The sequence below is a fragment of the Bubalus bubalis genome, chromosome X (assembly GCF_019923935.1).
Source record: "Bubalus bubalis isolate 160015118507 breed Murrah chromosome X, NDDB_SH_1, whole genome shotgun sequence".
Classification (NCBI taxonomy): domain Eukaryota; kingdom Metazoa; phylum Chordata; class Mammalia; order Artiodactyla; family Bovidae; genus Bubalus; species Bubalus bubalis.
In genome coordinates, this window is record NC_059181.1 from 34,985,121 (window position 1) to 35,057,209 (window position 72,089).

The following is a 72,089-nucleotide window of genomic DNA, read 5'->3' on the forward strand; positions in this document are numbered from 1 at the left end:
AGCAAAACAAAACTGTGAATGCATTGGAAAGTGACAAGCTACAGCAGTCTAGACATGCCATGATGTCTGACCAAGGCAGGTAGAGTGTGCCTAAGAAGAAAGGGATCATTACTCATGACACTAAAGAGGATGAACAAGATCTAGGGGGAAAAAAAGAGAAAAAGGAACTTTTTGAACCAAGTGTGCAACTTTTGAATCACCTTTGGAGGGCTTGGTTCCATCTCTAGTCTCGTGTTCCATCTAGTTCCATCTCAGGCTGGCTTGAAGAAGAGACTGAGGGGCAGGCTTCCTGCTGGAGTGCATTATGCAGTCATCAGGAAGTCCATTTAATGCTCTCATATGTTCTTACCTGCCTCTTTCTCCAACTCACCATCCCTGAGTCATGGAAGTCCCACCTCAATACCTGGGTGCTGCAGGAGTGAAATGGGTTTCTCCAGTAGTGTGCCACATAGTGGGGGAAGCTGGGCACCCTCTCACCCCCTCACCACCTCCCCCCACCCCCACCACCAGGAGAAGTCAAGGCAGGACAACTTCAGTCATGCTGAGCCACCTTGGGAGAAGAGGCTGTGTTGTCAATGTAACTCTTAACTTGTCTAATGAGTCCAAACTCTTTTTTTTTTTTTTTGCAGCAACGAAGTACTGGAATCTCTCTTCAGGAAACCAAGACTTCTACAAGGCTCTCTTGTAGTCCATAGCTCCAGATCTTGCCAGACCACAGCCAAGAGAGGCTCAAGCAGGTTCATGGTTCCTGCTGGTTCCAGTACCTGTGTCAAGGTCTGTCTGCCTATTACGCAACTGCATGGGTGAATGAGATTCCCCTACAGTCTACTCCCCTATGATTCTGGGTCTCACAGCTCCCAAGAGGCACTTTTGTTTGTGGAGGGACATCCAGTTTTAGTTGTTAAAAGCAGGGAGAGGGACAAAAAGCTGGATTTTTTTTTCATATTCTTTTTTTTTTTTAACCACCATTGATGCTGACATCACTCTGCAGTTCCTATTTAAAATTTTTTGCTGTGGCTTGACCTTGTGAAAGGATTTCAATCTAAAACATATGGGAGATGAATCCACCTGCCAGTGCAGGGAACATGGATTCAATCCCTGTTCAGGAAGATTCCACATGCAGGGATGGGCAGTTGAGCTCAGGAGCCACAACTACTAAGCCCACACTGTAGAGCCCATGCTCCACAAGAGAAGCCACCACAATGAGAAGCCTGCACGCTCCAGCAAAGAGTAGCAACTAGAGAAAGCCCTCGCACAGCCAAAAATAAAAAAATAAATCAGAAGGGAAAATCCAAACCGGAGATCTCATACATGCACCCTCAGAAGAATGGACCTTAGCTAAGAGACTAACTTCTTGAAAATATATGATTTACTGAAGGCAGACTTACCTCCTGACAGGTGAACGTACACCATGAATCTTTTGCTATCCTTAAGCCAATGAGCTTACAGCTTACTGAACTTCTTGTGTGGACTTCCTGCTTTGTGTGTTCCTTCCCCCAAATATAGCCCACCCCAAACTCTCCACAGACTGGTTTGGAACTTGGAACATTGTGCCTTCTAGAATTGTAGTTCTTAGCTGTTCCTGAGTAAAGACAGGTTCAGGTAATTTGAGCTTGTCTCAGTTGTACCTCTTTATTTAGGTTGACAGTACCTTATATTCCTTTGAACAAGTAAATTTTTAAGCAGTGGTCATGTGATAAAATCAACCCTGAATATTCACTGGAAGGACTGATGCTGAAACTCCAATACTTTGGCCACCTGATGCGAAGAACTGACTCATAAGAAAAGACCCTGATGCTGGGAAAGATTGATGGCAGGAGGAAAAGGGGATGACAGAGGATGAGATGGTTGGATGGCATCACCGACTCAATGGACGTGAGTTTGAGCAAGCTCTGGGACATGGTGAAGGACAGGGAAGCCTGGCGTGCTGCAGCCCACGGGGTCGCAAAGAGTCGGACATGACTGAGCAACTGAACAACAACAACATGTGACGAAAGTAAAAGCAAATACAGTAAATCTCTGGATTTTTGTAGGAAATGCCAGAAAAAAAGGAACATTCTTTTTACGCATTAATCATGATTTTATTTTCAGTATTTTATGATGTTTTGATATTTTCAAAATCTTGCTGGCTGGAGAGTGACCCCCCCCCCCCCACACACACAGTTAGCCGTTTCTTGGAGACAGCAAAACTCTCTAGCCAGGAGCATATCTTTCATACACAAAACAACCCTGAGTCTGTAGTTTCAAACACCTCCTTATCTGACTCCCCTGTACAAGCCTGTATTTCCTCTGACTTATCCTGGGGTCAGCTACAGATAGCTAGAGACCACCCTATAGCCCACGCTGCTGCTGCTAAGTCACTTCAGTTGTGTCCGACTCTGTGTGACCCCATAGACGGCAGCCCACCAAGCTTCCCCATCCCTGGGATTCTCCAGGCAAGAACACTGGAGTGGGATGCCATTACCTTCTCCAATGCATGAAAGTAAAAAGTGAAAGTGAAGTTGCTCAGTCGTGTCCAACTCCAGCGACCCCATGGACTGCAGCCTACCAGGCTCCTCTGTCCATGGGATTCTCCAGGCAAAAGTACTGGAGTGGGGTGCCATTGCCTTCTCCGCTATAGCCCATATCCTGCCATAATTATTCAAACTAATCAATTTTAAACAATTTTCTCTACTTTTTCTTGCTTTTCCTTCAGAAGCACCATGAAAGGCTCTAGCTTAGAGTTTTCTTTTGTTCCTGTCTTTGCCACCCGACTAAAACCTGGAGCTTCCTTTGTGGCCCTGCCTGGCATGCAGTGACTCCTCTCTAGGATCTGTGAGTATGATAAACTTTTTTTCTTTCAAGCACGGTTCTCATTTCCTTCTGTGGCCACACTCACTTTTCCATACCTTATCCAACATTTGCATTCTTAGAATGCTTTACCCATCTGCTGCTGCTGCTAAGTCGCTTCAGTCGTGTCCGACTCTGTGTGACCCCATGGACTGCAGCCTACCAGGCTCCCCCGTCCCTGGGATTCTCCAGGCAAGAACACTGGAGTGAGTTGCCATTTCCTTCTCCAATGCATGAAAGTGGAAAGTGAAAGTGAAGTCGCTCAGTCGTGTCTGACTCTTATCGACCCCATGGACTGCAGCCTACCAGGCTCCTCCATGGGATTTTCCGGGCAACAGTACTGGAGTGGGGTGCCATTGCCTTCTACTTGAAGCTAAAAGGATGGAACAAGTGTAGTGAAATGCCCCATGAAGGAAGAAACTGGAGCTGCTAGGCAACCATGTGTAATCTTGAAATGGAGCTTACACAGAGCAAAAGATGAAAAGAGACTCGATCCAAATGACTTTGTTTTTATTCTAAATCTAACCATGGCTGAAGCTGCTTCTTGAGTTTTCAGTGATATGAGCTAAAAATCCACTTTGTTGTTTAATCCAGTCTGAGTTGCGTTCTATTGCCAATTGCATCACAAGGAAATCCACCTGAGGGAGTGCCAAATGTAATGGATCCTAAATTATTAAATTAGATGAGCTGAGGCCATTAGGAAGTGATATTTTGCTTTGATATTTGGTAATCTTTTTAAAATATTAATGAGACAGTAGGTTAACATGTTACCTGTTTTGTTTGACACTAAGACCATGCCAGCGGGGCTGCAGCATTTGAGGTTTGGAATTAGAAATTCAGGATGCACCTTGGAAAGTGTTGCCTAGATTTTTTTTTTCTTAAATTCATTTATTTTTGGCTGTGCTGGTTCTTTGTTGCTGCACGCAGGCTTTCCCTAGTTGAGGCAAGTAGGGGCTACTCTCTAGCTGTGGTACATGGGCGTCTCTGACAGAGCACAAGCTCCAGGGCACGCATGCTTAGTGGTTATGACACACGGGCTTAGTTGCTCCACGGCATGTGGGATCTTCCTGGACCAGGGATTGAACAGGTGTCCCCTGAATTGACAGGTGGATTCCTAACCACTGGACCACCAGGGAAGTCCCTGGGTTTTTTGTTTTTGCTTTTCTTAAATCAATTTCACATGGAATATACAATAAATAGTCAAGCTTTAAACATATATGCATATACATATCAGTGTAAAACTTTAGTTGTCAGCTGTTTGAGTCCAAGACTATTCTCCTGGATATAGCTCAACAAAAATTATGTGAACAAACTCTAGACAAACAGAAACAAAATCACTATCTGCTTCTCTGTTTCCAGTCTTTATTAATGGTACCAGCACTTTACAACTAATCTGGCTCAGAAATGTAGAGACAGGTTGACTGATTGACACCTCATTATATTGCCTCTAATGACCTATGAGATGAAAGCCCTATCTTTATTCAGTGTCTTTTTCTTACATTGGTAATATCCTCATATCATAGCCATATTAAAATTCCCTGATGTACAATTGCTTTAATTGCTTTCTTGTTCAAACATCCTTTAATATCTCCCCGCAGTCAATAACACCAAAAAATCAAATATGTACACTATAGTATTCCAGTTGAACTTTTGTATAATATGACTGCATTTGAGCTGAATTGCCTCCTACTGTTCTTCCTTACATACACCTGAAGAGAATTATTCACCGTTTGACAGAATCATCCCAGACTTCCCTGCTTATGTGTATACTGTTGCTTCTGTCTCAAATGTGTCCCCTCTCATCAGTCTTTTATTCTTCAACGTCTAATTCATGTTTTATCTCCTCTAGAAACCCTATTCCATTTCTATATCAACTATTAATGTCAGTTTGCACTTCTCCCAATGTTGGTTGTCACATATTGATTTTGTAATTAATGTTATTTTGTATTGTATTCCCCAAACTATTATATGGATACCTATAGGATAAGAACTACAGGAGCTATGTCTTTAAATATGCTTCCCAACTCCAAGTTAATTCTCTAGAATTTTAATGAATTGTTTCCACAATATTTTATAGGCATATTAAAATAATATAGGCTCTTTACAATTTCATAAATAAGTTAGGACTGTAGCATACTCAGTTTAGTGTCTGTGTGTGTGTGTGTGTGTTTATATGAATATGTGTATCATAAACTGATTCTGAATGTCAGTTCCAAAAGTGAAGCTACATACAGTGTTTTGAACAGTCGAAATATTACTACATGTATTATTAGTGAGTGTATAGTAAATGCAGTGTCAAAGAAAGTAAAATGATATACAGCAAAGCTTCAAAATTAGAGTACTCAAAGGAGGCTTCATTGCTGAAGTGGAATCAGTAGGCTTTGGATAGGCAGAGGGGAAACTGGAGAAAATGTCAGGGAAAGGCATGAGCAAAAGTATAGAGATGAAAATAAATGACGAGGGTGATTTTGAAAAGGAGTAGACAACAGAGACCAAGTGTGAAGGAGGAGGTATGGTAAATAATCTTGATGAATAGCATGAGGTCAGGTTTTAGAGGTCTTTGAAAAATGGTAGATTTGGACTTGATGTGATAATAATTGGTTATGTTTGTAAAATAACTTGTAGTTTACAAGGCACAATAGATTTTTTCATTTAAACTTTAATTTGTGACAGGCATGGCTGTATTATAGATGAGGAACTAGAACCAGAGCAGTTGAGAATCTGCTGAAAATCATGCAGCTAATAAAATGCAGGACACCTGACTTACTACTCAGTGTTCTTTTTGTGCCTGCACCATTTGTTTCCTCTGCATTTTAGGCAAAAGATAGAAAAAAATGGTATTTTAGGAAATCTATTATGTCTGCTGCTGCTGCTGCTAAGTCGCGTCAGTCGTGTCCGACTCTGTGCGACCCCATAGATGGCAGCCCACCAGGCTCCCCCGTCCCTGGGATTCTCCAGGCAAGAACACTGGAGTGGGTTGCCATTTCCTTCTCCAATCCATGACGGTGAAAAGTGAAAGTGAAGTCGCTCAGTCATGTCTGACTCCTAGCGACCCCATGGATATTGTTGTTATTGTTCAGTCACTGTGTCACGTCCAGCTATTTGCAATCCCATGGACTGCAGCATGCCAGGCTTCCCTGTCCTTCACTATCTCCTGGAATTTGCTCAAACTTGTGTCCATTGAGTCAGTGATGCCATGCAACCATCTCACCCTCTGTCGCCCCCTTCTCCTCTTGCCCTCAATCTTTCCCAGCCTCAGGGTTTTTCCCATGCCTGTATTAGAGGTGACAGTGTTGGAAATATCCACTGTACAATAGAGAGTCTGAAGATACTTTCTTTGTCTAAAACAAAATAGAGATTAATGAAGCAGTAGAAAGACAGCAGAAGACAGTAGAAAAGAAAGAAATTGCATGAATGAGATTTTCATGTTGAGTATCCTTTGAAAACAAACAGTTTCTTGCGATGGCTATCTTAATGATGATAGCAAAAAATGTGATATTCCTCTGCATATCACAGTCAGCATGTGTAGCTACATTTTCTTTCTAGAACAGTGATTAATATCAAAAGAATAAACAGTTCACTGTTAAGAAATCAGATATCAACACTTAGGAGAGGGAGGCATTACAGATAATCGTTGTCAGATATCAGTGTGAATTCAGTATAGCATTGGTAGAAGAAAATAAAGGAAAATGTTCCTGAAAGGCTTATGAGACTTTTGCTAGGGTAGAATGTGTTTCTCTGTTTTGGAAAAGACAAATGAAATCTTCCACGAAACACTGAATCAAATGAGCAGATGAAATATGAAGAGAGGACAAAAGAGGGAGAGGGTACTCTGGGGAACACAGATGAGTCAAGTTTTGCCCAGCAATAATATTGCTAACAGTGATAATAAACAGAATGTGTCAGGGGACTGAAATGCCAGCCCAATATTGTCAGTCCCCACCAGAGTATTATAAAATGGATTAACTAAATTAAACAAGCTTTGGGCTTAACAGCTGGCTCAGTGGTAAAGAATCTGCCTGCCAATGCAGGAGACAGGAAACTGGTTCGATCCCTGGTCTGGAAGATCCCTTGGAGAAGGAAATGGCAACCTACTCCAGTATTCTTGCCTGGAGAATCCCATGGACACAGGAGCCTGGCGGGTTACAGTCCATGTGGTTGCAGAAGAGTCAGGCACGACTAAGCAAGTGAGCAGCAGCAGCAGTTTGGTTTTTTTAATTTTTTTACTTGTTAGTATTTTAAAAAATTGTAATTAAAATATATGTTTAAAGAATAAAATCAATGAGTATTAAAGTGATTATATGGAATAAGGAAATCAGAGCTGCTATCACAAGCCAATTTTTTAAGGAAGAAGGAACATAACAATAAGGGTACACTGTGTGTTGTTTTCAGGACAATAATTTTATTTTCTAATTTCTTATTTAAAGGGTGGGAACTGCATAAAATACCAGTAGCTGAAATTTTCTGAGGCCATTTTCAAAAGTTATAGCAATAATAAAGTCATTTCTGGTAAATTTTGATTGATAGATATAAGAAGAATTATTTGGAAAAAGTGCCAGGTAATTTTGAGATCCTGTTCTTTAAAGCAGAAACCTTGACCTGAAATTCTATGAATTAACTACTTTTCAGCTGCTATGCACCAAGTTACTATGCATTTAAAGCATATTGCAAAATCAGTTTCACTGAAAATCAATCCAATTTATCAATAGTTTTTCTTTATTGATTATTTTGACTGATAATGACTAAAACAGTGTTAGTATGTGCTAGTATAAAGAAAGATAATATGCATTATTTGATACAAAAACATCAAAAAACATCAATAACTATAATCTCTGAATGAGTTCATGTACTTTCCCCTCCCTCTGGTTCCTGCTGCTGCTGCTGCTGCTGCTGCTGCTAAGTCATTTCAGTTCCTGAAGTGCATGCTATGATAATCAGTTACATGGTTACATCTTTTTTATCCTTGATGCCAGTCACTGACAATTTAAAAAGGCAGATCCTAAAAAAATGACGAATCACTGATCTGGGACCTGGGGTTTTCATTGTCTCAAGATAAATAATATACAATAGGGCTACTAAAAATTTGTTATTTTGAGGAGTAATCTCTGATCCATCTTTCAGAAATCACTATTAGCATGTAAAGATAAATGGAGGATACAGCTTCTAACCTAATGTAAAATTTTCTGATGGGAAAAGATGAATACATTCAGAGTTACTGATATAAAACCAGTAGTAACTTATGTCTCAGTAGTATAGATGTGAAGTACATTGCTGCGTGCACTCAGATACCAAGTCAACGAATGATTTAGTGTTCCAGCTGCTGAAAATGCTGTGGAAGGAATGTCTTTGGCTATCAGTCCCTTAAGGAATTGCCTCAACTGCAGAGAACAAACGACCTCCTCTAAGGTTGCACCCATTTCCAGATTGATCTACATCGAATATGAAGTCAATATAAGGGTGTAAATTCCTGGCCATATCAGCCCTTCTCCAAAAACTCTATAGGCATATTCTAGCAGCAGAGATCCTCATGAGGTTGGTCAAAGTTGTCTTGGGGACCAAGTTGCAGTCTGAGTTCTTCCTCTATCCAATCCTGCTTCCATCCCTTTCCTTACACGTGCCAAGTCTAAGGGTACTCCTTACTAACCTCCTGCACAGTTAACACCATCTCAGTATCTGTTTTCCACAGAACTCAACTCACAGCAATTGTCATTAAAAAATAAGCCATATCTTCCTCAAGAGATAGCTAATTACCTTAATACATCAAGCACAAGTTGAAATGCATTTTTCTTCTATATGTGAGAAAAAATTTATGTGATTAAAAGTTTAAACCCAGGGTTATTCTGAGAGTATGATTCACTGAAAGCTTTGAGAAGAAAGAATAATCTGGAACTCTAGTTGATTCATAATTTGAGCAAGTATTTGGATATGCTGAGCTATCATTTGTTGGAATGTATTTATTTTGTTATGTGTTGAGAACTGCTACCCTGATAGAGTTATAATAGTAATTGGCTTTATCCAGAAATCATAGCCTTAAAATCTCTTGTGTATTAGTTCTCTATTGCTGTGCAACAAATTACCATAATTTTACCAGCTTAACACAAAATACATATTTTTTTTTCAAAATACATATTGTCTCACAGTTTATGTAGGTTAGGGGTGCAATATATTTCAACTGGGTCCTCTGCTCAGAATTTCACAAGACTGAAATTAAGATACTATCTGGGATACAATGTTATCTGGAAATGTGACTCGGGAGGAATCTATCTCCAAACTTATTCAGGCTATTGGCAAATTCAGTTCTATGTGGTTGGAGGCCAGAGTCCCTATTTTCTTTCTGATTCTCAGCTGGGGACCATGCTCAGCTAATAGAGATCACCCTCAGGTCTTTTCCGTATGGGCATCTCCGCAGTCTGCTCCCAACATGGTATTTTCTTATTTAAAACCAGCAGAAGAATCTCATTTTGGATCTCTCTTTCTCTGAATTCCTCTCTTGAAGGAAGACCTGGATCCTCTTTTAAATGGCTCTCTGATTAAGTCATGCTCAACCAGGATAACCTCACTTTTGATTAATTTAAAAACAGTTTATTAGGAGCCTTGATTACATCTGCAAAATTGCTTCACTTTTGTTATACCAACTAATCAAGAAGAGAAATATCATCATATTTATAAGTCCTGCACACACACTTGGGCTTCCCTGGTGGCTCAGACAGTAAAGAAGCTGCTTGAAATGCAGGAGACCTGGGTTCGATCCCTGGGTCAGGAGGAGGAAATGGCAACCCACTCTAGTATTCTTGCCTGGAGAAGTGCATGGACAGGGGACCCTGGTGGGCTGAAGTCCATGGGGTCACAAAGAGTTGGACACACTGACTGACTAACACACTCACACACACTCAAGTACAAGGGATTATAGAGAGCTTGTGTTCCTAGTGGATGAGGGGGAATTTCAATTTCAGAGTCCATATTAGAATTCTGCCTACCACAAATTGGTTTTATGTTTGTAAACAGTATATCTTCTTGTTTCAACTCATGCTTTAAAGTGTTGCAAGATACTTGACATAAATTTTATCTGGTGTGTGTGTGTGTGTGTGTGTGTGTGAATTATCCAAAATTAGAAGAAAAAAAGCTGTGTGTATGTTTTAGGGGTGGAGTGATTAATGTCCTTTGAATATCGTAGGAGTCACAGGTCCACCTAAAGTTTATTTACAGAGTGAACTTTGACTCACTGTTTGCTATTGATTAAGGTTCCCAGACATGATTATGTTACATATTAAATTATAGATTTTCTTTTGATAAGTGTTCAAATAATTGGTAGGAAAGATAACCCCAAAATTAGAGTTTATAACCCTTTAAGTTAGTGACTAATGGTGTATGTTATATAACAATTTTATGTATCCCTTTATTATTCCTGCTGCTGCTGCTGCTAAGTCACTTCAGTCATGTCCGACTCTGTGCGACCCCATAGACAGCAACCCACCAGGCTCCCCCGTCCCTGCGATTCTCCAGGCAAGAACACTGGAGTGGGTTGCCATTTCCTTCTCCAGTGCATGAAACTGAAAAGTGAAAGTGAAGTCGCTCAGTTGTGTCCGACTCCTAGTGACCCCATGGACTGTAGCCTACCAGGCTTCTCCATCCATGGGATTTTCAAGGCAAGAGTACTGGAGTTGGGTGCCATTGCCTTCTCTGACATAGCTCCTCAATTTCTCTCTTAAATGAGTCTCATTTTTGTAGTGGTTTCCTCATTACTAAATTACTTAAATCTTTGACCTCATATGTTTACCTGAAGATCATCAAGATTACAAGAATTATTTATATAACCCAGCTATTCACCCGAGACTTGGATATTTTTTGCACTCTCTCTGCTAAAGTCAGCCTAAGTTTGAACATCATCAATAGTGGGCATTTCTCTATTTCCCCATGCTTCCTTTCGATTTTAAGTTGACAAAGAGTCCTTCCTAGAATGAGGGATGATTTTAAAATAAGATGGATTGATGAATAAATGAATGTGGTAAACAACCATGGTGAATGTTAATTACAGAATAAGTGATAGGTATATGTATAGTCTCTGTATAATTATTTCAGTTTTTCCACTTGCTTGAAACAGAAATGTAGAAAAAATTTTAATATGGATCCAAATTCAGATTTCTTATAGTATGTAAGTTTCTTTACAAAAATAACAACTATTCCTTACTAAAATTGCAGTAGTGAAATAGTGTTAGGACACAGTAAAAATATACAGTTTAAAAAGCAATATTTTCAAAGAATCATATATCAATTTTACCTAATATTAGCCATAGGATTTGTATACTACTTCTTGATATAAATTTTCATTTTTCACACAGTGTAAAGATTTTTGCTTCAAGAGGAGGGGGGAGGGCAACAAAAATTAGTTAAATTCAGTGACATAAATGTGGTTACCAATCCAGCTTGTAGAGTTTGTTTTATTCAGTCATATAAGTGCTCATTTTATCTGAGATTTAAAGGCAAGTCATATGGTACTGTGATTTTTATTCAAAGTTCTGTTAAGAGTAAGTTTATGGGAAAATATAACATGACTCAGTACACACTCAATGAGAAGTTAAGACAGCCCAACCCATGGGTGGTTAACTGTAGCATTCATACTTTTTCCTGAAGTATTTATAGCCTTTTTTAAAATCCCTCAGAGGAGAAAGCTAAATGAAAATAGAAAATTGCTTCCTGCCACTCACTCTGTTGTAATTGTATGAGTAATTTGAAAGTTATTACTGTTGTTCAGCTCTAATCCCATTAGAGGCAAACATATTACTTAACATTTTCAGCCAAATGTTATTTTTAATGACAACAACCATTAGAATCTATGTAGATTTTTATAGCATTTGCCTTTAAGTAAGTGTATAAATCCTAAAGAAGCTATCATATTCAGTGTATTATGTTAACTATTTTTGATCAACCTGTGAGATATGAAGACAGTTTACTGATGGTTCTTATTTTCATATTTTGCCATCTCAAGGAATCAGTGAGGCAGAAAGCCATGGAGTAGCAAAATGTGTTAGCCAAGCATGAAGAAAATCTCTTCCTTTTCCTGTATCATCACTTTTAGACTTTGATGTGGTGGTGACGTTATTACTGATGGTGTCCTTGGACACAGGCAGGAGATAGTAGTCTCAACGCTATATTAATATAAAAATAACTAAAATTTTTAAAGCTTTGCAAATGTTAATAATAGCTATGATTCTCAAAAATTTATGTGTATCTTAGCACTACTAATATCAAGCTAAAAGCATCTTCATTTTGCATTAGGTAGTCAACACTTTGTATGTGAATTAATAGCTCATGAATTTTAACCTTCATTTTTTTTTTGGAATGGCAAGATAGCAAATAAAGGAGAAAGAATAGAGTAAATCCACTGCGATAATGTTCAGCTACAACAGTTTAAGGAAATAAAAATTAGGAAACTGAGGATGAAATGAGGCCACTGGTTAGCTGTTGAGTTGATGGAGACCAGAATTGCATTTGATCAAAACCTAGTATAGCTTAATAATGCATGTTTTAAAAAATCACACTTTTACTGTTAGTTATTCTTCTCTGAATGGTTACTTAGGCACTTGATTATGAATAATAAATATGAGGGCAAGTGTAGTTCAAGTACACTTGGAAAAGTATGCTTAATAACACTGTCAGACCAATAACTAATAACCAAAAATTCTGAAAAAGATTGTGCAGATCCTGCTGTAGGCCCAGAACTATGCAGTCGTAAGGCATGCAAAAAATCTTTAAAGACTCTGCCTTCCTGAATCTTGACACCTGGTTGAAAGAAATTGGAAGTGATAATTCTTAAGACTCAGCCATTAAAAAAAATACATTTGAATCAGTTCTAATGAGGTGGATGAAACTGGAGCCTATTATACACAGTGAAGTAAGCCAGAAAGAAAAACACCAATACAGTATACTAACGCATATATATGGAATTTAGAAAGATGGTAATGACAACCCTGTATGCGAGACAGCAAAAGAGACACAGATGTATAGAACAGTCTTTTGGACTCTGTGGGAGAGGGAGGCGGGGGATGATTTGGGAGAATGACATTAAAACATGTATAATATCATAAAGAAACGAATTGCCAATCCAGGTTCGATGCAGGATACAGGGTGCTCGGGGCTGGTGCACTGGGATGACCCAGAGGGATGGTATGGGGAGGGAGGTGGGAGGGGGGTTCAGGATGGGGAACATGTGTACACCCGTGGTGGATGCATGTTGATGTATGGCAAAACCAATACAATATTGTAAAGTAAAAAATAATAATAATAATAATTTAAAAATTAAAAAAAAAAGAAAAAAAAGACACTTTGTTGATACAGCTGCAGTAGAATTTGTTTGATTTTTTCAAAATAACCCCTTAATTAAGTGAACTCTTAAACGCACTGTTGTTTAGTCGCTAAGTCATGTCTGACTCTTTCCGACCCTATGGACTGTAGCCCTCCAGGCTCCTCTGTCCATGGGATTTCCCAGGCAAGAATACTGGAGTGGGTTGCCATTTTCTTCTCCAGGGGATCTTCTGGACCCAGGGATTGAACCCGCATCTCCTGCATTGGCTGGCAGATTCTTTACTGCTGAACCACCAGCATGATATGAATAATAAAGTTTCTGTTTTTCAATTACTTTGAAATTTTTTGTTTTCTGTTATTTAAATAAAGCTATAATATTTTCTTTAAGGTTGATTCTATGATTTAATAATTCACTAGAACAAATAGATGTCAGAATAAGGAGGCAAGGAGAGCTCTGAAGCAACCTTTGAAAATATACATTCATGTTACTTGCATGGTATTTGTGAAGCAATAACACTAGTTGGATCTACCAGATATTCTAACACTTGATCTTAGGTTGATAAATATCCTGTATATTTTAATAAACTGTGAATTCACAGTCTTATAGGCCTCAGTTAAAACCCTTGCTCTGCCACTTGCAAGCTATCTGATTATGAAAAAACTGCTCTATGTCTTTGGGCTAGCTCTTTCCCTCAGGGCAAATCACATCTATTTTTCAGGGTGAATAAATAAGGAAATATATCTGTCGTAGAGCAATTCAAGTACTCATTATATGATAGTTCTTTTCCTTACACCTGCTTCATCAGAAGTAGGTTTAAAAGACATTTAATTTTTTCCAACAGTATAGCAGTGTAGATACTCTGGAAAAAGAAAAAAAAGGAAAATTGTTATCTAAGCATCTAGCAACACTTGGTTTAAAAAAAGTATAACAAATGCAGAGATGAACATTTTAAATAAAAGAGATTTAAAGAATCTCATAGGATATGTCAGAAATAAACACACAAATGAAAGTTAGAAAAAAACAGTTGTAAACTGGGACAAATGCTAAGGCTATCTTGGGGGCTATTTGCTGATCTTAGTAACCAGATTTTAACAGCCGTTTCAGTACGGAAGCAAGTCTCCACACAATGAGGAATCAAAGCTAAAGCTCTAATATAAAGCTGCCAAGGGCCTTGAAGGGCTATACCCTCAGTGAATGGGTAGACTAGGTACAATCTATATGCCAGGAAACTGTGATTAGGAAATTGAGAATTTATAACTGGCATGCAAATCCTTACACTGTCCTGTTGTTTGGATGTACAATATAACTAGTTTTGTCCTCAAACTAAAGTAGTACCATAGATTTGACTCAGGTTAGTGATGTTAAAAGCAAATTCTTTCTAACAGGACACACTATCAAACAAGGTCATGCAGTTTTCCCACAGCTAGAGTCCCATTAAACATCAGATCACAAACAAAAATTATAAACTCATAATAAAATAAGCCATATGCGTGGAAGTTATAAATGTTTCAAGAGCTACAAGTAATTGAATATAGACAGAATTTAATATATGGCATAGAAGTCACCCAGTCATAAAAGCTGGGGATGTGGAATTATGTTTGTTTTTGTCATAAACAAGGCATGAGCAAAGCTCAGAGGAGATAAACAGGATGTTCAGTTTTGCCAAAAATAAAGGTATGATGTGTGTCAGTTATCATCAACATCACCCTGCTAGTGTTCTGTAAGATAATGAGTATTGGGATGCATTGTGAAATCTTGGCTGTGTCAAACACTAATTCTGTGGCCTTAGGAGAGCTACTCTTACTATCTGTGTCATCATTTCCTCACTTGTATAATGAGGATACTAGCAATAGCTGAGATTAATGTTTTTATGAGAAAAGAATGAGATTATGAAAGTATACAATTAACTATTCAAATATCCAACAGGGATATTTAAGTGTATTCATATTGTTCAAGTATGCATTCAAACCATTTTACTCTGTGGTAAATAATGTAAGCTAAAACAAGATTGATATGACCTTGTATGTGAATTTTAGGAGACTGAAACCAATATGAAATGTTAAGGGATGGGGGATTTTCATTCTTCATTTCTCATATAGACTTTTTAGAGTTGACAACAAAATTCAATGGAAGATATAGAAACTTGCCATATATTCCCTGCCCCCTACACATGCACAACGCCCCCCACCCACCGCAATAACATTCTGTATCAAGGCGGTACCTTTGTTACAATCAATGAATTAACATTGATACATCATTATCTCCCAAAGTCCACAGTTTACGTTAGCATTCACTCTTGGTATCCTACATTCTATGGGTTTGGGCAAATGTTGAATGATATATATCCACCATTGAAGTATCAAACAGGATAGTTTCATTGCCCTAAAAAATCTCTGTACTCTACCTAGTCATTCCCCCATCTGTTTCTAACCCCTGGTAAACACTGAGCTTTTTACTGTCTTCTTATTTTTGCTTATTTTCAGTATGCCATAGAAGTAGAACCAATTATTTCAGATCGGCCTGTTTTACTTAGTAATAAGCATTTAAGTTTCCTTTATGTCTTTTCTGGGCTTGATAGCTGATTTCTTTTAAGTATTTAATAATCCATTCTCTTGGTGTGCCACAGTTTATTTATCCATTCACCTCTTGAAGGACAACTTGGTTGCTTCCAAGCTCTGGCAATTATGAATAAAGCACTTTAAACATACGTGTGCAGGTTTTGTGTGGACATAAGTTTTCACCTCCTTTGAGTAAATATCAAGGAGCACAATTGGTGGATCGTATGGTAAGAGTAGGGGCTTCCCAGATGACAATAGTGGCAAAGAACCCACATGCCAGTGCAGGAGACGTAAGAGATGTGGGTTCAGTCCCTGGGTCAGGAAGATCCCCTGGAGGAGGGCATAGAAACCCACTCCAGTATTCTTGCCTGGAGAATCCCACTGACAGAGGGGCCTGGCGAGCTTCAGTCCATAGGTTCGCATAGCGCTGGACCCAACTGAAGTGACTTAGCATGCATGCACACATGATAAGAATATGTTTAGTATTGTGAGAAACTGCCAACTGTATTCCAAAGTGGCTGTGTCAGTTTGCATTCCCACCAGCAGTGAATGAGAGTTCCTGATGCCCCACGTCTTGGCCAGCATTTGGTGTTGGCATTCTGAATTTTGTCCATTCTACCTGATGCATAGTGATACCTCATTGTTGCTTTATTTTCCCCCAGATTTACTGAGATATAATAGAAATATAACATGTGTAGGTTATAGTTTATAAGTGTATGTGATAATTTGATATATATATATATATATAGTAAAATGATTACCACACATAATTACCTTTTTTTTGTTGTTTGATGGAGTGAGAACATTTAAGATCAATCTTTTAATAGGTTTCAAGTATTGATGTATAAATCAATATTGTTTACTATGGTCACCATCCTGTACATTAGATCCCTACAATGTAGTCATCTTATAACTGAAACTTTGTACCCTTTGATCAACATGTCCCCATTAACCCTAGCCTCTGACAAGCACTATACTACTATTTCAATGTTTGAATTTTATAGATTCCTCATTAAAACCGAGAGCATACCCTACTTGTCTGTCTCTGTCTAATGTATTTTGCTTAGTGTGACTCAAGGACTGCCCGTGTTGTCACAAATGGTAAAATCTTGTTTTTTTGCTGAATAAAATTTCATTATATTATTATGTTATTATTACATATATGCTATATTTTCTTTCTTCATTCATATATCAATTAACACTTAAGTTATTTCCATATCTTCACTATTGTGAATAATGATGCAATGTAAATGAGAATGCAGGTATCTGTTCAAGATAGTGATTTTAATTCCTTTAAAATCCTGTATGAACAAACTCATTACTTCTTTACTGATTACTGTCCAATCCCAAACTTTGCTTAAATTCTTTACCATTCCCTTCTCAGGGTATCTTCCTGACCCAGGGATTAAACCCAGTCTCCTACCTTGCAGGCAGATTTTTTACCATCTGAACCACCAAGGAAGCCCCACTAATGAAGCGCCCAAACCTGAATTTCTTGGTTCTGTCAAAGCTGCCTGGCTTTGGTCCCTTCTTAGGTTCCATTTCTGTAAGACCTCCATGCCCACAAATAAAATTTTTTTTTCTCCTGTTAATCTATTTTGTGTCAGTTTAATTATTAGACCTGCTAAGAGAACTCAAGTAGAGTCAGAGGGGAAATTTCCCCCTCCTTGACATTTGCATGACCCATAATATTTTATTAGAAACTCAACATTTCAGATACTATATTATAGCAACTCTGGGTAATGGTCCCTTGTCCCCAGCCCGAGGACATTTTATTATTATTTACTTGTTTAGTGACTGGCTCTATTCCTAAAGTCTGCAAGTCTGTCCCATAAGCTTTGATATGAAGTTTTTGATTTTGTTACTCAGGGGTTGCTGCCTTGGGTATTCCCACAGTCACCAGTAGCAGGAAAGTGGTTTTGGTAGGGCTGTCTTTGACTGTCTCTTTCCTTGACCACATCCAGCTGTCAAACACCACTAATTGCTGCCTGATTGCTTTATTATTTTTCAATAATTCCCTATAAGGCCAAATTGCTTCACAAACTAGTCTAATCAAATTGTTCCCCCATTGTAAGGATAGTATTGGAGGTCAGTGTTGGAGATATTTTCTGACCAAAGGAAGGCTCTCCCCAAATGTCTCTTTTCAAATTTCTCTCCAGAAGACCAGTCAGTCTCCAGTTTAGCCTATATTTCCAGTGACTATCAATTCTGCCTTTCATTACAACATCCACATCTTTTTTTTGAGAGTGCCCATTGGCATGAATTTCTTCTAACTCTGTTTCAATTAAAGTCAGTTACTTCCTTGCAGAAAGAATTTGGAGCTTTCTATTCTATGACTAAGATCATGGCATCTGGTCCCATTACTTCATGGCAAATAGAAGGGGAAAAAGTGGAAGCAGTGACAGATTTTCTTTTCTTGGACTCCAAAATCACTATAGACGGTGACTGCAGCCATGGAATTAAAAGACACTTAACTCCTTGGAAGGAAAGCTATGACAAACCTAGACAGCGTATTTAAAAGCAGAGACCTTACTTTGCCAACAAAAGTCCATATAGTCAATGCTGTGGTTTTTCCAGTAGTCATGTATTGATGTGAAAGTTGGACCATAAAGAAGGCTGAGCACCGAAGAATTGATGCTTTTGAATTGTGGTGCTGGAGAAGTCTCTTGAGAGTCCTTTGGATAGCAAGGAGATTAAACCAGTCAATCCTAAAAGCAATCAACCTTGAATATTCACTGGAAGGACTGATGCTGAAATTCCAATACTTTGGCCATCTTATGTGAAGAGCCAATTCATTGTGAAAGACTCTGCTGGGAAGATTGAAGGCAATAGGAGAAAGGGGTGGCAGAGGATAAGATGGTTAAATAGTATCACTAACTCAGTGGACATGAGTTTGAGCACACTCTGGGAGATAGTAGAGAGCAGAGAAACCTGGCGTGCAGCAGTCAATGGGGTCACAAAGAGTCAGACATGACTTAGTGACTGAACAACAACAGCAACAATTCTGACTTGCTTATCTACCCCAGGGGGGGAAATGTCTCCAAGCCCAGGTTGGGAATATCCCCGGACGAGGACATGGCAACCCACTCCAGTATTCTTGCCTGACAAATCCCTTGGATAGAAGAGGCTGGCAGGCTACATTCCATGGTGTTGCAAAGACAAACATGACTTAGTGACTAAACAACAATAAGAATTTAATAATATATTTTATGTCATAATCCATTAAACACAAACACACAAAACCAGATTTTAGAGAACAATACTTTTCATTACTGAGTGTGAATCTCAGTATTTTTCTATTCTAGTTTGCTTAATTAAAAAATGTACTAGTTGGAAACATCTAGATTGATTTTTACCCACTAACAGATCATGACTAACAGATTGAAAAACACTGTTCAAGTTGATTTGCAGTCTTTGTTAATTTGTCCACTCATTTATTCTTTTAATTCAATCTATACTAATTTACAACACTAGCTCAATTTTCATTTTCAAAAATACCAATATGAATGAAATATAATTATGTATTCAGAGAAGCTTAAAATCTACTCAAGGAGTATGTTAAGTGTGAAAATGCTATTGAGAGGAGACACACTGTTGGAAGTTTTTAACCAGGGGACTAATGTGATCATAGCTATGTTTCAATAAGTTAAATCTAGATGTTAGATGGAGATGGGTAATGGGGAGAAACTGCAATCTGGTATATTAGTTTGGAGGCTTTTGTGTTAAGTCAGTAAACATGCTGTGAGGACTTCCCTGGCAGTCCAGTGATTAAGACTCCAGGCTTCCGCTTCATGGGGCATGGGTTCAGTTCCTGGTTGGGGAACTAGTATCCCACATGACACATGATGGGACTGAAAGGAAAAAAGTAAATATGGTGTAAACCTGGATTTAGATATTACGGTTGACTCAGATAAGAGAAGCTGAGGAATGGGAATCTAAATGTAGCACATAGAGCCAATAAAATGCAGTCATAGGTAGATTTTAGGATAAAGATATTTTCTTGTACAGTGGAGGGTACACAAGATGCTATTAACTTGAGGTGGGAATAGTAGGAAGGAGGAATATGTTTAGGGGGAGTGGAGGCAAAACTTTCTTTTTTTAAGTGGTGATAATTTCTTTGTAATTGAGAACATGTGAACTGTAAGGAAAGCATTTACTAAAAAGTCCAGTAGAAATTGTGGAAATTTAACAGAAAGTGATCCACCATTGAGTGAAAATAAAAATTATTCACCAACCCTGATATTTATGAAATTAAAGAATTTTGACTTAATATCTAAATGTTTGGCAGTATTGTTTTCAGGTCTTTTAGTGTAGTACCTATTGTCACTTCCATTTTAGTGAAAAGTAGCAATTTATTTAATAAAGCATTAATCTGAAGAGTTAAGGTAAGGTAAAGTACAATGGCTGCATTTGAAATTATTTATGCAAAAATATTTTGCAAGAAAAGATCATGATATCAGTATATTTTGAATTTAGAATAATAACAGTGAACTATTTTAAAGTGAAGAAAATGACTGAGTTTAGACATTTGTCACAGTGAACTTGACACTTCTGGGTTCATTCATTATAAACAGCAAAGAAAAATAATACTCATTTGCACTTGTTTAGTGCAGCTGAAATAACATCTGTTCTTGATCACATAGATAAGAACCTGTTTCAAATTCTGCACACTTACTATGTGATAATGAAGAGTAATTTTTTTCTTTAAACCTGGGTTCTTCATCTAAAAGTGAAAAGTAATACCAGTTCCCTCTTATTGTTGTGAGGATTTAATGCGGGAGTTAAAGGGACCAGCACTCACACCTAGAATTTTGTGGGTACAAATGAATGAGATACAGAGAAAGACCTGCATACACACCTCAAAGTTAATACAAATTAGTGAGCTGTGACATTTGACAAACACAGTGTTTCTGGAAGTTCTTTAATAGCTATGTTATCATGGTACAGAGGGACTACTGTGTTGTCTTTGATGTGAATAATATTATTGCTCAGGTCGTATCATTTTTAGTTAGCAGTAATGGCTGTAATGCCCCAAATTATTTTTGGCTGGAGAATCCCATGAATGGAGGACCTGCCTGGCTACAGTCCATAGGGTTGCAAAGGCTCAGACAAAACTGAAGTGACTTAACATAACTACATTAGAAGCTACAGCCCAGTTGAATGTTTATCCATTGGTTTATATATTCCTATAATTTAAGTAATTCTAAGCACTCCAAATAGGTCATATCATTAGGAACTGTTTTATAATTCAGTTCAGTTCAATCTCTCAGTCGTGTCTGACTCTTTGTGACCCCATTAATCGCAGCACGCCAGGCCTCCCTGTCCGTCACCAACTCCTGGAGTTCACTCAAACTCACATCCATCAAGTCGGTGATGCCATCCAGCCATCTCATCCTCTGTCTTCCCCTTCTTCTCCTGTCCCCAGTCCCTCCTAGAATCAGAGTCATTTCCAATGAGTCAACTCTGCGCATGAGGTGGCCAAAGTACTGGAGTTTCAGCGTTAGCATCATTCCTTCCAAAGAAATCCCAGGGCTGATCTCCTTCAGAATGGACTGTTTGGATCTCCTTGCAGTCCAAGGGACTCTCAGGAGTCTTCTCCAACACCACAGTTCAAAAGCATCAGTTCTGTGGCGTTCAGCTTTCTTCACAGTCCAACTCTCACATCCAAACATGACCACTGGAAAAACCATAGCCTTGACTAGATGGACTTTTGTTGGCAAAGCAATGTCTCTGCTTTTCAATACGCTATCTAGGTTGGTCATAACTTTTCTTCCAAGGAGCAAGCGTCTTTTAATTTCATGGCTGTAGTCACCATCTGCAGTGACTTTGGAGCCCCAAAAAATAAAGTCAGCCACTGTTTCCATTGTTTCCCCATCTATCTGCCATGAAGTGATGGGACCAGATGCCATGATCTTAGTTTTCTGAATGTTGAGCTTTAAGCCAACTTTTTCACTCTCGTCTTTCACTTTCATCAAGAGGCTTTTTAAGTTCCTCTTCACTTTCTGCCATAAGGGTGGTGTCATCTGCATATCTGAGGTTATTGACATTTCTCCTAGCAATCTTGATTCCAGCTTGTTCTTCTTCCAGCCCAGCGTTTCTCATGATGTACTCTGCATAGAAGTTAAATAAGCAGGGTGACAACATACAGCCTTGATGTACTCCTTTTCCTATTTGGAACCAGTCTGTTGTTCCATGTCCAGTTCTAACTCTTGCTTCCTGACCTGCATATAGGTTTATCAAGAGGCAAGTCAGGTGGTCTGGTATTAGCAGTTACCAAAAAATGTCAATTTTTCTTAAATGATTACATGTGATGATACTAATATGTATAGAACAAATTCTCAGATGCAAATTTCTATTCAATTAATTGTGGATAATTTAAAAGTGAGAACATTATGTGTATGGATTTGTGGATGCCAAAATTTTTAATAGATTAGTATCTCAACATAAACTATGTCACTGTTACTGCATAGAACGATTCCTGATAAATTTGAATAATATACTTTTGGGGATTAATATATGACAATATTAATAATTATCTGCAGGGGCTCATTGGAAATAACAACCTATCAGTTTGGTTCAGTTCAGTTGCTCAGTCATGTCTGACTCTTTGGGACCCCTTGGACTGCAGCACACCAGGCTTCCCTGTCCATCACCAACTCCCAGAGCCTACTCAAACTCATGTCCATAGCATCGGTGATGCCATCGAACCATCTCTTCCTCTGTGTTCCCTTCTCCTCCCGCCTTCAATCTTTCCCAGCATCAGGGTCTTTTCCAGTGAGTCGGTTCTTCACATCAGGTGGCCGAAGTATTGGAGTTTCAGCTTCAGCATCTGTCCTTCCAATGAATATTCAGGACTGATTTCCTTTAGGATGGACTGGTTTTAAATCCCTAATTGTGTATATTTTAATTAAGTTGCAACTGATTTTTTAATAAGAGCATGATAATATATTTTACATCTCTGTATTTGTCTATTTGTCTATCCAATATGATGTGCCAGTTATGGTAGTGAGTGATGCTAAGCATAAGATAGAGTTCAAAATAAATGAGGAGTATTTCATTTTCCCATATTACTAGAAGGAATGACTTACAGCGGGATAGTTAGTAGAAAGTCAGTCATGTCATTAATATAATACACTATGGGTTTACTTTATAAAAAGAAAAAAAAGTAAAAAAATAAACATCCTATATGCTTTTCAGCTAGTTATCAGAGAGATGCAACTGCCCCACTGCTTTACCTTTTGGGTTTTAAAAGTAACCCCATTACTCATAAATACTTCTCCAAGCCCTCTGAGATATCAGTTGGACAGACTGTCGTGGTCCAGGCACAGGTTGAAAAAGAATTTCTGAACATGAGACAGAATGAGAGGGAAATATGGTTTATTAGAATAGGAGATGCTATTAGAACAGCAGGCCAGCTCAAGGGAGAATCGACATTGAATGGGGTCCTTAGTCCACTTTTATACCCAAGGTACAAGGAGTGGGATAGGGTCTTGCAGGTCATTTGCTGATTGGATGAGGCATGTGCTCCCTCTGGGGTAGGAGGGGAGACAGGTTTTACTGTTCCATTAATAGTTACAACATGGGGGAGGGAAGGATGATAAGGGTCTGGTTTTTCCATTCCTGCATTCCAAGACACTCCTTGGTTTTATCTGCTCTTTTGTCCTTGGGTCAACACATTCTTCCCTCTCTTTATTTTTAGGGCCAATTCTTTGGCCCCTTTTGATACCCTGCTCATGTCTAACTGTCTACCTATTTCCCTTCTCAGGCATTTGGGAACCCAGTCTCAGGGGAAAAGGGGCGATGACCACTCTGGATTCTTCAGGGTTTACAGGGGCTTCATGGGGCTCTGGGGTCCCTTTGTCTGCTCTCTGTCAGGATGCATTTATGGAGGGAGATAAGAGTCTATGGAATGATAAGGTGTGACTTGTTTCAGCATTGTATAGGTGTTGGTCAGGGAATATTCTTGTCATACTACCAATTGGAGATTTGTTGTATTCTAGAAGAAACAAATTTAACAAGAAATTAAAGGTACATGGCCCAAAGATTAATAGAAGTAGAAAAGCTGCTCAAGGGCTAGCCAGGAGAACCAGGAACAGACATTGGCTCGTGACATTACTGTTTCTCTAGGCATGAGAAGATGCAAGAATTTGAGCTCATAAAATCTTTACCTGAAAACATCTGACTGACTGAAGGCTGGTTCTTCTGGATTTTTTCCAGATCACTGCTCCTGCTGCCGCTGCTAAGTCGCTTCAGTCGTGTCCAACTCTGTGTGACCCCATAGACGGCAGCCCACCAGACTCCTCTGTCCCTGGGATTCTCCAGGCAAGAACACTGGAGTGGGTTGCCATTTCCTTCTCCCTTCCCAGAGCATAGAGTGCCTTGTTTCTGATTTCCACCCTTAACTCCTTTCAGGGGGTATTTGAAGGTCAGCAGCTTGCAGTGCTCATGATGTAATTTTTGTATAGGCAGCTGCTGCTGCTGCTAAGTCACTTCAATCGTGTCCGACTCTGAGTGACCCCATGGACTGCAGCCTACCAGGCTCCTCCATCCGTGGGAGTTTCTAGGCAAGAGTACTGGAGTAGCTTGCCATTGCCTTCTCTGATATAGGCAGCTGGCAAGTGCCAACTTCTATTCAACTGGGTCCCTTCATAGCTACATATTTGACCATGTTTTGGGGGCATTTCATGACCATTGTGTCCTCCAGTGCTGGGAAAGCTCATTCCCAGGTCTACCTAAGATTCCATTGACAGGCTACTCAATGTGCTATTACTACACCAGGCCTTGCAAGTAGCAAAAGTCTCTGGACCATACCTGTCTTTCTAGCCTCTTGGTCCAGGAAAATATTTCCTTTTGTTGCTTCTTCCCATGTCTAGAGTTACATTATTACAATCAATCATTGATCTCATGTGGAACTGCATATCAGCATTGTATCACAGGCTCAGTCATACATTTGGTAATATAAGAAGCAATCTTCTGAAGCAAGTGACGTAGAAAATAATATAGCTATAGCTAGCAATTATTAGTAAGGTCATAAGTAAGAATTAGAAGTCAAGAACTTTCATTAGGTAGAGCCCAGTATACCCTAAGTCATCTAACTTCATTTGTTAGGGTTTGTTAAATGACTGTAGCCTGGTGTTAATCCCCTGGTTGTACATCATGGAATGTACATTTATCGGAAGATTGGTTATTGAGATAAGCTTAGGGTCATTTTTAATAACTTAATTAAATCTTTCAGCAATATAACAACAAGGAACTATCTCAGAAGTGAGTCTTAGTAAACTGTAGACTTTAATTAACAAAACTAGAAACTTAGTTTAACAATTAACAAAACTTAATATTTAGTGAAACATGATTTATTCATTATGAGGGCATTAACCCTGTAACCAGGAAAGGCTTTAACCCATCAAATAAAAATGAGGTTTGTCAGGAACCTGGGAAAAGCTAAGTGGCTGTCTTGGATTTCCCATAGCCCTGACTCTTTGATTTACAGCTATTGTTCACCCATTTTTAATTGCCTGATTTAGGAGTAGACTGTTGCCATGTTTTAGACATCAGAATAGTGAAAGTCTAACAGTGAGGGTTATTTTTTTGTAGAAGCAGAATGAGCTTTTGCATGTACCATAATCTTAAATAATGTTTATTTACTTTACCAAAGTAGTGAAAGATTTTTAAAACAAATATAAGTCACTTAAAGGCAATGAAGTTCATAATCTGTTATTGAGAGCTTCATTCTAAGAAAACTTTGTTCTCTTAACATAGAAAGTGAAAGTGAAGTTGCTCAGTTGTGTCCGACTCTTTGCAACCCCATGAACTGGGGCCTACCAGAATCCTCCATCCATGGGATTTTCCAGGCAAGAGTACTGGAGTGGGTTGCCATTTCCTGCTCCAGGGGATCTTCCCGACCCAGGGATCGAACTCTGGTCTCCCGCATTGTAGGCAGATGCTTTATCATCTGAGCCAACAGGGAAGTCCCTCTTAACAGAGAAAGTAGACTAAATTCCAGTCTGTTACCAGTTTACCAGATAATAAACAAACAAAATTTGTTTATTGCTTAATCTTAGAAAAGTCTTTTCCATAAATCTTGAGGTAGTAGTATACTTGCAAAGGCATCAGAGTGGAACCATAGAAGGCATGTTTAAAATCTGATTAAACTACAATTGACAAAGTAACCTGGTCATTGCTGTGACTTGTAACATGATAACTAGAATTATAACTGACAACATTTTACCAGGACATATCAGATTTTCATGAATTTCACATAATTTCTAGGATATCTATATTAGTAACATCAACCATACAGTATAACCTGAGAAGATTCCTCACTCCTCTAACTATACTTCCCATGTAACTTAACATGTCAAATGAACTCAGGTAGTTTAATAGCTCTTTGGGATGTCTCAGAGGCCCTCTGAAGCATCCCAAAGTCAGCTAGAAACCAAGTTATTTAGGAAGTTTTGTCAATAAATATCAAAAGGGCTTATAACACTCAGTCAGATAGAATCATATAGATCACTGTGAAACAATATATTAACTTAGCCACAGTAACAAAGAAGATTTCAAAGGTAAACATAAAACAGAGCACTTCAGAGGTAAAGAAACTTAAAATCTATTATCAAAGGCAGTTTGACATCTCAAGAAAACTTGTATTTATGCACAAAACTCTTCCCTTGGGGTCCAATTTCCATAAAACATTCTTATCACTTTCTGGACCCATTACTTTGTTCTCCCATCTTGAAACAGCCACCTGTAAGTCAGACTTACTTCCTTTTCCCTTCATAAAATGTAATTTCATTCCTCATACCTTCGTTACTGAAAACACACATCATACTTTCCTTAAGGAACCAAGAACTGACCTTTGTATTAACATTCTATAGATTGGTGAGCATAAATACCTGTGACAATTAAAAAAAAATTCTATAGAACATCTCAGGATGGCATCAAACATTATTCATTAATAGTCCAAAATCTCTAGTTTCTCTGTGAGAGGAAGTTAGTGTTCAGTAATGAATGTTTCAGAATCTTATTTTATTTGGAAGTGACCTAGCTATTCAATAAACTTCTGTCACTTAGTTTAGCACAACCCTAGAAATTCAGGTTACCAAAATCTAGAGAGAGTGTTTTAGACAGAAATTTCTAACGTATAATTATTCTGAATAGAGTTTATCTAAAAGCTCATATCTCATTTAAAATTTTTTGAAGTTTCTTCACTCAAGGTACTTTCCTTGCTGAAAAATTGTAACAGATATAACAGTATTTCAGTTCAGTTCAGTCGCTCAGTCATGTCGAACTCTTGTGACCCCATGAATCGTAGCACGCCAGGCCTCTCTGTCCAACACCAACTCCCGGAGTTCACTGAGTCTCACGTCCATCGAGTTGGTGAAGCCATCCAGCCATCTCATCCTCTGTCGTCACCTTCTCCTCCTGCCCCCAGTCCCTCCCAGCATCAGGGTCTTTTCCAATGAGTCAACTCTTCACATGAGGTGGCCAAAGTATTGGAGTTTCAGCTTTAGCATCATTCCATCCAAAGAAATCCCAGGGCTGATCTCCTTCAGAATGGACTGGTTGGATCTCCTTGCAGTCCAAGGGACTCTCAAGAGTCTTCTCCAACACCACAGTTCAAAAGCATCAATTCTTCGGCACTAAGATTTCTTCACAGTCCAAATCTCACATCCATACATGACCACTGGAAAAACCATAGCCTTGACTAGACGGACCTTTGTTGGCAAAGCAATGCCTCTGCTTTTCAATATTCTATCTAGGTTGGTCATAACTTTCCTTCCAAGGAGTAAGCGTCTTTTAATTTCATGGCTGCAGTCACCATCTGTAGTGATTTTGGAGCCCAGAAAAATAAAGTCTGACACTGTTTCCACTGTTTCCCCATCTATTTCCCATGAAATTATGGGACCAGATGCCATGATCTTCATTTTCTGAATGTTGAGCTTTAAGCCAACTTTTTCACTCTCCACTTTCACTTTCATCAAGAGGCTTTTGAGTTCCTCTTCACTTTCTGCCATAAGGGTGGTGTCATCTGCATACCTGAGGTTATTGATATTTCTCCCAGCAATCTTGATTCCAGCTTGTGTTTCTTCCAGTCCAGCGTTTCTCATGATGTACTCTGCATGTAAATTAAATAAGCAGGGTGACAATATACAGCCTTGACGTACTCCTTTTCCTATTTGGAACCAGTCTGTTGTTCCATATCCAGTTCTAACTGTTGCTTCCTGACCTGCATACAGGTTTCTCAAGAGGCAGGTCAGGTGGTCTGGTATTCCCATCTCTTTCAGAATTTTCCACAGTTTATTGTGATCCACACAGTCAAAGGCTTTGGCATAGTCAATAAAGCAGAAATAGATGTTTTTCTGGAACTCTCTTGCTTTTTCCATGATCCAGCGGATGTTGGCAATTTGATCTCTGGTTCCTCTGCCTTTTCTAAAACCAGCTTGAACCTCAGGAAGTTCATGGTTCACGTATTGCTGAAGCCTGGCTTGGAGAATTTTCAGCATTACTTTACTAGCATGTGAGTTGAGTGCAATTGTGTGGTAGTTTGAGCATTCTTTGGCATTGCCTTTCTTTGGGATTGGAATGAAAACTGACCTTTTCCAGTCCTGTGGCCACTGCTGAGTTTTCCAAATTTGCTGGCATATTGAGTGCAGCATTTTCACAGCATCATCTTTCAGGATCTGAAAGAGCTCAACTGGAATTCCATCACCTCCACTAGCTTTGTTCGTAGTGATGCTTCCTAAGGCCCACTTGACTTCACATTCCAGGATGTCTGGCTCTAGGTCAGTGATCACACCAAAGGATTATCTGGGTCATGAAGATTTTTTTGTACAGTTCTTCTGTGTATTCTTGCCACCTCTTCTTAATATCTTCTGCTTCTGTTAGGTCCATACCATTTCTGTCCTTTATCGAGCCCATCTTTGCATGAAATGTTCCCTTGGTATCTCTAATTTTCTTGAAGAGATCTCTAGTCTTTCCCATTCTGTTGTTTTCCTCTATTTCTTGCATTGATCGCTGAAGAAGGCTTTCTTATCTCTTCTTGCTATTCTTTGGAACTCTGCATTCACATGTTTATATCTTTCCTTTTCTTCTTTGCTTTTTGCTTCTCTTCTTTTCAAAGCTATTTGTAAGGCCTCCCCAGACAGCCATTTTGCTTTTTTGCATTTCTTTTCCATGGGGATGGTCTTGATCCCTGACTCCTGTACAGTGTCACAAACCTCATTCCATAGTTCATCAGGCACTCTATCTGTCAGATCTAGGCCCTTAAATCTATTTCTCACTTTCACTGTATAATCATAAGGGATTTGATTTAGGTCATACCTGAATGGTCTAGTGGTTTTCCCTACTCTCTTCAATTTATGTCTGAATTTGGTTATAAGGAGTTCATGATCTGAGCCACAGTCAGCTCCTGGTCTTGTTTTTTGCTGACTTGTATACAGCTTCTCCATCTTTGGCTGCAAAGAATATAATCAATCTGATTTCGGTGTTGACCATCTGTTGATGTCCATGTGTAGAGTCCTCTCTTTTGTTGTTGGAAGAGGGTGTTTGCTATGACCAGTGCATTTTCTTGGCAAAACTCTATTAGTCTTTGCCCTGCTTCATTCTGTATTCCAAGGCCAAATTTGCCTGTTACTCCAGGTATTTCTTGACTTCCTACTTTTGCATTCCAGTCCCCTATAATGAAAAGGACATCTTTTTTGGGTGTATTTAACTTATAATAAACCTTGGCACAATGAAAATATTATGCTTAATGTTAACGACTCTTAGACATGTCTATAGTAGATTAGCAAACAAACATTAATACTAGATATTTAATATTGACTATTTCCCAGTTCATGTGAATCTTAAATTCATTTAGGTTAATTTCTCTTGTATTTAGAATTGTCTGATTTGTGAGCGCTTACTTTTCTTTAGGCCAATTAAATTAGAACTCATTTACAACTTCAGCAATATTATAAAAAAAAAAAAAAAAAAGACACATACATACTGAGACATACATAAATCCAGACAGACAGAGATCTCATAGTTTTCCGCTTGAGATTTAAAATGTCTCTTTGAACCCCCCCCCTTTTTTTTTTCCTTTTGATTTCTGGACTTAGAGATGGTCTAAATAAGTGATCCAGAGAGCTCTGGTCTAAAGGTATAGGAGAAGTTATTTCCTCAGGGCAAGAATTCTTAAAGAGATAACTTTTTTCTTCAAGCTTTCTCTGGAATCTAAAGAATATTGTGACCTCATTGTCAAAAATTGTATTTTTCTGTGATCATAGTTTTATACCCAAAATTTAGACCAGATAGTGCTCAACTTGGACCTGATAACAAGGGCAGATTGGTCCCAGCAGGCATTGTCCCTCTGGGGAAGTGAGGTCTTTGTCCCATCTGAAAAATCTGAAGAGTCAAGGGAATTTGTAGGAGTCCGGGAAGCTTGGTCCATCCCCACCCTGAAAAACAGGAGTAGTTAGAAGGGAATTCTTTAGAATGTTCAGCAGAGGTTTTGATCCTTCAGGCTTTTGAATATAGGAGAAAGACCTGGACCAAAGGGAACCTCAGAATCCTCTCCTTGAGATCATGTGGATATGAAAGGTCGAGTCAGGGTCATCTAGGAAATCAGATGGAGAGAGACAGAGGGGTACAGGAGATAGGGAGGCAACAGAAAAACATATGCGGCATGAGTCCCTGAAATCCCGATTCTAACTGAGGGCCATGAAGGACTGAACATAAGGAAATTCTGAGTCCTTTCCCTGCTTTTGCCTGGAAAATCCCATGGACGGAGGAGCCTGGTGGGCTGCAGTCCACTGGGTCGCTAAGAGTCGGGCACGACTGAGCGACTTCACTTTCACTTTTCACTTTCCTGCATTGGAGAAGGAAATGGCAACCCACTCCAGTGTTCTTGCCTGGAGAATCCCAGGGACGGGGGAGCCTGGTGGGCTGCCGTCTATGGGGTCGCACAGAGTTGGACACGACTCAAGTGACTTAGCAGCAGTGTGCCACTCAGAGGCCATTTTTTGGGTTCCCCCATTTGTATTGGCGCCAGGCCTTTTGCAGGGTCAAAATTTTCCAGTTTCTAGCCAAGGGGTGAGTCTGAGAAAGGCTCCTGGGATGTACCAGAACCCACTCTTAGCCTACCTGCCATAGAATGGGGGTACTGAGAGTCACCGGCTGACAGAAAGGCATCCCTTTTGTCCCCGTGATCTGTCTGTGTGACTAATGGCACAAAAATGGTCGACTGTCCCAATAGTCACATCTGACAGTGAGAGCTGACCCCTGAGAACTGTGTGGCTAAGGCACATGTAACCCAGGCAAAGAAAGGCAGAGCTAAGGCACCATGTGACCTAGGCAGAGAAAGACAGAGATTCCTGGGAGCAACCGGATATCTCACTGTTCGATTATTCCCTGAAACATGGAAGGCACTCTTCGGATGCCTCAGAGGCTACACCTGTAAATCAATCTGAACTTAAAGGGAAAGAAGTGAAAGTGACAGGGAAGAAGGCTGAGGAATCTGCCTTACAATCCTATTGGGGAGGTGGTGGCCAGGGGACAGTGGTCTCTGTTTTGCTTTAACCACTATGTGCCTGACATGGTGCACAGAAGTTGTCTTACTGGGGGCAGATGCCCTTGTGGCCTGATCCATTCCGTGTCCCCCTTATCCTCACATGGGAGTCTTCATGTGGCAGGCGCCCTAATGGCTTTTAAGTGCCTGACCCATGTCCACACAATATTGGTTGGACTAGTCCTCAGTTGGAAAGAAGACAAAGGAGAGACCCTCAGCCATTCAGGCGGCAGCTACTGGGGCTCAGTGAACAGTGGAGCCTTTGGAACACACCAGAGGGTAACCCTGGCTAGAGTTTCTCAGTTGCTTCCACAGCACTTGTCTCTTTACAGAGGGTCCCTATGAAAAAGGAGAAGCGAGGGGGTGGGGGAAGAGACCCCAAGTTCCCCGTACAGGCTACCAAAAATCTCATGGTCCAGGTGTGGGTTGGAAAAGAATTTCCAGACATGAGAGAATGAGATGGAAATAAAGTTTATTAGAGTGGGAGACGTTGTTAGAACAGTGGGCCAGCTCAAGGGAGAACTGACGTTGAATGAGGGTCCTTAGTCCACTTTTATACCCAGGGTACAAGGAGTGGGATAGGGTCTTTGCAGGTCATTTGCTGATTGGATGAGGCATGTGCTCCCTCTGGGGTAGGAGGGGAGACAGTTTATACTGTTCCATTAATAGTTACAACATGGGGAGGGAAGGATGATAAGGGTCTGGTTTTTCCATTCCTGCATTCCAAGACACTCCTTGGTTTTATCTGCTCTTTCGTCCTTCGGTCACCACACAAATAATGGTGGGAAGTGATGGGCAGGCAACCTGTTGCCAGAGAGGAGTGGGCAGAATGGTACTCCTTCTCTGGGTGTTCCTGATGTAGTGCCCTTGGAACACTATCATTGTATAATTTCCATTGGCATTAGCCCTGGTCTTGGAGGAAAAGGCCCATGGTAGAGGAAAAGAGATATAAGATACATAAATAAATTCCGTGATCTAAAAGTGTGGTAAATACATATACTTGACCTTTATTGTGCTCTATTTCAGTCTGCTTATAAACGAGGCTATGGGACAGAAGGTTAGGGATTTTCTGACACATAAATGGCAGCAGGCAAGGCTTCAGCCAACCTTCAGGTCCTCTAGGCAGTCCAATTCTCTGAGGCCTAGCCAGTCATACTGTGAATCACACACACACACAGGAACAATGCCAGCTACTACCTACTTTTATTAACCCCTCCAAATTATAGTTCTTATGCTGATATTTAACATTCTTTAATCACATTATAAATAATCACTCCCAGTCATATATTTTCAGGAAGGAAATGTTTTCCTCTACCATGTTTGGCACAGATAGTTGGGGGCCTGAGAATAAACAGAGTAGAGAGATTAACAGGAGAAAAGACAAGGTTCATAGGGTTTATTTACATGTGCACAAGGGGATTTCTCAGTAATGAGTCATTTTGATGAACAACCAGAGGTAAAGGTACATATGCCAGTTTAACAAATGTTTGGGGTAGGGCTTCAATGGGAACTGTGTTGGACTTTTTGATGCTAATGCACAGCTTAATTCCCATTTCCCAGTGATAAAAGACAGTCTTGCCCTGTTCAGGAAACTGCCTGGGAGTGGGTGGAGGGGTATGGCAATAGCAGCTGTATTTTGGGGAGAGACTGCTAAAGTTTAAATGATGCTTCTTTAGTGAGTGATGGTTATTTAGATTTTCAGTTTAAAGTAATTTCCATACCACTTCAGTGGACTATTAATCCCCATATTTCCTGCATCTGAAACTTCTCTAAAAGTTTCACAAATTGCCGGATGAAATGCTGTGGAGAAAAGACTTGGGTTGGAAGTCTGGAAGCAAGAGATCTGTAAAAGGCAAGATGAATAAAACTGAATGAATTTGGTCAAAAGGTACAAACTTCTGTTCCCGAGTCCAAGCTCACTCTGTTCGCCACATGATAGGCCAATGAATCTAAGAGACAAGGTGTTAAGGCAAGGGAGAGACTTTAATTGGGGAGCCGGCAGACTGAGAAGATGGCAGGCTAGTGCCTCAAAATCACCATCTTATTGGGGTCAGGATGCCAGGTTCTTTTATAGATCAGAGAGAAAGAAGCAATGAGGAGCTAAAGTCAAAAGGCAGAATAGAGAGGGAGAGGCAGTGGGGAATTAAATGAAAGGGTCTTCAGTCTTACAAAACATCTCCAAGAGAATGGCCAGCCTTTGAAAGGGGTATGTTAATCTCTCCTGTTCACAGATGAGTGGGAACAAACTATGGCTCCGTGAGCTGAACAAAGGTACATTAGTTTCCAGTCAAGCAGAAGGCAGGGTCCTCCAGGCAAGCCATTGAGTATGATTGTAATAATAAAGGCAACCAAAAGCAAGTCAAAGAAACAGTTTCCAATGTGGAGTCAGAATTGGCTTTCTTCCTGCAACACTTTCAGCTAAAAGATAAATAAATACTAGGGATGAACAACATGATACATATAATGAACACTGCTGAATGTTATGTGTGAAAGTTGTTCAGTGAAAGTGTGAAAGTGTTCGTCACTCAGTCATGTCTAACTCTTTACAACCCCATGAACGGTAGCCCACCAGGCTCCTCTGTCCATGGAATTTTCCAGGCAAGGATACTGGAGTGGGTTGCCATTTCCTTCTTCAGGGAATCTTCCCAATCCAGGGATCGAACCCCGTCTCCTGCATTGCAGGCAGACTCTTTGAGCCACCCAGGGAAGCCCTTACAGTGACGAAAAAACTTATTTTTCTTTAACTTTATTATATATCTATATGAGATCATGAATGTTCACTAAACTTATTGTGATAATCATTTCATGATATATGTATGTCAAGTCATTGTGCTGTACACCTTGAATGTATACAGTGCTGTATATCAATGATAATCTCAAGAAAATTGGAAGAAAAAATAAGGATTATAACATATGCAATAATATTAATTAGATAATGATTTAATTTTTAAAGGTGTGTTCTTATTTGTTTTGTGAAGCAACATGGTATTGTTGTTAAGAATAGGCTTTATAGTCAAAGTTTGAACCCTACTTTTATGATTCTTACTTTGAATATACCTAATAACTCAAATGACTCTCAAGGGCATTATGTTTAGCTGTAAAAAGCCAATATCAAAAGTTTACATAGTGTATGATTCCATTTATATGACCTTCTCAAAAAGACAATAACATAGAGATGAAGAACAGATTAATGGTTTCCATTGATACACAAGGAGTTACTGGGTTGGAATGGGCTATAAAGAGATAGCACGAGGGAATTACTCTGTGGTGATGAAAAATTGATAGTTCAGTTACTGATCCAAACTTGGGTCTGCTCATCCTCATGCAGTAAAGCTAATCTACTGACACAGGGTTGTGGTGAAGGAAAGTGCAGTGTTTATTGTTAAGGCCTGTACAAGGAATCCAGGACAGCTAATACTCAAAAAGCCTTAACTCCCCATTGAGTTTTAAGGAGGCCTTTTTAAAGGCAAGGTGAAAGAGGGAAGTCATGAGTATGCAGTCACCTCATGCACAGTTCTATGACTGGTTGATGGTAAGACAACGGGGTGGTGTCACAGGGGTTAACATCAATCCTCCAACTCCAGTAAGTCTGGGGGCTAGGTCCTCATGGTCATCAAGTAGTTAACTTCTTCCATTTGGTGGGAGTTTTAGCATCTGTCAAACAACTCAGGAAATGTACATCAGATTATGTAGGTCTCCAGAGAGAAGCTAAAGCAGAGGACATGAAGGGGTGGAGTCTGTCCGGGGACGGCCCCATAGAGTTCTGCCCTGTTACAGTTCTGTGTCTTTGTTGAGGTTGTCATTAAACTAATCCATATGTGGGTTCATACTGACTGGAAACACACAGATATACTTATACACAAATGTGTGTAAAAAATGAACACAGAAATTCTGTGGTCCAGTTAATGATATTTTACCAATGTAAATTTCCTTGATTTGGTGTTACACTACAGTTATACAACATGTCATCCATTTGGAACAACAATAGGGTAAGAGCTCACAGGACTGTACTATTTTTGCAACTTGCTTTGAGTCTCTTATGGGCTTCCCTGGTGGCTCAGTGGTAAAGAATCTGCCTGCCAATGCAGGAGACGCAAGAGACGCAGGTTTGATCCCTGGGTTGAAAAGATTCCTTAGAGAAGGAAATGACAATTCAGTCCAGTATTCTTGCTTGGGAAATCTCATGGACAGAGGAGCCTGCTGGGCTACAGTCCATGAGGTCACCAAGAGTTAGACACAACTTAGCAGCTACACAAAAGATGAATCTATTGTACTTCAGTAAAGGTTTAAAAATGTGAGAATTATAAAACTATTGAAAGTTTTAACACTAAATGGATATTTTATATGTTAATATTAAGTCATTATTGTTAATTTTTAGATATGATAGTGGCTATCATGGTTTTGATTTTTGACTTTTAGAGATTAATAGGAAATATTTGAAGATGATAGGATGTCTGGGATGTTCTTCAAAATAATATAGAAGATAGGGAAGGGAGTGGGTATCTGAAGTAGGATTGGCCATGAGTGAATATGTATTCATACTGGATGATGTATATGGAGATTAATTATTCTATTTCTGCACATATTTGTAATTTTCCATAGAAAATAGAATCAACAAAATAGTGATTCCTTAAACATGGGGCTTCCAGGTGGTGCTAGTGATAAAAATCCCACCTGCCCATGCAGGAGACATAAGAGACCTGGGTTCAATCCCTGGGTCAGGAAGATCCCCTGGAGAAGTACATGGCAACTCACTCCAGTATTCTTGCCTGGAAATCCTATGGACAGAGGAGCCTGGCAGGCTACAGTCCATAAGGGCCACAAAGAGTTGGACACAACTGAAGCAACTTAGCCTACATGAAAACATGTTTAAGTCTCAATTTTCCCCACATAAGCTTTTATCAAATTGTTCCACTTTTGACTAACCGCAGATATCATGTTTTCAGTCAATACCATATGCCAACTTATTGTCTCAAAGGCAACCTTCAGTTCTGCTGCCAATGATTTAATTGTCATATCAGTACAGGGAAGCCAGGAACATACTTTGCTAATAAGGCCTCCTAAGTAGTTAATTTTAGAAATGTCCACTGTATATTAGATAAAATAAACATCATCTTAGCTTGCAAATGTATCTTTAAAGAGATTATTTAAGCCCATTAGAAGGCAGGTATATCCTCTTAACCAGCAAGTACAACATGATCACTTTAAATCAAATATCAGTGTAGGCAGAGGACTATTTGCAACAAGGCTCCGTAAGTTTTATATTTTTATTACCTGAGTTGTAAGAACTCTTAAAAAGATGAAAAACAGAAGTTTTTCCTCAAGCTATATTCAACATCTTTCTTTTCTCTGTTCATTATAACAGTAATAATATATTTTTCTGGCCTTGGCTCTCCCTAAATTACTGTCTTAATAGTTTTGTAATCACTTTGGCACTAAGAGTTATATCTTGAAACATGTTTTTTGTGCCTGTGCTACTGAAAATAGACACAGGCAATAGGTATCTTTTCAAAAAGATAACTTTTATCTTTTCATAAAGTTCTTAGTAGAATATATTTAGGAAATTTTATAGAGAAATTTTGCCCACCTGTGGAATCTACAAAACTGTATTTTCCTTTGCTATTAATAAAATGATAGTTTAGCAAACTTTTATCTTCATAGTTCATTTTGTATTTATTATTTCAATTTGTTAGGGGAATGTGTAATTTCCTTGATTCTGTCTCGCTGCAGCAAAGATTTGAAACGGCAGACCAGTGGAACAGCTCAGTTACTAGTCAGAGTTTTGTTTGGCAAGCAAAGAATAGTACACCCTTGAGGCATGAGGGCAGGCTGACCCCGAAGGAGAGGCCTCAATTCCTCTTGTCTTCCTCCTTTTATACATTTGTCTCCCCACTCCCCGAGTCTGCCCTATGTAAATTGGGCTAGCCAGGAGGACTGTTTGTTTCACCCGAGGTTCTCACTCCTGTCCTTGGATTTCCTTTTGTTCTGTTTTTGTGGACTTTTCCCTTTTTTTGTCTTTTAGCCACCACCATTTTGGACTCCTTTTTCCTGTTCTAACTACCTGACATTCCCCACTTAACAGATGGGAGGCCCAATTCTTTGGGAATAGGAGTGTTGAGATCTCTCTGGCTACTTCCTGCTGAACTGGACAGCAAGGGGCGTTGGGCCTCCTCCTTTTGGTAGTCTCAAGCCCATAGTCCTTATAGTGCTGTCCATCTTAGGGTGAGTGATATTTTCCATGGTTGGCTGTAGTTTTATATATCCTTGTTGAACTGGCACTACATGTTGTAACTTGTTGACCTGGGCAGAGACAAAACAGGTTAGACAATTGATAATACATGGAGCAATCATAAGCAGCATCAATATGGTGACAACAAGGATTAGTAGGGGCATTAGCTAACTCCAAATTCCCCCTTTCCAGGAGTAGGATCCCCCAAAGAGAGATTGTAGGCACCCTGAGAACTCTCCAGCTCATTCTTTGAGATCCTATAGGAACTGAATGTTTTTAATACTTTAACTTAGCTGGAGGTATTTACCTAGAAACAACACGTCTCATTCAAGATGACTCAAGTCCCTCCTTGTTTGGGGATCAGGAGATCTGTCTCCTGTCTATTTTGGAGTACAACCCCTGCCAAGCTGTCTTAGCTCTTTAGTGCTATCCTGAGAAATCTTATTCCCAGAATCTTAATTTTGGGGGTGTTCATTAGAATGGCACTCATTTGTAGTCCTGAATAAGTATCTGAGATCTCTCAGGGGCTCACAGGTATATTGAGTGTCCTCTTCTGTTTTCTTCCATGGCTTGACTCATGAGTAGTGAATCCAGGAGTCATGTCCTGGTACCTTGACTGCTGTGGGGGCAGAAACTATTACAGGGTAGGGGCCCTTCCATGTGGGCTGGAGTTGAATCTTTGGGGACCCATCTTTCAGTTATTAGGAGTTGAGTCCATGGAGCATATAATGGTGGCTCTCTAGAATCTTTTGGGTCCTGGTTGACACCTCACAAGCATATATCTTGTTGGAATTGCCTGATGGTCATGGTATAAGATTGGAGGGTCTGAACCTCTGGATCTAGGAAGAGGTCATTGATATAAACAAAAGATCTCCCATATATCATCTCATAAGGTCTAAGACCAACCTGTTCCTTAAGGGCAATACAGGTACGGAGGAGAGCATTGGTAAAGACCCAGGAGGTCTCCTGGGTTATCTTTTTTATTGCTGATTTTAAGAATTGGTCAGCTCTTTCTACTTTTCCTGAAGACTGAGGCCTCCAGGCACAGTGAAGATAATAAGTAATGCTCAATGAAAGGCAATACCAAAGAATGCTCAAACGGCTGCACAATTGCACTCATCTCACACACTAGTAAAGTAATGCTCAAAATTCTCCAAGCCAGGCTTCAGCAATATGTGAACCGTGAACTTCCTGATGTTCAAGCTGGTTTTAGAAAAGGCAGAGGAACCAGAGATCAAATTGTCAACATCCGCTGGATCATGGAAAAAGCAAGAGAGTTCCAGAAAAACATCTATTTCTGCTTTATTGACTATGCCAAAGCCTTTGACTGTGTGGATCACAATAAACTGTGGAAAATTCTGAAAGACATGGGAATACCAGACCACCTGATCTGCCTCTTGAGAAATTTGTATGCAGGTCAGGAAGCAACAGTTAGAACTGGACATGGAACAACAGACTGGTTCCAAATAGGAAAAGGAGTCCATCAAGGCTGTATATTGTCACCCTATTTATTTAACTTATATGCAGAGTACATCATGAGAAACGCTGGACTGGAAGAAACACAAACTGGAATCAAGATTGCCGAGAGAAATATCAATAACCTCAGATATGCAGATGACACCACCCTTATGGCAGAATGTGAAGAGGAACTAAAAAGCCTGTTGATGAAAGTGAAAGTGGAGAGTGAAAAAGTTGGCTTAAAGCTCAACATTCAGAAAACAAAGATCATGGCATCCGGTCCCACCACTTCATGGGAAATAGATGGGGAAACAGTGGAAACAGTGTCAGACTTTATTTTTCTGGGCTCCAAAATCACTACAGATGGTGATTGCAGCCATGAAATTAAAAGACGCTTACTCCTTGGAAGGAAAGTTATGACCAACCTAGATAGCATATTCAAAAACAGAGACATTACTTTGCCAACAAAGGTTCGTCTAGTCAAGGCTATGGTTTTTCCTGTGGTCATGTATGGATGTGAGAGTTGGACTGTGAAGAAGGCTGAGCGCCGAAGAATTGATGCTTTTGAACTGTGGTGTTGGAGAAGACTCTTGAGAGTCCTTTGGACTGCAATGAGATCCAACCAGTCCATTCTGAAGGAGATCAGCCCTGGGATTTCTTTGGAAGGAATGATGCTAAAGCTGAAACTGCAGTACTTTGGCCACCTCATGCGAAGAGTTGACTCATTGGAAAAGACTCTGATGCTGGGAGGGATTGGGGGCAGGAGGAGAAGGGGACACCGGAGGATGAGATGGCTGGATGGCATCACTGACTCGATGGACGTGAGTCTGAGTGAACTCCGGGAGTTGGTGATGGACAGGGAGGCCTGGCGTGCTGCGATTCATGGGGTCGCAAAGAGTCGGACACGACTGAGCGACTGATCTGAATGCTTTTGAGACCCCTTGGGTGACCTTAGAAGTAAATGATGTCCCATTGTTACTTTGTAATGACCTGAGCAGACCAAATCTTGGAATGATGTCATGGATCAGTTTTTTTACCACCTCCTCAGCCTTCTCAGTCCAGGTGGGAAAGCCTTTAATCCATCCTGTGAATGTATATATCATGACTAATAGGTATTTATATCCTTGAGAAACTGGCATCTGGGTGAAGTCCATCTTCCAGTCCTCTCCTGGGTAGGTCCCATGCTTTTGGACAGGCTGGGCCAGCTGGGGTCTTCGAGCTCCTTGGGGGTTGTTTAATTGGCAAGTAGGACAAGAGGAGACCACTTGCCTTATAGTCATTTGGAGGCCTGTTCCTCTGAAGGACCTTTCTAGTAATCTTTGGAGGGCCTTTTCCCCTAAATGAGTGGTTGCATGTAAGGAGTTAACCAACTTCCATTGGAGGTTCCCAGGCAGAAAAAGGAGTCCCTCTATTTGGAACCACCCCATATGATCTTCTTGAAAGCCCTCACTCTTAGCTTTAAGAGTCTCACCTTTAGTACATGAAGAAGTTTCTGGCAAATTAGTCTTTGGAACTAGGGTGTCAACCCCTATTAGGTCATTGTTCTGTAATGCTGCTCTCTTAGCTGCCTGATCATCTGCTTGGTTCCTTCATGCCACTTAAGTGCTTCCTTTTTGGTGTCCTTAACAATGGGAGACTGAAACCTCAGTGGGCAAATGGACTGCCTCTAAGAGCCTAAGGATTTGATCATCATATTTGATTGGGGACCCTCGACTGGTCAAGTGGCCTCTTTCTTTCCAAATAGCAGCATGTGCATGTAGCACCAGAAAGGCATACTTGGAGTCAGTGTAAATTACTACTCTTTTTTCTTTTCCCAGCTCTAAAGGTCAAGTCAGGGCTATGAGCTCAGCTTATTAGGCTGAAGTACCTGGTGGCAAAGGTTTAGCCTCTATGGTCTCAGAATTGGAGACTACTGCATATTCAGTTCCTCTTTTTCCATCCAAGACAAAGCTGCTTCCATCAGTGTACCAAATTTCCTCAGGATTGGTCAGAGGATCTTATGACAGTCCCTCTTGGGTTTTGTCCAGTGGTCCAAGGTTTCTAGGCAAGAGTGAAAGGGGAGAGAGGCCTTGGGGGTAGGCAGGAGAATAGCTGGGTTAAGAACCTAACAAGAGGATATAGTCAAGCCTGGATTTTCCATCAGCGCTACTTGATATCTGAGGATCCTTTGATCGGACATCCATAAGTGGCCTCTCCCATTCAGGAGTTGTTTCACTTGGTGTCTGGTAAAAACAGTTTGCCCCCAAAAGAGAGTTTTAAAGCATCTTCTATCAGGACTACAATAGCTGCAAGATTTCGAAGGCAGGGAAAGATCTCTTCCCAATAGGGGAGTAGGACACTCAAGGACCACCAGAAACTGGTGGGAAAATATTTGTCCATCCCAGCAACAAAGAAATACTCAGGTGAATCTTATTGTAATTGTTTTTTCCTATAGCACCCAAAATGGTACAGGTTTGGGAGAAGAAGGCTCAGGGGTAGGAGGTCAGAACAGAGTAGATAGCCCCTGTGCCAACCAAGAAATTTTTGGGCCTACCTGCCACATCCAGTTGCACCCTTGGCTCCAGCTCTGGGATGGTTATCTATGACAGGCAGGCTGGCTGGAGTGGGTCACTTCAGTCCTGTTGAACCATCATGAGGGAAGGCTTGGCGCTTGACCTTGAGGCTCTTGGGTTCTGAGGGCAGAGTGCCACCCAGTGTTCCAATTGATGGCATTTGTAACAAGCTGTTTTAGTAGACTTGTCACGGTTTGGACACTGTTTGGCCTGATGTCCTGTCTGTCTACAGATTAGGCATTTGCTTGTCATTCAAGGACTCGGGGTTTGCCGTAGGGCTTCCCTGGAGGGCGGCCAGCATCTGGGCATGCCCTGTCTCCTTTTCTCCCTTTCCTGGGCCTTGGCTTCCCTCTCCTATTCTCTGTTGTAAAAGGTATTGGTGGCTGTCTGGGCCATCTCATCTAAAGAGGCAGAAGGGCCCTGCTGCTGTAGCTGTTGTAACTTTATCCTAATGTCTGATGTACATTGAGACAGGAATTTGTCCTTTAAAATCACCTGTCCCTCATAAGAGTCTAAGTCCAAATTGGTAAACTTTTTGAGGGCCTCTTTTAGACTTTCCAGAAAGGCAGTGGGGTTCTCATTGGGCTCCTGAGTTACTGTTGAGACTGGGCACAGTCCCACAACTAATAGGCTTCCTTCTACTTCCATGGGTGTACTTCCTTAGAGGTGAGACTCTCTGAAGCTTATCCTACCCAGTACTGTTGCAACCTGAGAGCCAGGCATCCCCGGGTCAGGGTGCAAATCCCCAGGCAGGCTGAGGCATGACAGCCTCCTGGAGATCAAATCCCTGGGCAGGTTGAGGCAGGTTGGCCTCCCCAAAATTGGGTCTCTGGGCAGGTTGAGGCATGTTGATCTCCTGGGACCCCTGGACTGGCAGATCCCTAAGCAGGTTGAGGTGTGACAACCTCCTGAGGACCAGATCCCTAGGCAGCTTGACCTCCTGGGACCCTGGACTGGAGTTGGGTGTCCCCAAGGTCTCCAGCATGACCAGTGCTGAGCAGGATTAAGGGGTTGTAATCTAAACTCATTGCTGGTTTGTCCACCACAGATGGAAATATATACCATGATGTAAAGCAACCCAAGCCTGTGCCCTGAGACTGGGAACCTGGTGAAACAGGCATAAGCCTTATCCTCTTATTGCTCTGAGGGAATGTAAGTCACTGATTTCCTCCCCTAGTCTTCCATAAGAGCAATTCAGGGTGTTTCCAATGGTAAACATTTCATTGTCATAGACCCACTTTAGGTAATAACAGAAGTAATGACAAAGGAGTGGGTTATGTGGCCCTGTTAGGGGCATTAAGAGTATTTTAATAATAAGTGGGGTGGAGCAATGCTGCCTACAAGGGGACAGGGTCCTGGTTGTAGGAGTTAGTAAGTGGCTTAAGGACAAATTGATAAGAGGCAACAGACCAGATGTTCCATAAAAGTGGAGTGGAAATTTGATCCAGGGGTATGTTTGTAACTTTAGGAGAAAGGTGGTAAAGTTTAGGGCCCAAATGGCCTGCAGGGCTAACTCCCAAAGTGGCAAACATTATCCTGGGAAACCTAATTGCCCTTGAAGGGATGCCATCAACAGATGGACTTCTAGCAGGTATTGTGTGCCTGTCACCGGCCCTAGGGGGTTCAATGAGAGATGCTGTTGATGCACATATTGTAGGAAACATGGAAGATGAAGGCTTGAATATCTAGATAGATTGGATATTATATAGCATTTCTCCCCCAAAGACCAGCTATTTTCTGGTTGTCCCTCCAGAAGATTGTAGAGGCAACATTGTGGGCTCAGGAAAAGAGCATGAGATACGAGGGAAGGGGGCAGGGCACAACTTTTGAAAGAATGACATAGCCCAAAGGCATAACATAAACCAATTAAAATCAAATGGGTCCAGGATGACAAGACAAGTCAAATTCAACTAAACCTTGATCCTCGGTCTGCAAGCTAAATGACACACTCAGAGGCACCAGTTCCAAGGCACTATGAAAAGACCAAGGAGTGGGTGGTTCCCCAGTTGTTGGAATGATCCTCCCACTCATTAGCATAGGAAATCACCCAGCTCAGGAAAACTAACCACACCACACTCCATGGCTGCCACATTCGCCCCCTGTGATGGCCCACACCCTGTGGACTGTGCTTCTCTCTGAAACTGAACAAATCTACCTCTTACCTATCGCTATGTCTCCCACTGAATTTTTTGCAATGAGACATCAAGAGCTTGAGCTTCATTAGGTCCTGAAGCCAGGCAACATGTGTTTTGGCCAGGCTCGAGTCCTGGGAGAGAGGAGCTGAAGGATGGGAGGAAAAAACAGTGAGAAAAATGTGCTAAGGAATCTCCTTCATAACCTGCTGGAAAATCTGCCAAATACCTGACCTGTGATCACAGTTTTCATTGACCTGATCCTTTGCACAAAGAAGATTAAGGACAGAATAACTCCCACCCACTTGGGCAACAGCTACTAGAGCACCGAAGGTAGTGGAGCTTTCTGGACAGACTGAGGAGTAGCCTTTCCAGAGTTCCTCAATTGCACCCGCTGCCACTCGCCTGTTCACTGGGGCGATTTGAGGAAACAAAGAATGAGAGATTTAAAGGAATTAAGATCTTGTTAGCCATATGGCCTTCCAGCCATAGGAGAGAGGACCTCCTACCTTAACCGGAGGCCTCCTGGAATCTGAGACTGAGTTGCGTGAACTTTCCACTGAGTTGTTTTTGTTGTCCCAGTTTCCAGCATGGTGGGCTTCTTGTCACTTTCCCTGCGCTGGGTTTTCTTCATGTTCAGCTTCCACCGTGGGAGCTTTCACTGAGCTGGGCTTCTGCTATGCTCGGCTTCTGCCTTGTGGGGGCTGAGCCGAGATTGTTTAAGCCAGGATAAATCCTAGAAACAGCACCATATATGTTGGGGAATTGAGTAATTTCCTTGGTTCTGTCTTGCTGCAGCAAAAATTTGAAGTGACAGACGGACCAGTGTTACAGCTCCATGTTACAGCTGTTTTATTTGGCAAGCAAAGGAAAATACATCCTCAAGGCATGAGGGCAGGCTGACCCAAAAGACTAGAAGAGAACAGAAGCCTCCAGCTCAATTTTGACTCCTCTTTTTATATGTTTTTTCTCCTCCCCCTGAGCCTGCCCTATGTAAATTAGGCTAGCCAGGAGGGCTGTTTGTTTTACCTGAGGTTCTCACTCTTGTCCTCGGACCTTCCTTTGTTCTATTTTCACAGGCTTTTCCCTTCTTTGTCTTTTAGCCACCACCATTCTGGATTCCTTTTTCCTATTCTAACTACCTAACAAATTCAAAAAGACTTAATATTATATTTAATTTTTCTCAACTGTTCAGACTCAGTTTTTTTTGTTTATAATACCCTGTGGTTTAAAAAAAGATTCCAAAATCTCTATCTCAAATCACCTATACATAATAAAGTCCTTGAAAACACATATTATAGAAATATAATGTTTTAATATTAAACCTTTTCACCTAGTTTGTTTAATGCTTTTGGTGACATCAAGCATCCTTGGCTATTGCCTATATAGAAGGCTCCTGTATTAATAATGTTGCTTTATATTTCCTATTTTACATTCAAGGTTTAAAACCCACATTGGTGAGAGTCCCTTCAGTGTCAAATGGAAGAAGTTCTCCAACCTGAGACTTTACCAAAACTCCAGATTGCTGCCAGGTAGGAAGTTTGTGGTGAATTGCTCAACATGTCTAGAAAAAAAGTGTAAATATTGACCTATTAAATTTGATCATCACCCTCTTCTGTTTGTGAGACTTTGATGACTGAAGACTGTATCCTGTTGCAATAGCACAGCCATGCAGCTATTAGCCTGATGCTCCTGACTGATGCCAAAAATTTTGCATCTATGCATAGATGCTGGTTTGAATCTCAGAGATGGAGTTTTAGGTGAAGTTGAAAAGAATAGCTATATTGCCTTGCCAGGCAAAGGGGGACACAGTAGGCTCATGCCTTCAAAACTGTGTGTCCTGAGCCGGGGGGATTTGGTGAGTTTTATAGAAATTGTTCAAGGGTGGGGTTGTGGATAAAGGATCAGAGTGTGTAAGGTTTACATTTCTTTAATCTGACCTCAAGTGATCTCCTGATGAGCTTCTGAGGTGCTCAATGTTATCAAACTGTGACCTTCTTTCTGGAATGAAGAATGCTTCATCAAGTAGTTAATATCTTCCATTTGTTGGGGGTTTTGGTTCTGCAGAAGAACTCAAAGATATTGTTATGTCTGTCCCTTGAGATGGAACCAGGATCCTTCCCCAAGGCTGCACTATTGTTTCTCCCTTGTGTTACTCCTCTGGCATATACTCCCTTCCCTGATTAACAACTGTTTGAACCTGCCCTTTGGAACTCAGGGAAGGTCATGGAGACTTGATGCTTATTCCCTACAAAGAAGAAATGGGAGACACAGAAACACTTCCATGCCCAGTAGCTCAACAGGATCCTGTTCAGTTTCATATGGAATACTCACAGAATAATAATCAGAAGGAATTTTATAAATTACTGAAAAGTTTTATTCTTCCCAAGGTAATAAAATGGAATCCTAAAGATTTTTTCACATATTTATAGTGTACAAGGAAAAAACTACTTGTATAAAAATGGGAAGAACTCAATGTCCTAAATGAAAATTCAGTCATTTGTAAATTCGTATATAAAATGATTGACCAGAACAGCTGTCATAGCATTGCCAAACACAAGTTCCTGTGTGAGGCCAAACAATTGGAAACATTCAAATTTGGAGCAGAGAAAGGTTTATGGCAGGGTCAAGCAAAGAGAATGGGTGGCTTGTGCTCAAAAACCCCCAACTCCCCAATGGTTCTGAGGGGGAAACTTCCATGGTCAAAATTTGGGATGGGGGCTACAGGGTTTGTGACTTTCTTCTGATTCAGTGGTGGTGAGATAACAGGGTGGTGCTCCAGGAATCTTGTGCTCAGCCTGAAGTTACATCCTCCACCAGGGTAGAGGCCTTAGTTTCTGTTCAGTTCTGTTCAGTTCAGTTCAGTTACTCAGTCGTGTCCAACTCTTTGCGGCACCATGAATCACAGCACGCCAGGCCTCCCTGTCCATAACCAACTCCCGGAGTTCACTCAAACTCATGTCCATCGAGTTGGTCATGCCATCCAACCATCTCATCCTCTGTCATCCCCTTCTCCTCCTGCCCCCAATCCCTCCCAGCATCAGGGTCTTTTCCAATGAGTCAACTCTTTGCATGAGGTGGCCAAAGGATTAGAGTTTCAGCTTCAACATCAGTCCTTCCAATGAACACCCAGGACTGATCTCCTTTAGGATGGACTGGTTGGATCTCCTTGCAGTCCAAGGGTTAGTAGAAGAACAAAAAAAATATAATGTTATATATCAATATATTCCTTAAGGAAGAACCAAGATCCTGCTTTAATGGCTACACTATAGTTTCTCGATTGCTTCTCTTTGTTTCTGCATTCCTTACCTTCTCTAATTAGCAACTGCTTGAATTTGCCCTTTGGTACTCAGGGAAGGTCTTGAAGGCTAACTGAAGTCTCTCCTACAAACAAGAAACCTGGGATATGGAAAGGGTTTATACCTAGGAAATCCCCTCAGGGTTCTTCTTGGTTTCTGTAAGATTCTTGTTTATACTACTGTTCCATTGTGATACTTAACTTCCTTTTAGCTTTCCATTTGCTGACTGAGATGGAAGCACTTTACAAGTTCCTTGAGTATTTTGGGGCCTGAAGATGGGTTCCAGTGATCTGAAATGAACTGAGTGACATTTAAGACTCAAGTAACCATCTTCATGCCAAGGTTCATTCTTTTGGGGATGAAGACTATGAAAGAAGTTGAGGAACTTCTTGGTGGACTAAAACAAGGGAGGAGCATACTGTGTGGGAGGTTGTACACCAAGGAATTTAAATTTCAAAGTGATGGGTAGAAAGTCAATTGCAGTTTTCAAAAATGGGCACAACAGTAAAACATAGAAAAAGAGACAGGGGACATTTATGTTGGGATTATTTTATCTATTGAGCAAGTGTATGTTGAGCATTGTGGCAGAGGTTTAAAGAGTGGACTGGATATCTATGGCCTAGATTTGGACCCTGGTTCTAACAAGATGCATGACTTCAGATCATTTATTTAATCTGTACCTCAGTTTCTCATCTGTTACACAAATTTAATAACCCATGTAAAGTCATCACATCTGTGCTTAACATGTGAAAAGTATTAAGTATTAACCGGTATTACTATGGTCATTATTTTTGTTGTTGCTGTTTTAACATTTCATTACCAATGCTAGGCAATGATGCATGATCTAATAAATGAGAGATGAATAAGATAGAATGCCATTCTCAAGAAGGTCAATCTAGTGCAGTATTTTAAATCAGTGATTTAGAGGCAAATAGACAGTGTACTAAAACTCAGAGATATCACTTTGCCAACAAAAGTCCATATAGTCAAAGCTATGGTTTTTCCAGTAGTCATGTATAATCCCCATGAACAAAGGAGCCTGGCAGGCTACAGTCCATGAGGTCACAAAAAGTCAAACACGACTGAGCAGCTAAGCACGCACACATAGATGTGAGAGTTGAACCATAAAGAAGGCTGAACACTGAAGAATTGATGCTTTCAAACTGTGGTGCTAGAGAAGCCTCTTGAGAGTCCCTTGGACAACAAGGAGATCAAACCAGTCAATCCCAAAGGAAATCAACCATGAATATTCATTGGAAGGGCTGGTGCTGAAGCCAAAGCTCCAATTCTTTGGCTACCTGATGTGAAGAGCTGACTCATTGGAAAAGACTCTGATGGAAAGATTCAGGTCAATAAGAGAAGGGGGTGACAAAGTGTAAGATGGTTGAATGGCATCCCTGACTCAGTGGATATGAGTTTGAGCAAACTCAGGGAGATAGTGAAGGACAGGGAAGCCTGGTGTGCTGCAGTTTATGGGGTTGCAAAGAGTCAGACACAACTTGGCAACTGAACAACAACTACAAAAGGCAAATGACCGTAAAAATATCTTATATACCTTTCTAAAATATAGTTCAGTTCGGTCGCTCAGTCATGTCCGACTCTTTGTGACCCCATGAATTGCAGCATGCCAGGCCTCCCTGTCCATCACCAACTCCCAGAGTTCACGCAGACTCATGTCCATCGAGTTGGTGATGCCATCCAGCCATCTCATCCTCTGTCGTCCCCTTCTCCTCCTGCCCCCAATCCCTCCCAGCATCAGGGTCTTTTCCAATGAGTCAACTCTTCGCATGAGGTGGCCAAAGTATAGAGTTTCAGCTTTAGCATCATTCCTTCCAAAGAAATCCCAGGGCTGATCTCCTTTAGGATGGACTGGTTGGATCTCCTTGCAGTCCAAGGGACTCTCAAGAGTCTTCACAAACACCACAGTACAAAAGCATCAATTCTTTGGTGCTCAGCTTTCTTCACAGTCCAACTCTCACATCCATACATGACCACTGGACAAACCATAGCCTTGATTAGACGGACCTTTGTTGGCAAAGTAATGTCTCTGCTTTTGAATATGCTATCTAGATTGGTCATAACTTTCCTTCCAAGGAGTAAGCGTCTTTTAATTTCATGGCTGCAGTCACCATCTACAGTGATTTTGGAGTCCCCAGAAATAAAGTCTGACACTGTTTCCACTCTTTCCCCATCTATTTCCCATAAAGTGATGGGACCAGATGCCATGATCTTAGTTTTCTGAATGTTTAGCTTTAGGCCAACTTTTTCACTCTCCTCTTTCACTTTCATCAAGAGGCTCTTTAGTTCCTGTTTACTTTCTGCCATAATAAGGGTGGCGTCATCTGCATATCTGAGGTTATTGGTATTTCTCCCGGCAGTCTTGATTCCAGCTTGTGCTTCTTCCAGCCCAGCGTTTCTCATAATGTACTCTGCATATAAGTTAAATAAGCAGGGTGACAATATGCAGCCTTGAAGTACTCCTTTTCCTATTTGGAATCAGTCTGTTTTCCATGTCCAGTTCTAACTGTTGCTTCCTGACCTGCATACAAATTTCTCAAGAGGCAGGTAAGGTGGTCTGGTATTCCCATCACTTTCAGAATTTTCCAGTTTATTGTGATCCACACAGTCAAAGGCTTTGGCATAGTCAATAAAGCAGAAATAGATGTTTTTCTGGAACTCTCTTGCTTTTTCCATGATCCAGCGGATGTTGGCAATTTGATCTCTAGTTTCTCTGCCTTTTCTAAAACCAGCTTGAACATCAGGAAGTTCACGGTTCACATATTGCTGAAGCCTGGCTTGGAGAATTTTGAGCATTACTTTACTAGAGTGTGAGATGAGTGCAATTGTGCGGTAGTTTGAGCATTCTCAAGAGATAAATATAAGGTATATAAAAATGAGTTATTGCTATTAAAGTTGTAATAGGGAACCAATCAGAAGATGCTATAATATTTATTATGTGTGTTCTAGTTATCCATTAAGAACTGAGTTTGTGGCTTGGGGTAACCCAATCATTCCTAGTATTCTGCTAAGATGTTTTCATAATCAGAGTGTAAGAAGTTTCCTGTCTCTGAACTGATTTCATTATCTGTGATTTCCAAGCTTTTTACAGTCCAACAGAAAAGTATGCAAAATATCCAAGAAGCTTAAATAAATAAAATGTTAGCTACACAGAATTAGGAACTAAAAATTTCCATAGACCTAGTATATAAGCATTGGTGACATAAAAATTACAGATATCAGAACTATAAAGAGATATCCATGTACTCTATAGCACATCACTATAATAGGTTCATGAATAATACGGCTTTTTTTAAATTAATAGTTTAAAAAATAACATCTTAATTTACATAAGGAAAAATAATTTTCCCTATACTTGTCTAGGTTCTTGGCTGACACACCATGTAATAAAAGAATAAAAAAAGAAAAACAGAAGTTTGACTTCCCTGGTAGCTCAGACAGTAAAGCGTCTGTCTACAATGCAGGAGACCTGGGTTCAATCCCTGGGTCAGGAAGAATCCCTGGAGAAGTAAATGGCAACCCACTCCAGTACTCTTGCCTAGAAAATCCCATGGACGGAGGAGCCTGGTGTCCATGGGGTCGCAAAGAGTCGGACACGACTGAGCAACTTCACTTCACATACCCCATATATACATGGGAGATCCTCAAGCAAACTGATTAACTCTGAAATAGCTGAAAATACCAGCTTAAATACCATTTTTAGCTCCACATAAGAAAATTGGGGGAAGGAGTGGAATGCTAGTTGTGGGAGATTACCAGGAAAATCACAATAAACAAGGCTAAGGTTGTTATGCAGATTTAAGGCCACGCCTTCTCCTTGGTAAGAGTTTCTAGAGTTTTAGAGTCACCCATTTCTTCCTGGTACAGACAGGGAGACACACTTACAAATGGACATTTCCCAGATAAATGTAAATATCTCTTAGAAAATCGCAAGTTGTACTCAGTTTTTAGGTATTTTCCTGTACCTGCTGTGTTTTTTTTTAATAATCAAATTATGAGTAATATATTTCTTCCCCTTCATTAATAAGGAAACTTTGTGTTATTTATAGCAGAAGTTTAAAATTTGGGATGATTCTAAACAGCAACTCTTTTTAGAAAAATGTGACCCATTCTTCTGTATTTCTTAAAGTTGAGGCTCAGAAACCAAGTCTGGGATCTTGAGGAAAAAGTGTTTATGGTATTAAGAAACGAAATTCAACTGAGTAAATTTGAAGATCTGACTTGCTTTATTCAATAATACATGAATCAGGAAACATTACATCTACCAAGTAGAAAGGTGCTCCAAGGAGCTCTATAAAATGAAGATTTTTAGAGGCAGAATGGGAATGAGACAAAAGTAAAAATGAAAGAACTATTTCAGGCAAGGTTTGGGGGAAGCATGAGAGTCTCTCATGCAGATTACCTTTCTAGTGTTGATCAGGAAATTCCAGACTGGCTTAAAATTCCTGTGTATAATAACTAAAACTACAATTATGTTAGGTATTAAGTTGTGATTTGCTGACATGGGGCCTAGCAGCACAAGTGATTCCATTGGAGGCCTGTGTCTTTTTTTTAAAAAACAATGGACATCAGTGAGCTATGCAGCTAATGCTGGTTCTTCCTTGATACATTCTGAGATACACACACACACACACACACACACACACACACACACACACACATATATATATATATATATATATATATATAAATCCAAACAGAACATTAAGGGTATGCCTGGAACAGAGGAAAAAACCATCACTGATGAATGGCTATATGCATGAATAATAAAAGTAATAGCCATCATTTATTAAACTTCTGTCACATCAGATTTCAATCAAGTCTCTTAAATGAACTTGGAGGAAAGCTTTAACTAGAAATAGGGGTGATTTAGACTGATTTCCCGGAGAAGGCAATGGCACCCCACTCCAGTACTCTTGCCTGGAGGATCCCATGGATGGAGGAGCCTGGAAGGCTGCAGTCCATGGGGTTGCTGAGGGTCGGACACGACTGAGCGACTTCACTTTCACTTTTCACTTTCATGCATTGGAGAAGGAAATGGTAACCCACTCCATTGTTCTTGCCTGGAGGATCCCAGGGACGGGGGAGCCTGGTGGGCTGCCGTCTATGGGGTCGCACAGAGTTGGACACGACTGAAGTGACTTAGCAGTAGCAGCAGCAGACTGATTTCCAAGAGGGAGCAGGGCAGACAGAAACCTGGGGTCGAGAACTGTATTTCCTAGGGAAACAGAAGAAACTGCAGTTACTACTCTCTTGATGTAAGTCAGAGACTGGTGGTAGACTTAGTCTCAGGCCAGATGTGGTGGTTATCTGCCCTTGAAATGCAGTAATATCTGCTACTTGTGAAAGCAGTCATCACCACGTGGGAAGTCACTAGCAGCGGTAGCACAGTGTTCCTTGACTCTCTCCATTATCCAACTGAGGTTAGGCTACTTACTGCTGGAAAGCCAATGCTTAAGAGACAAATGTTACGTGGAAAGGAAAGTTTGCTTTATTTAGGAGGTCAGCAACCTGGGGCAATGTTAGACTTGTGTCCAAAACCCAACTCCAAAGTTTCTGTTCCACCATTGAAGTTTTCTAAAGGGAGAAGGGGGAAATTAAGTGCACTTGATCATTTAGGGACACTGTTCAGTCACTCAGTCGTGTCCTACTCTTTGCGACCCCATGGACTGCAGTGCACCAGGTTTCCCTGTCCTTCACCATCTCCCGAAGTTTGGTCAAACTCAAGTCCATTGAGTCAGTGATGCCATCCAACCATCTCATCCTCTGTTGTCCTCTTCTCTTGCCTTCAGTCTTTCCCAGCATCAGAGTCTTTTCCAGTGAGTTGGGTTTTCACATCAGGTGGCCAGAGTTTTGGAGATTCAGCTTCAGCATCTGTCCTCCCAGTGAATATTCAGGACTGATTTTCTTTATAGGATTAACTGGCTTGAACTCTTTGCAGTCCAAGGGACTCTCAAGAGTCTTCTCCTGAATCACAGTTCAAAAGCCTCAGTTCTTCAGCACTCAGCCTTCTTTATGGTCCAACTCTCATATCCATACATGACTGCTGGAAGAACCATACCTTCGACTATATGGACCTTTCTTGGCAAAGTAATGTCTCTGCTTTTTAATATGCTGTCTAGGTTTGTCATAGCTTTTCTTTCAAGGAGCACACATCTTTTTATTTCATGGCTACAATCACTGTCCGCAGTGATTTTGGAGTCCAAGAAAATAAAATCTGTCACTGTTTCCATTGTTTCCCCATCTATTTGCCATGAAGTGATGGGACCAGATGCCATGATCTTAGTTTTTTGAATGTTGAGTTTTAAGCCAGCTTTTTTATTCTCCTCTTTCACTTTCATCATGAGGCTTTTTAGTTCCTCTTCACTTTCTGCCATAAGGGTGGCGTCATCTGCATATCTGAGGTTATTGATATTTCTCCTGGAAATCTTGATTCAAGCTTGAGCTTCCTCCAGCCCAATATTTCACATGATGTACTCTACATATAAGTTAAATAAGCAGGGTGAAAATATACAGCCTTGGTGTACTCCTTTCCCAATTTTGGAACCAGTCTGTTGTTCCCTGTCCATTTCTAACTGTTGCTTTTTGACCTGCGTACAGGTTTCTCAGGAGACAGGTGATGTGGTCTGGTACTCCTATCTCTTTAAGAATTTTTCACAGTTTGTTGTACTCCACATAGTGAAAGGCTTTAGGGTAGTCTGGTTAGTTGGTGGTGAGGTAATAGGGTGGTGCTCCAGGGATTTTGTGCTCAGCCTGAAATTCCCATCCTCTACCTGGGTAGAGGCCTTGTGCTCAAGCTCAGTAGCTTCAGTTGTGTCTGACTCTTTGCAACCCCATGGACTGTAGCCTGCCAGGCTCCTCTGTCCGTGGGATTCTCCAGGCAAGAATACTGGAGTGGGTTGCCATTTCCTCCTCCAGGGGATCTTTCCCACCCAGGGATCAAACCAGACTCTCCTGTATCTCCTGCACTGCAGGTGAATTCTTTGCCACTGAGCCACTGGGGAAGCCCCAGTTCCCCAGAGGCCTTAAGTTCCTGCAGAAGAACTCAAAGATATTATTATGTAAATTTCTTGATGAGGAACCAGGACCCTACTTTAATCTGATCTGCACTGTTGTTTCTTGATTACTCCTCTCTTCTTCCTGCATCCTCTTCCTTCCTTGTTTAGCAACTGTTTGAGGTTTGGAACTCAGGGAAACTCAGGGAGGCTGAATGAAGCCTATTTCCAACAAACAAGAAACAGGGGACATGGAAAGGATTTGTCCCAGGGAGGGCTCCTCAGGGTCCTGCTTGATTTCATCTCCTCTGTGATTAGGCATGTATGCAAGCTTCTCCAGGCTCCACTGGAATCCTGCTGCTGCTGCTGCTGCTAAGTCACTTCACTCATGCCCGACTCTGTGCGACCCCATAGACGGCAGCCCACCTGGCTCCCCCGTCCCTGGGATTCTCCAGGCAAGAACACTGGAGTGGGTTGTCATCTCATTCTCCAATGCCTGAAATTGAAAAGTGAAAGTGAAGTTGCTCAGTGGGCCCCTGGCAAATGAGAAGCAAGCCTGAGCTGGAGTGGCATTGGCCTTGAGGAAGGCAAAAGTGAGAGAGGACAAAGGACTCTTCAGAATGTTCATGGGGCTTCAAATAGAACCCTGTGAATCCCACCAAGGCAGCATAGTAAGGGGAAGAGGATAGCAAAAATGCAACACCTCAAAACCCCCCTACCTTTTACAGCCTGAGAGAAGAAACAGGAGAAGCCCAGATTCAGAAAAATAGATGTGCTATAAATACATAGCCAGCCTGTAATCTTAATTCAGATTTTGCACAGATCCCTATCACACAGACAGCTACAGTATCTTAGCTGTTATTATACTTTTGCCATTATGTTCAGACCTAATTGCTTAATGATAGAATGATCTAGATTTCCTTTGTGAGACAAATTCTTTTAAATACTTGCTTTTAAACTGACTTCTCATTTTCAAAACGCTTGTTCCCTAGTACTGACAGAGAGGGTTTGTGTAGGCTCAAGGATTCATGAGCAGCACTGACATTGTACTAGCAGAGTGTCTTGAATAGAAACAGGCATTTGAATTGCACAAACTGGGGGAGAAGTAACAAGTCACTGAGCCTGTCCTATCCTTGAGCATCCCTCGCAAAACAGTGTTCTGTCTTGTTTGTTCCATATGCAATAATAAATCAATGTTTTGTTTTGAAAGTACATCAGAAATTAAAGATGTCAGCTATTGGCGATGATGGGAGAGGATAAAAATCGAAGCAATTAGTCTAATTTGACTTTTAGAAGAAAAACAAACATGCTGGTTGCATTAGATAATGTAGTGTTGAAACAATAGCTTCAGTTTCTCATACATGATGTCTATGGGCCTCCTACAGGTTATATGAGGAAAGGGAAAAAGGCGTGGGGCTTCTGAAATGTCTTTAGTGGATACTCTGGCCTGTGCAATATATGCTCTTCCAATTAAAAGGAAAGTATTAAAGAAAATTGGAGAGTCATTTTAATTGAAGTTCCGGAAATATACAGCTTTTCGAGAGAAATACAATTCCAGAGACGCTCGGCAGGTATTCTTCTATCATCATTACTTCCGCTTCATTACAATCAGCTAAGTTCATCTTTAACTTCACTAGAGTTATAATATACTGTAAGATTGGGTATGAAAGTGGCAAAATTCATTTCAATAGATTTACACAAAATGTGTCCTGTATTTATAGAATCATTGAGAGTTTTCAGAGATTAATTTTTGTTTTCCTTACATATTACCATCCTTTATGGGGGAAATGATATGCTAGAGTTATGGTCACAATATTGGAATTGCAAGAACTTAAGACATCCCCATCTAGAGGAAGCTGAGGCTCAGAGAGGCCAAGTAACTCAACCATATTTTCACTGCAGTTGGTGGATCAGATGCTTCCTGCTGGCTTCCTGCAGATGACTCAGATGGCTGCTTCTAGGGTTGGAGGCAAACCCCGTGCTTCTCTGTGTGTGTGTGTGTGTGTGTGCACCTGTGTGCTCATGTATGGCACACATGGATGATGTGGGAAATACAAAGAGAAGGAGGAAAGCTTATCATTCTCAAATTTGTAGACTCTGCCCAAATGTGGTGTCTGCAGAGCAGACTCCACAGATCCTACATTTGGGCAGACACCACATTCAGACTTAAATTGAAAAAAATAGGGAAAAACCCTGGTGGCTCAATGGTAAAGAATCTGCCTGCAGTGCAGGAGACCTGGGTTCGATTCCTGGGTCGGGAATATCCCCTAGAGAAGGAAATGGCAACCCACTCCAGTGTTCTTGCCTGGAGAATCCCATGGATAGAGGAGACTGGTGGGCTACAGTCCATGGGCTCACACAGAGTTGGACACAACTGAGTGACTAAGCAGCAGCAGCAGGGAAAACCACTAGGCCACTCAGGTATGACCTAAATCAAATCCCTTGTGATTATACAGTGGAGGTGATGAATAGATTCAAGGGATTAGATCTAGTAGACAAAGTGTCTGAAGAACTGTGGACAGAGGTTCATAATATTGTACAGAAGGTGGTGACAAAACCATTGCCAAGAAAGAGAAATATAAGAATGCAAAGTGGTTGTCTGAGGAGGCCTTACTAATAGCTGTGAAAAGAAGAGAAGTGAAAGGCAAAGGAGAAAGGGAAGGATATATCCAACCAAATGCAGAGTTCCAGGGAATAACAAAGAGAGATAAGAAAACCTTCTTAAGTGAACAATGCAAAGAGATAGAGGAAAATAATCCAATGAGAAAGATTAGAGCTCTCTTCAAGGAAATTGGAGATACCAAGGGAACATTTCATGCAAAGATGGGCACAGTAAAGGACAGAAATGGCAAGGATCTAATAGAAGCAGAAAAGATTAAGAAGAGATGGCAAGAATACAGAAGAAGTATACAAAAAAGATCTTAACAACCCAGATAACCACTATGGTGTGATCACTCACCTAGAGTCAGACATCCTGGCATCCGAAGTCAAGTGGGCCTTAGGAAGCATCACTATGAACAAAGCTAGTGGAGGTGATGGAATTCCAGCTGAACTACTTCAAATCCTAAAAGAATGCTGTTAAAGTGCTGCACTCAATATGCCACCAAATTTGAAAAACTCAGCCGTGGCTACAGGACTAGAAAAGGTTAGTTTGCTTCCAATCCCAAAGAAGGGCAATGCCACAGAATGTTCAAACTACCACACAACTGTACTCAATTCACACACTAGCAAGGTAACACTCAAAATCCTTCAAGCTAGGCTTCAGCAGTATGTGCACTGAGAACTTCCAGATGTACAAGCTGGATTTAAAAAAGGAAGAGGAAACAGATATCAAATTGCTAACATATGATGGATCTTAGAAAAGCAAGAGAATTCCAGGAAAACATCTGCTTTATTGACTATGCTAAAGCCTTTGACTGTGTAGATCACAACAAACAGTGGAAAATTCTTAAAGCGATGGGACCACCTTACCTGCCTCCTGAGAAACCTGTATGCAGGTCAAAAGCAACAGTTAGAACCAGACATGGAACCACGGACTGATTCAAAATTTGGAAAGGAGTATGTCAAGGCTGTATATTGTCACCCTGTTTATTTAATTTATATACAGAATATATCATGCAAAATGCTAGGCTGGATGAATAACAAGCTAGAATCAAGATTGCTGAGAAAAATATCAACAAGCTCAGATATGCAGATGATACCACTCTAATGGCAGAAAGCAAAGAGGAGCTAAAGAGCCTCTTGATGAAGGTGAAAGAGGAGAGTGAAAAAGCTAGCTTAAAACTCAACATTAAAAACACTAAGATCATGGCATCTGGCCCCATCACTTCATGGCAAATAAATGGGGAAAAAGGGGAAACAATGCCAGATTTTATTTTCTTGGGCTCCAAAATCACTGCAGACAGTGATTGCAGCCATGAAATTAAAAGATGCTTGATTCTTGGAAGAAAAGTTGTGACAGATCTATGTGGTGTATTAAAATAAAGGCATCACTTTGCTGACAAAGGTCCATATAATCAAAGCTATGTCTTTTCCATTAGTTGTGTATGGATGTGACAATTGGACTGTAAAGAAAAATTGATGCTTTTGAATTGTGGTGCTGGAGAAGGCTCTTGAGAGTCCCTTGAACAGCAAGGAGATCAAACCGGTCAATCCTAAAGGAAATCAACTCTGAATATTCTTTGGAAGGACTGTTGCTGAAGCTCCAGTACTTTGGCCACCTAATGCGAAGAGCTGGCTCATTGGAAAAGACTCTGATGCTGGGAAAGATTGAGGGCAGGAGAAGAAGTATGCGACAGAGGATGAGATGGTTGGATGGCATCACTGACTCAATGGACATGAGTTTGAGCAAGCTCCAGGAGATGGTTAAGGACAGGGAAGCCTGGCTTGCTCTAGTCATGGAGTCACAAAGAGTCCATACAACTTAGTGACTGAATAACAACAACTGAAGATACTGAGTTTCTACGTTTGTTACATATCTAATGGGGAACACAAAGAAGCGTTAACAAAAAGCTCCTGTATTCAAGTAGCTTGAGAATCTACTTGGGGAAATGAGCCATATAGACAAATACCTATAAAAACAGAACCAATTAAAATTTGGAAAGATAGCATATATCAACAACTAAATAAATGCTGCAGAAATTTAGGGTTTTAGGAACTTCCAGGAGAAAGGAATCTTTGAGGTGAACTGGTCAAATAAATAGTGGAAACTTATACTTTAAAAGAATCATTCTGGCTACTCCAAGAATAGACTGGGTAGAAAAAAGATCCCTGAAGAAACTTCGCAGTAATCCAGGCTGAAGATGTTGGTGGTAAGACCAAGATGGCAGTAGTGGTAGTAGTGAAATACTTAAATTTTGCTTCCGTTTTATAGATTATGTCCACAAATTTACTAACAAATCAGGTGGGAAGCATCAAAGTTTGCTTAAAGTTTCTTGGCCTGAAATAATACAACAATAAAATACCATTTACTGAGATGGGAGGACTTTATTTAAAAAGTCACTTTGGGGAAAAAACTCAAGAATCTATTTTTGGACATGTTATTGATTAAGATGAATATTAGCATAAAATAGTGATGTTAAGTAGGTAACTGGTTATATGAGCCTGAAGTTCAGGAAAGAGGCCTAGACTGGAAGTAGGAGTTTTGAATTCTCCAAAGTAAAGTCATTAGACTGGTGAAATCACCTAGAGATAGAGTGTGGATAAAACAAAACTCTGAGGTGAAGCCCTGGGGCATTCCAGTATTTAAAATTAGGGAAAGGATGAGGGATATCTAATGAAATCCAAGAAAGAGTGGCAGTAACAGAGGAGGAAATCCTAGAAAGAGTGATGCTCTGAGGGTGATGTGAGCACAGTGGTTCAAGAAAGAAGGGGTGATGGACTGCAGCAGATGATGGACACAAGTTAAGTGAGGTGAGGACTAAGGATTAATCTTGCATTGAAAGTGTAGAGAAAGTGTAAAGCGTGGAGAGAGTGTAACAGCCCAAGAGGCAGTGGTGCTGGGATGCTTCATTCCAGGGGCTGTTGAAGTCATGGAAAACCATGGCAGGGGTGGTACAGGAAAGTGACTTTGAACTAGTTGCTAAGAGGGAGTTATTACAGTGTCTTTAAAATGATAGTATCAAGGAAGAGGAGGGAGATTCTGTTGTCATGAGCTTCAAAGTTGGCATATTTAGGCGAGGAGGACAGTGAACAATGGAGAGTGAAGAGGTACCTGCCCAACACCAGGGCCAATCTATGGCGTCATAGGGATGGGAAGTTGTAGTACTTCTTCTCCAAGGCTTTAAATATCTGTAATACCCTACTAAACATGTCCCTGTGAATTTTTAAGTATCCCTTAAGTTGGGAATTGCAGCCCCTGGTTGAAAAACCAGCAGACCTAGTTCCAAAGCTCATTTTCTCTTTTTTTGTTGGCACTACCTTGGCTTAGTGACCTTTTTAAACTTGTAAAGTTTTGTGCACATCTATGCCAAGATTATTTTTACACAGCCCCAGCAGTCCTTTTATTTGGGGTTGGCATGGTGTCCAGGAGATTCTCCTTCTTCACCTGGTGTTTTGAAAAATTTCTATTTTATTGATTGATATTTTTAGCCATGGACTCCTTTGTTCAAACAAGTTACCTAAAAGCACAAATGAACAAAACACCTGGAATAGAGCTTTTGTTTTTAATTACTGAGGGTTTGTGTGTGTTTTGGTGGGAGGGGGCATGGTTGGGGGAGTTAATAGGGTAGAAGTTTTTAAAAATAACAACCCTAATTCCAAAGGATTACACTTTGATTGAATTGCAGACACCATATGTGATGATAGATATTTACAGAAATTATCTGTTCCTCCTTGTGATGTTCCTTACATTATAGTGCTCAGTAGGATAACCTATTCGGCCAACATCTGCTAAATCTAATGCTGGAGATACCTCTAATGGAATAGGGATGCTTAATAGCTTTCTCAGTGATTTTGGTGTTGAAAAGATAACTGGCAGATTTCCTGTGTTCTGTAGTCTACTACAGATCAAAATGGCCTCAATCTGAAATTGCACAGAACACTAAGCTTAGAGTAGGGATGTGAATAGGGGTATCTCTGTTGAAATGTAACTGGAGGGAGGTGACAAAGACTGTTTTTGACTAAACTTTAGACAGATTCCTCTGTGCCCTTTTCTCAGCTGGGATTTGACATTAGGCTTCTACATCGATCCTTACTGAGTCCAGTCCTAGCAGCAATGCTGCTAAGTTAGTTTAGAGAGAATCCTCTACCCTTCATCACCTTGACCTGCCTTCAGCAAGAATCCTGTTGTCAACTTTGAAAAATCTCCCTACCCTTGATTACTCAGAGTAATTCTTCACCCACTGACCCTGTTATTTTGTTCTCTGTCTACAAATTCCCATTTGTATTTGTAATTGAACTCATTTCTATACTGAATTCATCTTTTTTCTCTATTGCAATAGTTTTTTTAAAAAGTTGGCAACTTGTAACTAGTATAGAGCTCTGGTTCTCTTTAACAATTTCTTGTGTGGTAACTTAAATCTGGATTGGAGTCACCATCAGACCCTCAGACATGACGACGATACTTCAGCATGCACCGAGGCCTTTTGTCTCTAATTTGCCTGTTTATTTGGGTATCCAGTGGTGAATCTGATTCCAGATTCCAGAACTCTGGGTAAATATCTATTCAAGCATAGTGAGAACAGATTTTGATAAGAATCAACTATAGGGGCTTTGCTGGTGGTCCAGTTGCTAAGACTCTGTGCTCCCAATGCAGGGGGCCCGGGTTTGATCCCTGGTCAGGGAACCAGATCCCACATGCTGCAGCTAAAGATCCTGCATGCTGCAACTAAGACCTGGTACAGCCAAATAAGTTTTTTAAAAAGAATCAAATATACTCTAGAACTGGTATTAGAGTCTCAGGCAAACAGAAACTAGTCCCAGGCCTCTCTCTTCAGAAGTATAAAGCTATCATTAGTCAAGAACATAGAGTATTCTTAAATTGTTAAACTCCCTCCGCCTTCTCAAGCTCTTGCAGGCTACATGCTTAGCCACTCTACTCTAATACTATCCACTTCCTTTCTCCCTGGCAAAGTTTACTAAACCCTTGAGCTGCAGTGGCTCCTCTGGGGTTTCTGGGATATCCCCAAATTAATCCACCTAAAAGGAGACCCAGAGTAAAGGATACAAAAACCTTGGACCCAAAGTGTTCTTCTTACTTCTCTTGGTACGAAGAAGCTGAAAAATGGCTAAATAATTGAAGCCTCCCTCAAAGTCTGAGGCTCTTAAGCAATTTCTACAGAAAACATTTTTCCAATCCAACAAGCTGCCTAAATCCTGACACCCAAATATTTCCCTCCTAGTCCTCTTCTGAATCCTTTTTCTCTCAGGATATCCTCCGTCAGTCACACCCTAGCCTCTCAACTTCCTGAAACCATAAAGTTCACAATGCCCCCATCTCTGGCAGATGAAACCTAGGGACCTTGGTTTTACTTTTAATTACATGCCATTGTCAAAGGCTTTTCTGACCTCTGAAAGGAAAGGGAAGCTTTACTGAACAATTTAGAATTGTTTTGGGAGCCTATTCTCCTGGATTCCCCTTTATATCAACGTAAACACCTATTGATTGGGCCTGGAGATACCTTCCTTTGGTTTAAAAAGCCAAGTGGACCACCTTTGAAAACCATCAGGAGTCTCAGACTACACGATTTCCATTGGAAACTGAGAGAAGTAAAAGAAAAAATTACTAGGGAGCATTCCCCAACAGAGACAGAAAACTGTGGCTGTCACCATAGACTGGCCACAACGTGGAAAGGCATTCAGAGCTAGAAATGACTTCCCAAATAGCCTCTGAGCACAAGCTTCAGAAATGGTGTCAGATCAGAGCTCTATGACACATTACAGGAAAATATTAACTGGCAAAATGCAAACACATCTGAGGTCCAGATAGTAGCCTAGCATTATGAAAAATACTGTTTCTGAGAATGGAAAATACACAATCCAACCTTATGGCCTAGCAATTAAAGCAATCAGAAGAATCTGACAAATTTAATCTATGTCAAGCTCCAAAGTCACAGGTTCTCTTTGATCAAGATACTTGCCAAAATTTTGAGGAAAAAAGTTAGGTCTGGGATGATCTAGACCTCAAGAGAAAGGGGAAGCCAGAGTCTTTTTCTCATCAGAGCATGATTGCCTCCCCTCAGAGGAAGTAAGTGCCCATTGCTCTCAACTGCCACTAAACTCACTAGAGAAAATAACCCTTCAAGTTGAAGGGCACCCCTCCAAGTTTCTCAATGATATAGGAGCAACACATTCCACTTTTAACAGCACTTCATTTCCTGTCCCCCTTCCTTGGAGTTCAGAACTTGAACAGTGATGGTTCTAATAATGTACCTCATAATTTCTTCTAGCTCAGTCTCTTAATATTTCTGTAGGACCCTTTAAAGCTCGAAACAACATCCTTCTCAGTTCTTCCACCCAAATAAATCTGTTAGGGATCTTCTCATGAGTTATGGTGTCAGATTTTATTGTGCTTCTAAAAGACTCCTTCCTACAGATCCTCAGCTTCTCCCCTTCATCCCTATGTCCACTAAGGGCTTTGTCCCACTTGCCTGAGTTTCTTTTCCCCCTTCAGCCTAGCACTTATTTGACCAAAGATTTAAATCAACTGTTATGTAGCATTGCTTTTTACTTATGGGCTAAAGTTTCAGCAATATCAGACACATACAGGATGCTGAACCCCTCAAACTGGAAATAGATTCTTTCACACACCTCCCTAGGATTCCTCAATATCATCCAAAACCAGAAGGACTTGAGAGGCTTTACCTAGCATTCCAGACTTTGTTAGACAGGAAATTTTATCTTCACTTTTGGTCCATACTGTACTCCCATTTTGGCCATTCAGTTCAGTTCAGTCACTCAGTCGTGTCTGACTCTGCAACCCCATGAATCGCAGCACGCCAGGCCTCCCTGTCCATCACCAACTCCCGGAGTTCGCTCAGACTCACATCCATCGAGTCGGTGATGCCATCCAGCCATCTCATCCTCTGCCGTCCCCTTTTCCTCCTGCCCCCAATCCCTCCCAGCATCAGAGTCTTTTCCAATGAGTCAACTCTTCACATGAGGTGGCCAAAGTACTGGAGTTTCAGCTTTATCATCATTCCTTCCAAAGAAATCCCAGGGCTGAGCTCCTTCAGAATGGACTGGTTGGATCTCCTTGCAGTCCAAGGGACTATCAGGAGCCTTCTCCAACACCACAGTTCAAAAGCATCAATTCTTCGGCACTCAGCTTTCTTCACAGTCCAACTCTCACATCCATACATGACCACTGGAAAAGCCATAGCCTTGATTAGACAGACCTTTGTTGGCAAAGTAATGTCTCTGCTTTTTAATATGCTATCTAGGTCAGTCATAACTTTCCTTCCTTCCAAGGAGTAAGCGTCTTTTAATTTCATGGCTGCAATCACCATCTGCAGTAATTTTGGAGCCCCCAAAAATAAAGTCAGCCACTGTTTCCCCATCTATTTCCCATGAAGTGATGGGACAAGATGCCATGATCTTCATTTTCTGAATGTTGAGCTTTAAGCCAACTTTTTCACTCTCCTCTTTCACTTTGATCAAGAGGCTTTTTAGTTCCTCTTCACTTTTTGGCCATTAAGGAAACTAATGGGAAGGGATGTTAGTTAGCTCAAGGTCTGACATCTGTCAGTAAAATGGTCAAATTTAGATTTTCCTTGGAGAAGGCAATGGCACCCCACTCCAGTACTCCTGCCTGGAAAATCCCATGGACGGAGGAGCGTGGTAGGCTGCAGTCCATGGGGTCGCTACGAGTTGGATACGACTGAGCAACTTCACTTTCACTTTTCACTTTCCTGCATTGGAGAAGGAAATGGCAACCCACTCTAGTGTTCTTGCCTGGAGAATCCCAGGGACGGGGGAGCCTTGTGGGCTGCTGTCTATGGGGTCACACAGAGTTGGACACGACTGAAGTGACTTAGCAGCAGTAGCAGTAGTAGATTTTCCTTGTTTCCTGATCTTAACACTATCCTCTTTGCTATACCTTCCAGCACCCAGTATTTCACAGTCATTTATATGTTCAGCTTTTTTGAGGATTCCCTTTCACAGGGAACTCTAACCTTTCCTTGCTTTCACTGAGAAAACCAGCAATATACCTGAACTGTTGTGCCTCAGGAATTTACTGAGGTCTCTACCTACTCTTGCATACCCTAAATGCCAGTTTGAAAGACTTAAAGAAAAATCCCAGGAGACTCCACAGTAATCAAGTATATAAATGACTTCCTTGTATGCTCTGACAGTTATGACAGGTCCCTTTTGGACACTGAATACCTTCTTAAGACATTAGCAAGAAGGACCACAAGATGCCTTGTGACAAAATTCAGTTATGCTTATATGTCTGATACCTTGGTCAAGACACCTCAGCCACAGGAAAGACCGTCTCTACAAACCAAGAATCTATCATCCAACATTTTTTTTCTCCCTAAAACAAAAGGACAACTGAGATTTTAGGGATCTTATGGGATATTGTAAGGTGTAGATACCTAATTTTCCTACGATTGCTTCATGTCTCTATGCTGTGACTAGGGAGTCATCCCCAGACCCAATAATCTTGAGATGCTTGTGAGAACTTTATGGAATCTCTGCTTTCACCTCCTGCCCTTGGACTTCCCAACTGCTCACTGCCTTTTCCTTTGTTTGTTCATGAATGAGTGGGTCATGCTCGTGAAGTATTATCCCAGAGGCCTAATGGATACCAGAGACCCAAGAGGTATCATTACAGCTTGGCCTTAGACCCAGTAACTGAGGCAACCCTGTGCCTGTGAGCTGTGGCCACAACTGCCAAAATTGTCCATGCTACCTCTGATTTAATATTAGGCTATCTGCTTGACATAAGTGTTCCTCATGTTGTAGAGACCCAGTTTCTTAATGAATACACATGGTACTATTCCACATCTTGACCTACTACTCTTCCTTTCTCACATCACCACACCTTCCTGTCAGAAACTTAACCTTGCCACCTTGTTTGCTTTATGCACTGACAGAGTCTCCCATGATTGCTTCAGTAATGCCAAATAACTATCTTTTTTTAGGTTAGGTTTGTCAGAAAACTCCTTCCCCCAAGTTGATCTCATTATTTATATCCATGGTACCTCCCTCCAGGAAGAGTATGGGACCTTCCAACTTGATGAATGCACATCTCTTGAATATGAAGCCATGCTAACAGTTAAATCAGCTCAGATGGCTGAATTAATTGATATCACTCAGACTTGCATAAAGGCAGAGAGAAAGAAGGTTAACATTTACACTGACAGCTGCTATGCCTTTAGGGTAGTACATGGTGTTGGCATGTTATAGAAATAGAAAGGATTCATGACAGCAGCTGGTATCCCAGTCCAAAATAGACTCGAAATAATAGAATGCTTAGAAGCATTGTTATTGTCCCAGCATATTGCTATAGTTAAAACTGAAGGGCATAGTATAAAAAAATCTCAAACACAGCCCAGCAAGACAAATTGACTGATAAATATGCTAACCTAGCAGCCTTCCCATACCACCTAAGATATTCAAGTGGTTTCCAAGTCTTGGGACTATGACCCTGCATTCTGTTTCAAGGCCCTGCCTGGTAGAATTCTTCACTTTTCCTTGAAGGAAACAAATACTTTAGAATGACTCCCAAGGAAATAATCACCGATATCTGCATGACCCGTGTAACAGCTTCAGACTCAAAAAGGGCTGGATGGGAAAAGCGGGATGTTCAGTCTACTCAAATAGGCTATAGCAGCACCATGATGCCCACTTGATGGCTCTTAAGTCTTTTGCCCAAGTCATTATGTATAGTTTACATGATATGACCTCGCATGGAAAGGACAAAATGCCAATTATATTAAACACAATAGTTTGGACCCTTTAGTTTTTATTTGAACCAAGTAGTTTCCTCTTGCTTCATATGACAAAAACATAATCTTGGAAAGACTGCATGTCTTTTGTAGAGCAAGGAAGGGAAGTAGATCATCTCCCACCAGACCTTCCTTCATTTACAGAAGAACAAGGCTACCCAAGTATACTCACCCTAATCTGCATGTTTTCTAAATGGTTAGAGGTTGTCTCTGCCACAGTGCCTCAGCAGCATCGGTAGCCAAAGTTTTTGTAGAATGATTCTTCCCCTCTACCGTATCTAGTAACAGATCACATTTCATTGTCAGAGTTATATAGAAAATTGAAAAGGCAGCACACATTAGTCAAAGTCTCCACCGCTGTTACCATTCTCAGTAATCAGGCATCATAGAAAGAGCCAACAGCAGTTCAAGACCAAGCTAGCTAAATTATTTGAAGAATTGAACTCACTGTAGCCATGAGAGATTCCTGTTGCTCTTATGACTCTCAGAATTTCACCCCTATCTATGTATAAACTATCTCCTTCTAAAGTTATCTTGGGAAGGCCCATGAGGATGCCTTATTCATCTTGGCTTGCAGAAGATTCTAACCTGACACAATCTGATACCTTTATATACTCTCAAGGGTTAAAAAAATATCCTCAGTCCTATATCAGCAAATGAAGACTGCCTTCCCTTTATTGTGGATTGTTGCATCTGTGTTCATCAGTGATACCGCCCTGTACTTTTCTCTTTTTGTGACATCTTTGTCTGGTTTTGGTATCAGCATGATGGTGGCCTTGTAGAATCAGTTTGGGAGTGTTTCTTCCTCTGCAGTTTTTTGGAATAGTTTGAAAAGGATAGGTATTAACTCTTCTCTAAATGTTTGATAGAATTCGCCTGTGAAGCCATCTGCTCCTAGACTTTTGCTTCTTAAAAGTCTTTAAATCACAATTTCAATATCAGTGCTTGTGATTGGTCTGTTCATGTTGTCTATTTTTTCCTGGTTCAGTCTTGGAAGGTTATTCCTTTCTAAGAATTTGTCCATTTCTTCTAGGTTGCCCACTTTATTGGCATATCATTGCTTGTAATAGTCTCTTATGATCTGTTGCATTTCTGTGGTGTCACTTATAGTGAAGTGAAAGTCACTCAGTCTTGTCTGACTCTTTGTGACCCCATGATCTATACAGTCCATGGAATTCTCCAGACCAGAATACTGGAGTGGGTTGCCATTTCCTTCTCCAGGGTATCTTCCTGACCCAGGAATCGAACCAGGGTCTCCTGCATTGCATGTGAATTCTTAACCAACTGAGCTATCAGGGAAGCCCAGTTGTAAGGTGTCACTTATAACGTCTTCTTTTTCATTTTTAACGTTATTGATTTAAGTCCTCTCACTTTTTTTGAGTTTGACTAAAGGTTTATCAATTTTGTTTATCTTCTCGAAGATGCCTTCCCTTTAGAATTTCCTGATTATCCTTTACATGACTTACAAATAGATGATCCGATATTCTTAAAATGCCACCATTGGAAAGCCAACCTTGATCCCAGATGGAAGGGAGTTTATACCAGATTACTCTGCTAAAACTCCTGTCAAGTTGTAGATTGTTCAGTCTTGCATTCATGTTTCACAATTAAAGGAAAACAACAGCTGTTCAAACTAGAGAAGTAGTCTAACCAGAAACACCAGACTGAGTCTGTACCAGGAGTTCTAGAAGCAGACAACAAGGAGAAGCAGACAACAGCGAGAAGCAGTCATTCAAATAAGTAGAGTGACGTCACAAGGTAGTCAACTACTGTCCAAGGTAACAGAACAGAATTCATTTGGATTCTCCTTCCTTGTGTGTTAGTCGCTCAGTCATGTCTGACTCTTTTGTGACCTCATGGACTGTAGCCCACCCAGCTCCTCTGTTCATGGGATTTCCTAAGCAAGGATACTGGAGTGGGTTGCCATTTCCTCCTCCAGGGGATCTTCCCAACCCAGGGATTGAACCCAGGTCTCCTGTATTACAGGCAGAATGTTTACCACCTGAGCCACCAGGGAAGCCCTTATCCCCTGCTTTTTTTTTTCTTCTTATTTGCCTAAAGGTTCTCCTGCTCTTCCCTACTTTTTTCTTAATCAAGATATGTTTCTACCCACAGTAACTTTCTACCTTCAACATGACCTCTCTTCACCTTAAACTTCATCTTTCATTTCATTTTCCTGCCTCTAAATTGAAGATATTCTGCTCTTCCATCTACTCCCTCCAGTTTTCCTACCTCTCAGTAAGATTTTTTTCATCCACAGGACCTTTGGAAACTCTGGGTCAAGTTTCACTCAAGTAAGCATACTCCACTGTTGCATGCCTCTATATCCTTAACACTTTTCTCATTGAAAGGTGAGCTCTGTGTTCCCTTTCTTAATTGTAAACAGTAGAACATGACTGAAGTGATGCTGCCTAACTTCATTATCTAGGTCATACAGTGCCCTGTGTCTTCCAACTAGTTCTCCTGGAATACATACTCTATGGGAAACCAGTCATCATGTAGGAAATACATCTACCTGGGGGGTGGATACATATTAGAGAGACTATGTAGGCATTTCTGTTGATGGTCCCAGCTGAGCTTGCCAGCCAACAACCAGCATAAACTGCTGTTCATGAGAGTTATCCAGTCAAACCTTAACATAACTGTGGACATGATTAACAAGGAATTCAACTGTATGAGAGAATCTCAGTAATTAAAATGCACAAAAATGCCCCCTACCTCAAGTCTACATATTGAATAATGAAAAAAATCCCATGTGCTACTGAATATTTTTAAAAATCACCCAGTATCAGTATACTGGTTGGGACTTCCCTATTGGCTGAGATGGTAAAAGCATCTGCCTACAATGCGGGAGACCCGGGTCGATCCCTGGGTCAGGAAGATCCCCTGGAGAAGGAAATGGCAACCCACTTCAGTACTCTTGCTGGAAAATCCCATGGCTGGAGGTGCCTGGTAGGCTACAGTCCATGGGGTTGCAAAGAGTCGGACACGACTGAGCGACTTCACTTCTTCTTCGAGTATCAGTATGTATAAAGCTTGCATTATAACATTCTCAGAGCCAAAGTTATACAAAACGAAAGTCTTTGTAAAATATTCTGCTGGCACTTTTGGATTACTTAGTAATTCTAAGTAATTCATTCAATATAAAAAGATCATCAGAGTTCAGGGCAGAAGAATCAATTTTATTTCATATTTTGAATTCCTTTGACAGGTATGATTTGATGTCATAGAATTCCTGATAAATGCATTCTTTCCCAAGCAAAATGTTTATTGAAAATTAATGAAGTCAGTCTATTTCATTATTTCTTTAGAGTATTTTTAAAATTAGCTCTTATATAAATACCCCAGAATAAAAGATAAAAGTTGCTTCTAATTTGAAACAAACACTTAACAGTATATTAAGGATATTAATTAAAAATGAACTCAGCCATTAAGTATGAAACAGAATTATTACTTTCTTTTTGTTTTTTTCCATACAATATTTTGCCAAATTTGCTTATTTTATTCCCTTAAAAAAATACCAGTTCGTAAGGAAGCAAACCTTATTACATCAGAAACTGAATCTTGTGTCATATATTTTCCAGTGGTTCCCATAACCAAGCTACCACAAGGACATTAAAAAAGCATCAAGATATTCAATGAGAATATGAAATTAAACCAAATGCCAAGCTGAAAAAATTAATTTGTAATTACCTTTGTGTTCTCTTAAAGGCTTAGGGAATGTACAAATATAATCCGAAAGTCAACTTGGAATTGAATTGAGAAGAAATGAATAATGTAAGAGAATAAAGAAAGTAGAAGTTGATCTTCTAATTTATTACCCTGAGCAAGAAGTGGATTCAAAATGATCATTTCAGTCATAGAAAATAATTTTTTCAGCATATCTGTAAAATACTAACATTAGTATTATTACTACTACAGTAGAGTCTATCAAGGGCTTCCCTGGTGTCTCAGTGGTAAAGAATCTGCCTATCAATGCTAGAGATATGGGTTTGATCCCTGGGACAGGAAGATCTGCTGGAGATGGAAATGGCTACCCACTTCAGTATTCTTGCCTGGGAAATCCAATGGACAGAGGAGCCTGGCAGGCTACAGTCCATGGGGTCGCAAAAGATTCGGGTATGATTTAGCGACTAAAACATCAAGAATCTATTTTGCCCCTCCCAAATTGAAAGCTAGTCTTATTGCTGAATTTGTATATTCAGTAGAACGTGACATGCCTCTATTCCTCCTCACCCTGTTTCTGAACCTAAATATGGGTCTGTGTTCTATGTCTCCAATTAATTAACTCCAGGCAGAGTTCCCAGTCACATTTAAAGACAGATTAGACTAATACATTTTTTTCAAATTAGGAATAATCACAATCATGAGCATTCTAGCAGAAAACTCAAACATTTCATTTCAAATCTTTATTGAAAGCTTGCCTTTGTGTCATTGAGAATTTTGAGACTTTAGTGTTGACTGTAATCTCTTCAAACTGATTATTGAATTACTTAATTTGTCACAAGCAATCATAAGTGAGGCAGTAGAGGATGGAACTTGTGTTATTTTAATAGAAATTATCTGGTTGCTCTGTTTTCATCAATTTACCTTACTGTTACAGGATGGTTAATTAACACAGATACAATATGATAGCTCAATTGCCCTGAACTCTATGGACTGTTTTCTACAACCAAGAAAGAATAAAGAAGATTTTGCTCATTAAAGGCCCATAAAAACTATGAAATCAGTGTATTATATTTTAGATGGAATACATCTGGCATATGTTTAGTTCATTTTCACCCACACTAGAAACTTGTGATGTAGAACATCTAAAATGCACTCCTAGTAGCAAAGGCTGTGAGCAAACCCCCAGAGTTATGTAGGCCAGATGAACATACAGAACTGAATGAAGGAAAATCGATTTCCTACCCAAGAGGCAGCTTTCTCAGAGTAAACAAGTAGGATAGTACAATCTACTGCCTGCCAAATAAGTAGAAATTCATTTTTGCACTCCTGATTGCAAAGGGAATATTTTCAACCTGAACAAGCTGGGAAAGTTATGCAGAACATTTCATCAATTAGTGGAGAAGCCAAGCTCTCATTCATACCCATACCTGTGTTTCTTTGGAGCTGATTAATCCATTCTGAATCCATTAAAAAATCCTGTTTATGATGGATAATATACTTTGAAAAAATTCTCTCTTTCTCCCTCTCTCCCTCTATAGATAGATAGATACATCTCTCTCTATATATATATGTAGATGTGATAGCTTTATTCATTAAATAATGATAAAGGTTGCCACAATATAAAGCAAACTTACGACTGCTCTTTTTTTTTTTTCTTTACTTACTTTTTTTTTTAATTTTATTTTATTTTTAAACTTTACATAACTGTATTAGTTTTGCCAAATATCAAAATGAATCCGCCACAGGTATACATGTGTTCCCCATCCTGAACCCTCCTCCCTCCTCCCTCCCCATTCCATCCCTCTGCTCTTTTAAAAATACTTCTTAAAGTTTTACAAAATCCTGATTACAAAAAGGCATTAATTATATATGTCAGTATTCCCCAGAAACCCAAGAAATATACCAAGGCTCTCTTTTTACCGACGAGTACCTCAAGGCAAATTTCTATTCAATAATTACTGAGGGTGGTGGTGGTTTAGTCGCTCAGTCATATCCGACTCTTTGCGACCCACAGACTATAGCCCCCAGGCTCCTCCGTCCATGGGATTCTCCAGGCAAGGATGCTGGAGTGGGCTGCCATTTCCTTCTCCAAGTTACTGAGGGTAATT

General features: G+C 40.5%; 2 long non-coding RNA genes across 2 annotated transcripts; one reads left to right on the forward strand and one right to left on the reverse strand.

Moving 5' to 3' along the window:
* Positions 1-1,819: 1,819 nt before the first annotated feature.
* On the forward strand, positions 1,820-45,306 carry LOC123331816. Its single transcript, XR_006548608.1, has 3 exons — positions 1,820-1,875; positions 2,696-2,814; positions 45,049-45,306. It is a non-coding gene; the product is annotated as an uncharacterized LOC123331816 (long non-coding RNA).
* Positions 36,739-44,536, reverse strand: LOC123331815. Its single transcript, XR_006548607.1, has 2 exons — positions 44,118-44,536; positions 36,739-37,537 (listed from the first exon to the last, which is right to left on the reverse strand). It is a non-coding gene; the product is annotated as an uncharacterized LOC123331815 (long non-coding RNA).
* Positions 45,307-72,089: the final 26,783 nt, after the last annotated feature.